The sequence below is a fragment of the Anser brachyrhynchus genome (genome assembly GCF_964034855.1).
Source record: "Anser brachyrhynchus genome assembly, chromosome: 2".
NCBI lineage: Eukaryota > Metazoa > Chordata > Aves > Anseriformes > Anatidae > Anser > Anser brachyrhynchus.
The window spans coordinates 131,253,906-131,325,994 of record NC_137695.1 but is presented as its reverse complement, the minus strand read 5'-3'; the positions used below and the strand labels follow the sequence as shown (position 1 = coordinate 131,325,994).

The following is a 72,089-nucleotide window of genomic DNA, read 5'->3' as shown; positions in this document are numbered from 1 at the left end:
CCCAACAGCAATTTACGAAGAGAGCAGGACAAAAAGCATCCAACCAAAACCCACCACTCATGCAGAAAAAGCCTCGTAGAAGGTGAAGGTAGTCATCTAATCCTAAATATTTACAGCTCCCGCTCGTATTAGATCTCCCAAGTGTGACTGCCCAGCTCACTGATGCCTTCCCTGCCCTGGGATGCTCGTTGCGCCGCGGCTGCCCCGTGGTGCGCTGCACCCTGCTCCCCAACCAGTCTGACGAGGCAGCACAATCACCTCCAGTCAGACTCTGCAGCCTGACCGGCCTCATTTATTCAGTAACTGTCACAGTTACTGCCCTTACGGTTCTGGCTACAAAGCCATTATTCTGTGAAGAATTCGAGAGTAAAAACTTTGATCCAAGTTTACTCAGTGAATTTCCACTCCCTCAGATGAAATAGCCTAGGAGGATTCGTTCCCTCCCTTTCCTTGAGGTGCAAAGGGGAAAAATATATTGCAACCTCTTGCGTTGAGGAAAATTGCTGGAGAAGGTAGCAATTTTCCCTCAACCTGATCCCAGCTACATTTATTTTATATTTTAAATATGACCTTGTGTGCTCATAGCACTTCCAGTGCTTAGAGTGCTCTGCCATGGTCCAGAGAAGAGCCAAGTTTTTATGTCCAACTCCATTTTGTGAGACTGACAGTCTTGCATATTGGCCTGATCTTTATATGGTGTAAGACACTGAGAGTCTGAAAAAGAAGGCAGTGTTCAAAACCAAGTGAAAGGAGTAAAGCGTACATTATATTTGCTACTGGCACAACTAGTGCAGAAAGAAATTGCAGAAACCTTGCAGCTCTTAGACTACAGCTGCACTAGACGTGTATCGTTTTAAAGCACCTGACATAGATCAAAACTTGTGGGCACTGAACCCAAAGCATTAAACCATTAAAAACCCATTAGAAGAGAAAGTTTGGAGATTTAACTGTCATTGCTAAATCAGTTCTTACTTTCAGTTTTGTTTCAGATATCATTTGTTATTCTCCTGTATAAAACCACATTAAAAACAAACAAACAAACAACAACTGCAAAACCTATACGGACTGGTCCACACTTAACATAGAATCCTATGATCATCTCGGTTGGAAAAGACCTTCAAGATCACCAAGTCCAATCATGAACCTGGTGTACCGAGTCCCTTCACTAAACCGTGTCCCTTTGTGTTATGTCCACACGTCTCTTAAATATCTGGGAACTCCGCCACTTCCCAGCAGAGCCACGTGGTTATGCCGCAGAGCCATGGCACTAGGCATATGAGCCCGTTTGGCATTTCAAGCAGGACTATCATGCCCTGTGGAAAGGGTTGGAAAGTAAAGATGTGCAAAGCTGGAAAGCAAATTGTATCCATATCCTCATGCTGAAACACAAACCACAGACGTACAATACTGAGCACTGACCACAAAAATACTTATAACTAGCCTGGGTATGGCCAGTCTTTATGAGCTTCCCAGCCACAATACTAAAATCTTCACGCAGATCAATAGCCACAAGCAACGTGCCCTATTTAGCTGCACAGAGGGCAGACGGCGTGCTAGCAGTGGCTCACAGGAAGGAAGAGATGGTGCTGAGGGGTCCCACAGCCCCCCTGCAGGAGGAGTGGGGCTGGAGGTGCAGCTGGGTCCCGGGGCAGTCCTGCAGCCGCAGCTCCAACCAGCACGGCTGGCTCACTCCTTCCTGCAGATCGTCTCACACTGCACGTTGGAAAGGTTTGAATTACTGCTGGTTTGGGTGGATTAAAACAGATAAAATGTGTCACCAAAGACATTTTCCTCTGTTGCCTTTTTTTTTTTTTTTTTCTTTTCAGGGTAAAGTTTCTGCCTCTCATTTTCCACCTTTCCCAAAGATCACAAACCCCAAGCGTTCTGGTAGAGCCATACTGTTAAAGAGGAGCTGCCAGTTTTAACATCATATGTCACCTTTGTGAGCCTTTTGAGACATTTAGAAAACCCACGGAGATTCAGATGTCCTCCAGGAAAATATTGGTCAGTTAAATTGTTCAGAGGTTAAAACAGTATTTTAGCACACTGTGATGCTGACATTTTTTTTAGTACTTGAAATACTTGTTTGAATAAACAAATAGTGAAAGTAGTGTGTTGTGCAGATGACTGAAAAATTAAGAAAAGAGAAATTATTAATATTCTAAAATACAGCACCAGGGCACATTAAGTAGTTTAAATGTCTGTCAATGTAAACAGATGAAGAACAAGACGCAAATATATATATTTATATTTATTTCTTTAGAAACAGGAGCAATAAATCTAGACCTGTGTGACAACACAAAGGGGAAAACAGAACAAGCTACTGCCTGCAAACCTTCCTCCTGCCTTCTCTTCTCTTCCTAGTGCTGAAGGGATTTACCCATGCAGACACATACACACAGGCGTGTATGGTGGCATGTTTACAGTGTCTGCATGTGTAAGAAGTTAAGATCTTATTAGCTGAGTCATGATACCTGTGCACGCCTCAAAGCCATTGCAATAACACGGAATGAGACTGAAGTATCATGGGGTATAACAGGATCCCCTCATTAACAGCTTAAAAGAGTCCTATGATATTTGTGAATAAATTGCATTAACCTCTGCTGGGGGGTTGGACTGAGCAAGTCTCATTGCAATGCATTTTGCCTACAGCGTGTGTAACAGTGAATATTAGAAGCAATGACTTCTACACGTGCATGTTCACCAAAAAAAACCAGAGTATGACCCACAGCTACCGAGGTCCGTATGTGCTGCACAGTGTTAGTGAACAGCTGCATGCCTGCTGATGCTGCTGACTGTTCTTTTCTTTGAAATTTAAGTCTATGCTCTAGTGGAGACTTAAGGCACCATCAGACTGGTTTTGTAGCATCTCGGTGGGTACAGCAGAAGTGCCTTACCCTCATGTCTCCAAAAGTTACTGCCACCTCTTACCGGAACAAGCAGAGCAGTATAAACGATGCATTCCTGTCTGAGCTGCTCCCATTCCCGGTTCCTTACATGAGCTTAAACTATGGACAAGAGCGAGCTGATGCTGCACATCAGGAGGTGGTTGTGGCTCAGCCATGAAGCTGTTGTGGCTTGATACCCCTTCTGCTCGCTCGGGCAATATCACCTCTCCACTGAGCTTAGCTACGTCCTCCACCACCAGCTGGGTGTTACTCAGGAGGACTCACCTCCAAGTCCCTTAGCATGGCCCGGGCAGACGGTGCCAGAGCCGTGGTTAGAGCAGGGAGGCTCCTGGTTGCTAGTCTGATCTTGCTTATGCCCCGACCGGGTCTGTTGTGCCAAAGTGCACTGCGATACAGAACAGGGAAGCTCAAAAGGTCACAGCGTCATTTTACTGTGACACAGGTAAGGGCCTGGAGCACCACGAGCACTTTTTAATTCCTTTGTTAAGAGACTGGTATTTGTTCTGCACAACATTCCACAAGGACCAACGTCAGTGTGCATTATAAACCTCAAGTGTTTCCCCTCCAGCAATTACAGCAATCCTCCTGTGGGCAAACAGGAGCCAGCAGGCCAAAGGTTCCTCGTTCTGGCTACCCAGAGCTGAAGTGTCACGGTGTAAGCAAAATGCAGCCTCATTTCTGAGTTCAGTTGCCCATGCTTTCTAAATGCCAATCCGCTTTTGTCAAACACCCAACTTTGACAAAAAACAGTTACCTTTTATAAACTTTAAGCCTTCTTCAAACGCAAATTATTAGCTCATCAGCAGAATGGATATTTGTCTTTGAGCTGGGGACAAGATCATTAGCAGACAACAGTGGTGAACACAAATGGCACACTGTTTTAAACTCGCTGCTGGATTCTGCTTAACTCAGAAGAATAAATTATAAAATCGGGGCTGAAGTTTAGAAGGAGTTTGTGGTGGAAATGATGACACTAGCCCTTTTTCAAAAAATATACATAGGAAGCGCCGGTAAATCAGTCGACTTTTATGTGCATGATTAACACATGCATAAATACTAGGAATATGGAGCCCTTCATCCTAATGTGGTGACAACCAGAGCCCTTTGTCACTGCTGATACATCTTTATATCTATGTGATTGGGAAGAGAGAACACCATCATTTCAGAGACCAGTATTTAAGATTATATTGCTGTTTATAGTACTGTAACTAAACCTTAGAGAGAAAAGTGTCCTAGCAGCTTTCAAACTCCTTTGCTCCAATAAAGAAAGCATTGTTAAATGTTGAGAGTGCTTTTTTTTTTTTTTTTTTAACAAGCAGTTGGCAGGTCATAAATAAAGTATGAGAACAACAAAGGAAGTAAAATTGTGCCAGCCCCCAACACACCTTAATGTTCATTTAATTGTCAGAAGGATTTTCCCAGTGAAGGGATCTTGCTGGTATAAAGCAAGAGGCAGAGCAATTGATATTGGCGACATTTGATTTTTCAGTGTATCTTATTCTTTTTGCTTTATTCTACTGTTTCACATTTTTTAAATAATATTAGCAGCTGCATACTGGTTAAATTCATATTAGGTTAGTAATGAACACATCCTCAGATATCCTACATTTTTTTCAGTTGGAGGGACTCAAATGCATTATGATTGTAGATGTATTGGATAACTAAGCCCTTCTAATAAATAAATACTAAAAAAAAAAAGATGTATAATATACTTGGAGTTTGAAGTTGGGGAAACATGCATTTTTTTGTGTGTGAGAGGGACTTGCTGCTGCAATAAGAACTATTAAGAAACAGTGCTTCCTCAGGAGGAAAAAAATAAAAAAATAAAATAAAATAACAAAACCAGCCCTGAGAAACATTTCATAACAGACAATTTAGCCATTTCTGCATCTGTTAAATGGCTGTTTTTTATCCATTTTAATTTTACATAAATTCCTCTGTTTAGTTTATTCAACCTTGAAGGGAAATACTCAATAAAAAAGATGCTTGTAACAGCCCATCTGTTGAATATCACAGAATAATCCAGACTGGAAAAGACCTTCAGGATCATGAGGTCCAACCATCAGCCTGAGCTACCGAGTCCCACCACTAAACCGTGTCCCTCAGTGCCACATCCACACGTCTCTTACATACCTCCAGGGATGGGGACTCCACCACTGCCCTGGGCAGCCTGTTCCAATGCTTCACCACCCTCTTCATGAAGAAATTCTTCCGAACATCCAATCTAAACCTCCCCTGGTTAAGACTGTTTTCCCACATCCTGTCACTTGTCTCCTGAGAAGAAACTGACCCCCTCCTCGCTGCAGCCTCCTTTCAGGTAGTTGTAGAGAGGAAGGAGTTCTGCCCTCAGCCTCCTCTTCTCCAGGCTGAACGACCCCAATTCCCCCAGTTGCTCCTCATAAGTCTTGTTTTCTAGTGCCTTCACCAGCTTTGTTCCCATTCTCTGCACATCCTTGGGCACCTCGATGTCCTTCTTATAGTGAGGGGCCCAAAAGTGAGCACAGTACTCGAGGCACGGCCTTCACCCAGTGAACCACGCACCAGTTCAAGCCATGAGCAGCCATTTTCTCTGGGAGAATGATGTAGGAAATAGCAGTAGTGTCAAACACTTCACTAAAAAACAGGTAAACAACATCCACAGACTTTCCTTCATCTAGTAAGCAGGTCATCCTGTTGTAGAAGGAGACCAAGTTAGTTAGGCATTTCATAACCCCATGCCGGCTCCTTCTGGTCACTCGATTGTCCCATACGTGCTGTGTCGTGACATTCAAAATGATCTGCTCCACAACCTCCTCTGGTACCAAGGTTATGACAGGCCTGTAACTCCCTGGAGCCTCCCTTACTGAAGCCTGAAATCACATTCACTAACCTCCAGCCAACTGAGGCCTTCCCAGTTTGCCAGGGCTGCTGGTGAACTATGCCTTGTAAAGCCCAATTTGGCAAAAATATCAGTCTATTGAAAGCAGGCAAAGAACCCTCCAAGATTAGTCCCTGAAACAATGCAAAATGTTTTTGGAAAGTTAGTTTGCACATTTATTTATTTTATAGATTTATGACCCTGGATCCTCTGGGCAGAGAATTGGAAATTCAGTTATATAGAACTAAAATCTGTCCTCAGGCTACAGGTACAAAATTTAGTTGATTTCAAGTGCAATTGAGAGTTAAACTAAAGACCGTAGCTTTAAGTCTGTTCTGTAGACTTGTATTCTGGACATCTTTCTTACTGTGAATCTGTTGGCATGCCTTCATTCACCATCAGCTCCTCCACGTCTGCTGCGAGATATCTGTGTGTTGTGTACCATATCTACTTGTGCAAGATCCAAAACAAAAAACGTGGCGGGCCTCGATACCTACTAATATCTATCTATTTTCCCTGTGAAGCCCTGTGATTTGTTTTTCTGATACTGGAACAGAAATTAAACTCAGAAAGAAATCTGAATCCCAGTAACCAAGAGTTTTAGTTTCCAGTCTAGATCTCCTGCACACAAAACCTGAATTTTTTGCAGTCTTGGCAAAATCAGTGGGATTAGCTTAATAGACCAAGTGCCTTCCTGCATTTGAAAGACTGAAAGCGTAATAACAATTTCAATTTGAAAAGGAACGAAGAGCAAAACATTGTATGTATTTTTACAGTTGTAATTTGTTTTTATGACTGCACTGTTACAGACTGCAGTTTCTAGAATGTATGAGACTGTACATGTACAAGCTTCTTCATTAAGCATTTTATGAGCAGGTATGACAGACTTGACAAGAAATTAATGGCTAAATATAATTTTATAGCTACATGTATTTTTATAGTTTCCTGAAAGTTAAGGTTTGTACGGACTTGCTTTAATTACATAATTATAAGACAATTCATAATGCCAACCAGCTATCAGTTGACATTATCTGTGTATGTCAGCATCAGTTTGTTTTGCTGAGCTTTTGCTTAACTCATGACTCCCTTTAATTATTATACTCTGTGAATCTATCAAAGGTGAGTACAGCTTCTCACACTTGATAGATATTCTGATATTTTCTGCACATTATGATGTTAAGAATATAATTATAAGAAGCAGCCACTTCTAAAGAAATCCTTATCTAGAGAATTGGATTCCAATCTGAGGATTTCCTTGGCAGATTTAAGATCACCCAGCTTTTTGTGGCTCTGTTTGCCGTGGCTGACTCATACACTTGATACTTGAAAGTTGCCATACCACTTCGTTTTGTGAAATGAAGGATAAAGGACAGATAGTCTTACCCTTTGGCACAAGCGGCTAACAAAAACCTGGAGTTCTCTAGATTGCTGAAGATGACCATCAACTGTCTTCTCCGTGCATCCCTGTGCACTTGACAAATCCCATTTCCCTCAACAGAGAACCAGAGGAAGCATCGCAGTACATGCCAACATTTAGCTAACAAAACACTTTTTCCAGGCCATTTTCACATTCACACACATTTTCACGTTGCTCTAGGTTTTGACTAGGTTTCTCTTTTAGCTTTCAGCCTGTCTGCTGTTCTGCCTCATGAACCTTCAGAAAGGAATAGACATGTCAAATGGAATTGTTACCTGTTCAAATAAAAGGTAGGCATTTGCTCCAGATCAAGACACCTAAATACGTGTCTACCTATCTAAATTGGGTCAATAAGCCTATGGAGTGATTCTGTTTACCCTAAAAAAGACTCAACAACGTGTCAGCTAGATGGCTTCTAGCCTACATCTCAGCCTGAGCTTCCAATGCAGTCGGGCTAGTGACTAGCTCTGTACTGACTGTACAGATACCTCAGATGTAGACACCTGCATTTGGTTTCTTGATGTCAAACCAAACTACAGCCTATGGTATTAATTCAGTACTTAGGGTCTCCAAAACACCCGTGTAGGACTGGCAAATATGATGTGGGATCTTTGAGTCACACATGCTTCTTGACCAGCAGCTGAAGGGCAAGTCAGATACCCTAAAACATATGAAATACCCGTTTGGACAGCCGAACTGAGCAGTAGCTCCACTTGAAAGGGTTTTCTTTTGTAGTCATTAAACAAAGTCTAAGTGCTTCCTGGGTTAAGTTCATCTTGTTCTACAGCAGATGTATGGAACAGATGAGATGAACGTAGACAACCAAGGCGAGGTGAGTCTCTGACGCTACCATAAATCCTGCACGTGCCTTTGTTTAGGTGGGAAAGCATGGCTGTGTTAAGGCTAGAGATTATTTATGAATGTTTCATATACGTCACCATAAATTAAAACTAGGAGCTACATTCCCCAGTTCTGATTAAACTTCACTATTTTAGCGAAGAGCATACTAGAGCATGCAATTAGGTTTCTCTTGTTTTAATTAAACATGTTGCCTGCATACTTTTGCTTTGTTCATTTCACTTAAGCTGTTAAGAAGCTTAGTCTCCTCCCAGAAGCAAGTTTTGATGCCTCTTCTGACTGCACAATTCAGAAAAAAAACACGGAATTTTTATTCCTTTTTTTTTTTTTTTTTTTTTTGCAGCAGGCAGAAATAAATAACATCCAGCTGAAACTTGGAAAGGGTGACAGCCATGCTAAGGTTTTAGGTACAGAAAATCAAACTGAAAACATCTGCAAACTCTGTCAAGTATTTAAATATAATCCTACAGATTATACCTACTATATACACCTACCTATGACTGTCACAAAGGCATTTTAAAGGCATTTTTTAAGAATAAGGTTTTTTTGTTTTGTTGTTAATGTGTGAATATTAAGATCATTAAGTACAGAGAGGTGAAACTGTTTGAAAATAGTCTATCACAAGGCAAAATTTCAGAAGGCACTCAGAATTCTCTGGGTATTGTAAGACTAAGGCATGCCCTACTGGCTCAGACTGAAGCTGTATTCCTTAGTGTCGTGCTCCCCAATGGTGACCAAAGGCAGTTGCATAGATAGGAGTGCTAGAGCAATACAGTGTACGCAATACAACCCTGAAATCAAATAGCATCTCGGGGACTGGAGAACTAGAGACAACACTGAACACAAGAGTGTGACTCAACAACACAGTTTGCTTTAAAATCAATACTGGCACTTGGTAAAAAATGTAGATTAAAGGTAAATGTAATCTTGCCAAGGTCTTCTATTGAAAAAAAAAAAAGAAGAAAAAAAAAGTGAAGGACAAAGTATTGGGTCTTGCTGCTACTTGACTTTGGTCAAGATTCCATGCAAATCAAATCACATGTGCTTACATCACTTCTTGACAAGGATAAAAAAATCTGAGGCAATACTTGAAAGGGAATGGTGGGCCTACAGGAAGATATTTCCTCTCTAAGAAAGAACTAATTGTTCACTGAAAACTCACTCTTAAAAGTGACTTAAAAAGAAGACTAACATTCTTTGACACATTCTAATTTAACTACAAACACCATTGTGTTTTTATTCTTCTCCCTCTGATTTTTCCAAAATGTTACTCAATATATAAATTTAAAAAGAGAATACTTTGTGCCAATCTAAAGAATACAGATTAAAATCCATGCAGCAGCAATCTGGATGATTGACTATTTTACACAAATGCAAATGGTAAGAAAGTTGTTATTAATGGAAGATGTTACAAGGCTGAAGGTGGCTGATATTTCCATTGAAGACGTTTCGCAAAGAAAACAAATACCAGAGGCCCAGCAAGGGCTACACAAAACCACTGACATCTTTTGGAAAAAGAAGTGATATAAGCTTTTTACCAGAATTTAATTCCTAACTTTGACTTTCATAGCCTTTTATGAGTTGAAAATAGGATGCTCAAGTTGAGGTTTACCAGCCAGCCTAATTAGAAAGCACGTGGAGAGCAACGGCTTTCACTGCTGTGCTGGGTCTGGCTGGGATGGAGTCACCTTTCCCTGCAGCAGCCCACACAGTGCCGTGCTCTGCACGTGTAGAGAGAACAGCCCTGGTATCACACCAGTGTTTTGTCTATTGCTGCATAGTGCTGGCACCGCATCAGGGCTCCCTCCAAGCCCCCAAGAGCCAGCAGGCTGGGGGTGGGCAAGAGCTGGGGAGGGGACATCACCAGGGCAGCTGCCCTAAACCAACCAAAGGGATATTCTGTAACACGATGCCACACTCAGCAATAAAAGGTGGAAAAGGGGAAGGAGGGGTGGGGCTCTTGTTATGAAGACGTCTGTCCTCCCAGACAAACGTTATGCGTATCGAGGCCCTGCTTCCCAGGATGTGGCCAAATACCACTTGTTGATGGGAAGTAGAGAAAATTTTTTTTCTCTCTGTGCTTCCACATAGCCTTTGCTTTTTTTTCCTCTCTTCTTTCTCCCTTTAATTAAATTATCCTTATCTCAACCCATGAGCTTTTTTTTCTTTTTTTTCCCCAGCATACTTTCTTCTCCCCCTCTTCTTCTGAGGAGGGGGATGAGAGTGCGGTGGTGGTGGAGCTCAGCTGCCCAACAAGGTAAAGCTGCCGCTTTTGACTGATTTCTTTAGCTACTTTTTTCCCCACACTAGAGTTGTTGTGCATTTGTTTTGTATTAAGGCCATTGCAAACTCTTAAGACTGTCAAGAAACACCCAAAGCTCCAGATGACTTGAAGTAATAAGTGTTTAATTAGGAGTTCAGCATTTACGTTTATACGGTAGATTTCTTTTGAATTGGCCTGTATTTTAGCATACTTAGAGTGATGAGTAGGAATGCATCAGACCGCACATATTTACATGAATTAAGACCTAGATTTGTGAAAGCGCTCAAGATAAACATTCTGAAATATTTAGGGCCTAAATGAATCGGGGCCTATAAACTGAACTCAAAATTCAGGAAACATTTGATTAAGCTTCTTCAAATGAAAGAAGTAGCGTTTTAAGAGGTTAAAATGAATGAACCAGAATTAAATATTTGTTCTGGATAGCTTGTTTTGAAATCCCCGACTCTGAATTGCAATTGCTAAGAGCAGCAGGTCTGTGTAAGAGCATACACAGCCAAACAAACGAACAATGGCATGTAACGAAGGGCTACCTGGTCAGAGGCCAGGGCATATCTAATTACATTAACTTGGAGTAAACTGTTGCAAAATCTTACAGGTCTATTAAAAAGCACTTGGACTTAAGTGTTAGAATGCCATTACTAAGTGAAACAGCTCAATATCAGGGTTGCTTTTTCAGAACATCTCTTTGTAGGCCCTGCACCTGGCCCTTGCTGCTTTAGGGTGATAGCTGCCTTTCCCTGGCTTACATGGGAATCACAAATTAAATTCTGTATGATTTAAAAAAAAAAAAAAAAAGTTAATGCTTTTCCATATTAACTTGGGTAGTCTGCACACCTAACGTAAGACACAGGTGCCTGACTGTGCAGGTTTTGCTGGAGAAAGCTTAGGTACAGGAGCTATGAAAAGCCACGCCACGCCTGACGGGAAACTGATCAGCAACAGGACCCTCACCAAGGGTGCAAGCTGAAGATGGGACTGAAATTAATCTCCTGCATTCATAGCAGGGTCCATTGCCAAGAAACAAAAGCACTGGCCGCCCTGTTTAAGCAGGGTTCAGTCTCAGCCCTGTGTCTCTGGGAGGGCGAAGGCTTGTGATCCTCTGTGTGAGGGGCGCTCCCACAATTACTTTCTGCTTGCGCTTTCAGTCAAACCTGACAGATGGTGCACGTCAGCTGGGGGGAAGACACCTCAAAAATACACCAGGTGAAGCATTTTATGTTATATCACAAGTGGCTATAAAAGTCTCCACCCATAACTGTTGTTTTTTTTTCTTTAAATTGCACCAGCTGATGCTGCGCAGGTAGGAATGAACTCGGACGCTGTCGGTTTTGAATCTTAGGCCTCAAAGTTGTCTCTTCCCCCCTTCATTCTCCCGCCCTCGCTAAACCTGGCGGCCTGGCCAAAGGCACCGACTCGCTTCCTGCAGCTGGAGGCGTTCCGACCCCGTGAGAGGGGTGCGATCGGTCCCTGCTTTGCGTTATCACAGCACAATCAACAGCAGCTCCAGAAGGTGGCTGAGTTGTTGCCACACATTTAGAACACGTTTATAACACTTGGTTGATGATGTTGCACACTTTGCATGATCAAGCTTTGATTCGCGATTTTGTGAATGCTGGAGTCATTACGACTGGTTTCCAATCTAACCCTAGCTACGAGCTTGTACAACTACATTTTAAGAAATTGTGTGCAAGAAAAATCAAGTACAGCTTAGTTTTTCGTATTTGTTTTCCACTCTGAATAGGCTTCATAAATTTTGTCAGGCTCTCATTAATGTTTAACTTTTACAAACTTGATGAAGATTTGATCAGACCAAAGTCAGATTGCATTCAATGTTACTATGAACACAGGGTGATAGAAAGATGGATAGGAGAATGTTTCTGAACAAGCTTTGCTGTATATAAACATACTCTTTTATGCCAGGTGACAATTTATCAGAATACCTACCATAGTTTATTTGTTCTAGGACACCACCTTGCAACTCCCAGAACAGTAAGGAAAGCGTCTGCACTGGAGTAATGATACTTTTCCCAGGGGAAAGGATATAAAAGCCAATGGCAACTTGGGTTTTCTTCAAGAGAAGGAAAAAAAAAAAGTGGATCCTGTGCAGGTTCAAATTCAGGGGCCTGAAAAGCTGCTGAGTTTCGGCACAGAGCTAAAGCTGAATGAGATTTACCATGCCATAGTTTCTGCCCACCTGCCCCAAACTGGTCTGCGACAAACAAAGTAGGCACTCGGGTCGTGTCTGACAGCTCACGTGTGTGCAAATCTCACCTGGGAGTTTCTTGCACAGCCAACAGAAGGAAAAGAAAAAAAGAAAAAAAACATGGTTTGTACCAAAATTAGGATAGCAGGGTATAAGGAAGGCGTATCAAGATTTGGTCCAATGTTCAGTCTCCACAATTTCAAAAAGTATTTAACACACAGTAACAGACAATGGCTAAATAAGTATTTCCAGCACGGCGATAGCTGTTGCCTAGTCAGCCTTCTTCAGCAAGACGCTAACACCGAACATTCATCAGCAGACAGTTTTGTGCCTCAGGATTTTCAGAGGAATATTCTGCCCTAAGAGAGCAGAAGTATCACAATACCCTATGCATAGGAATGAATCTGGAAAGCTCTAGGGCAGGGGTTGTCAGTTTTCCTCTTCTATGATGTTAGAAAGAAGTCACATTAATCACATCCACAATTTCAGGGAGCTAACCCTGCTATAACCACTGCCACTTGCTTCCCCCCCACACACACCTCTCCATCCCCCTCCAGTTTCTGTCTCCACTTCTGATAGAAACGTTACACACCAGAAAAAACTTTTAAAAAGGAATTTTTAAAGATACAGTAAACATAGTTATTTTGTTGTTTTCAGCTTCATCAAAAAAAAAAAAAAAGGAGCAACAGTAGGATATTGAAGCAAAACAAAGAAAATAGGTGAGAATGTATGAGACTGCAGGGAGGAGAAATACCCTGCTCGTTCACAGCCCGTGCAACATCTCTTTGCTTGTTGTCTACAGCCTCAAGTACTGCCAGCCAGGAGGAAACTCAGAGTTCTTTTTTAAAGCACATTCATTCAGAGTAAGCTGGGGGAAAAAAAAAAAAAAAAAAAAAAGAGGACTAAAAAAATGGGTTAGGATTGCTTTATGGTTTGCTGAGTCACAGCTATGTGAGAAAATGGGCATGGGTAAGTTTTCAGAAAATTGTTGTTATTCTGAAAATAATGTCTGAGTACAGTAAGTTATAAACAGGCTAGAGCTGGGAGTAAAAGCAGACATCCTTTTCACAGCATACGTGCTGATTCTCTCATTATTTCTTTTAAACCACGATGACCTAACAAGGTTGACTTGTACTTCACTTAGATTTAACAACAGTAGTAGCAAACTGATAAAGCTTAAGAGTAAAGTAGCTTATTAGCACCGGGAGCTTAGCAGGCAAACATCATAAAAAGGATTTAAATCAGAAATTTAATCCCCGACCCTTGCTCTTTAGCTGATAACAGCAGAAGATATGGGATGCCAATAAATCCATCGTATCAGTCACCAACTCCACTAATAGCGACGAGACGCAGTAGTACAGGCTTGACATAAAATCTGTAAAGGTGCAATCTGTCATCCATATCACCTACATAACGTGAGCTCTATTAAAAAGAGAAAGCTTGGTATCTAACGTAGACAGCTGAGCATACGCCACCTCTCACGACGTAGGGCTTACCGAATAACTCAAGTCTCAGCGCTGTCATACTCTTCCCCACATTATTTCAGGAAGGGTGAGAATTAAGGAACAGGGAGAGTTATCTCTCCTGGAGAGAAAGCGAGACACCTGACGTGCATGCGGGTTTGCTCCTCAGAGGGAACGCTACGGAGAAAGTGAGGCTCTATAGGAGGGGCACGTTACTGCCTCCTGGCAAAGAGCCCTTCATGCCGCAAGGCCGTTTGACGGTGCTTTCCATCTCAGTACCTCGCGCTTTCCTGGTACCTCCGCTTCCTCCACTTCACCCACCCGAAAGATCTGCTGCACTTCTGTAAGACAAGTACATTCTGTGTCATGTTTTATTCAGAATTGCAGTTGTGCCTAAAGGCACACATTTTGGCACGGAACCACCGGAGATTGCTTTCAGGCACAGCTGATATTACATTAATATTAAACGCATTAATAAGATGTTGCTGGGGCCATCCTGAACACTGAGAGGTCAAATGTCCAACAACAACCTTTTAGCACCTAAAAGTGTGGCTTTTTTTTTTTTTCCTCTCTAAGAAATTATTTACAGCATAAAAATTACCAAGTTTCGAACTGTACTTATCAAATAAGCCAAATGTGGTATGAGGAGACTGATGGTTGATTTGGGACAGGAAAGGCAGCTGAGAGGTGGAAAGCAGCCGCATTTCAAAGTGAGTTTCTCAGCTAGCCTCTGGACAGGAACAAAGGACAGCAACTTAAGGTTAAGCTTGCTTATCTGAAGAAACAACTGCAGGATGAAAGCCTGTTGCATGTGAAAAGGTACTGAGTATTTTTATCTTTTTTTTTTGTATCAATTGCATTAAATACAGACTTCATCCAGGATGTCTTTCATTTGAGCGGATTCTCAAAAGCAGAGTGGAAGCGGGTTTTCGTTTGGTTCTTTTTTTGTTCATTTGCTTTTAAAGTTTTAAATCTGGAATTTAAGCCGGGCGGTTTAAAAACAAAATCTGCGCCTCTCATTGCAACACCAGGTTGCAGACAGAGCTACAGCGCAGTAACAAAGCTCTCGTATACTGTTAGAAGAGATGTGGGGTAAGCTCAGACTAGAAATATCTAAGTGCCCTAGCACAAAAGTTCAAATTCCAGCAGGGCTGACTCAGTCCTTCCGCCTTCCAAAGTACATAAATCTAATTCCATGCAGTTTTACTGTGAAAGGAATTCTTAAAAGCAGGGGTTCTCCTCCCTGCTGTGTAGAAGCGAAGGATTCCCTCTCCTATGATATTTTCAGTTGCTTCCTGCCGTTCTCAGGCGAGCTGACTGGCAGGCTCTGGGTCAGGTCTGGCAATCACGTGCTCACTTGCTGTTATTAAACACGTTGCTCTGAGAGCTCTGTATCAAGTTATAGAAACACAAACGACCTGCAGAAATTCACAATTAGTGCAATATGGTTCTAAATGCTGTCTGCACACAACCCCCAAACTACATTAAGATATTTTCTCTAAAATGTTTTAAGAGTTGCTCAAGAAGCCCAGCATCAAATCCAAAACTAAAAGGTATCGTTTCCTTCCAAGTTATTTATTAAGAATTGCACCACGTTAGCCATCTTCAGCATTCAAAAGATTTGCGGATGATTTTCAGTGAGAGTTGTTTGGCCAATGTTCAAGACCACTATAAATATTTACTCTAACTTTTACTTTTGGTAGATATGGGGAAAGCAAATCATATTCATTAACATGAGTAAAAGCAAGGCAAAAATCACACGCACACAAAACCACACCAAAACAAAACCAAAAACACCCATCTAGCCCAGTAGGAGATACATATGTCAACGAATATTACAATTCTATTGTTTAATTCTTCCTCAAAATAATCATACTAATTAAAGCAACCAAGTTTTGCAGCTATCAGCTCACGTCAAGCATTACAGACATGGTTCTCCCTAATTCCACTTCGGGTTCATCCTACAGAACTCCTTTCCAGAGCATTTGTGTCTCCATCTCCAGTGAGAAAGGAAGTATGTGGATCTAAATGGGCAATCGCTTTAGAGATAGATAACAGAACTAGAAAAAAAGAGATGGCTAGGAGCAAGACGGGAGAATTCCAACCTGTGAACAGAAATAGAAGTCTTTAGTGCAAGATAAACACGTAGAAGTGTTTCTTAGAGAACAGTTGGTTGAGATTTTAGCCTGTGATGATAAAGAAATGAGTCATCATCCATCACAATGACGAGACTCTACAGTTAAACCATTTGATGTGGTAACATAAAACCACATTTAGTTTTAGATTCTTTTCAAAGTGTACATCAAAGAGAAGGAACCTCCAATAATTCTCATTAGACACCACAGATTTGCACTGGTGCTCCAGTACTTCGGTTCTTAAGCAGTGCTCCTCTCAGCACTTCGGAGAGCTTTAGGAACAGAGACGACAGAGACACCGACAGAACTGCAGAAAGACGTACGCAGGAGTGAAATAACTTCCCCAAGACTACCCAGCAGGCTACAGCGCAAATGGACAATAAATGGGCTTTTAAAAAGCTCTGTCAAATACCGTAATCGGATCATACCATTTAGGTAGCTAATATTATTAAGGCAGTGCAAACAATGATAACTACAGTTAAGACCTGTGTAGCACTGCAATGAGATCCTATTTTTATTTACTTAAGTGGTGCACAAGCACCAAAATCAGCGTATCAGCTCAGAATGACGAGTGGTTTCTTTATACTACTATTTAGGGTCCAAAACTAAAATGCTTCAGAGGAATGTACAAAAACAATTCCAGGGGGAAAGTCTGTTTCTAGTCTGAATACGTGCCTTTCCTACAAGCTAACAATTTTTTCCCCATGCACGCATACACTGTGTACCATATCCCTTTCCATGTCTTCCAGAAAGGGAAAAACAGCATTCCAGGAAGAATCCGGGGCAGAAAAATACCTTTCAACAGAAAAAAAAAAAAAAAGTTATTCCCAGCTGCTTTGTGAACTTTATATATTCATACCATGCCAGTTCCAAAATGTGAGTAGATGCTATGAAGTTGCAAATTATGTTAGAGGAATGAAGGCAAAAATGACCTTGAGGTTAAAACTCCAGTAGATTTGGAAGAAATACAGTTAAATATGGCAGTGGTAACTTTTGCAAACTTCCTCGTTAATGTTATATATACCATGCAGTTTATAAATAGCTTGGCATAACACGTCTAATTAAGCTTTAAAAGCAAGTGTCTCCCTAAATTACAGTTACTCAGAAATTAAAGATAAACCTTCCACCCCCTTTTCCAATTACCTACATTTCTGGGCAAGAAGATGACATCCGCTGTCTGCATAGACATATTAATGTTATAACCTATGACCTCAATAGTGTAATTTTTCAAGTGGATGCAGAGGATAACTTACAGAGAAGAGTTATGACAACACTCAAAGAGCACATGCAGGTCACTCATCAAATCAGCATTCCATAACAAAATAGTTCCTTAAAGTAAAAAAAAGAGTCTTTCAATTAAAGTAGCACTTCAGAAACGTTCTTCCTAAATTTCAGCAATTAGAAACAAGAAAAAACATCCCCAGGTAGGGTTTCTTTCATGACACATTTCTTCACTGATAATATTTTCCGATCTATTCGCAGAAGAAGGAACTTTATGTGTGTTCAAATGCTCCGGAACCTCAGGAGACAGTATCTTGGGAGGATGCAGCACACGCTGCCTGGTAACAAGCAAGCCTTCCAAGCTGGAGGCATTTCAAGGATAAGAGTTGTTAATCACATCTCGCTCCTCTTATGAGGTTTTATGGTTCTAACAAATCACAGAAATGACAAAATGCTTCTTGCATCTGAACATGAAAATTATACTTTTTCCGTTTCATTCTGCGCATATAAAGACTAAGTTCTCTGAAATGTTTTCTCCGTACAAATAGTACCTTGAAAAAAATGCAGCTCCAATATTAATGCTACAACTTTTCTTTGAAAAACATAAGGTTTAGAAGTTGACAGTTTTGACATTCAGTACCAATAAAAATCTTAAGAGTGAATATTTGAATGAACAGTATTATGCCTCTACTATACGAATTTGGAAAATAAAGACTTTAAGATGACATAATCACTCACATTCTCAAAAAAAAAACACCTCTTAGTTTGATTTGAAAATAAGTTGGGCTGTTTCTCAGCACAAGTCTTAGTAACTCTTAGCAGCCAGTCCTTTAGGTGTTTCCAAGGTAGAGGGCTAAAACAAGGTCGACTGCTTATAAATTTCACGTAAAAATCTATCCTTTTCAAAGGTCAGCATTTGACAAGTTAAGAGTTTTACAGCAACATTAATCCAACCATGCTGCAAAGATAAGCATCTTTTCCTGCCCTTGATGAATGCAGCTAGACTTCATGTCCATTAAGAAAGCTGCTAGAGACCATTTCACTCAGCACCGACTCTTTCCATGATCTTATTACAAACTTTGCAGTTCGTCTTCTACTGGCGCTCGCTATCCTTATTTTAATTCCTATAAAATGTGATTGAATTTGCTGAATTTTCACATACGTATTTTCCTGATACTCCTTTCTAGCTAGAACTACAAAGTTAATGTTATTGTGTTGAATCTGAAGCTCTTTTCACACAATCACAGGATGCCTGAAGTTGGAAGGGACCTCTGGAGATCATCTGGTCCAAGCCCCCTGCCAGGCAGGGTCACCTAGCACACAAAGGTCACCTAGTATATTTTCTTAACATGCAAAACAACAGTTTACATAAATTCAACAATAAAACTTCACATTATTACATAGCTTCACATTATTACATAGCACTTCATTCAAAACTTGAAAATATATTCAAAGCTAAAAGCAATTCCCTGAAAAACACCACTCAGACTTTTTAACAGCTTACAAGTTACTCTCCAGTAACCCAAACCAAACCCCAAACCAGAGAGACTCTTCCCCATAATTTCCTGATACATCATCTCTGCATATCAGATAGAAAGCTGTGCAGAGCTACCGAATAGGAAAAGCTCATCAGGGAGCCCCCACAAAACCCCAGCATCCAAGTCAAGAGGTACAAGCAGACATCTGTCGAGGACACAGAATTTAACACTTTATCTAGAGGGCAAACAAAACGCTGAAATTCTCAAGTCCTTGAAAGAACTGACAAAGGGCTGATCACTTTTTGAACAACTGAAGGAATCCACTTGTGCATAACCCAATGAAGGTAATGTTCACTTAGGAAGATGACAGAAGGATAAGTATCAGTTCAAACACATCCAGCATTAATCAGCCTAGAAGTTTTTGAGAAATGTAGGTGAAAATACTTTTTCCAATCACCTGAGCTTGGTGAGGCTGGAAAGAAGGAAAAAAACCACCACGGCAAAGGTTTTGGGCTCACACAGAATGACCATTTCTGAAGGGGGCCAATCTCTTCAGTATGCATCAGGCTATGTCTATGGCACCCATTAAGTGATCTTCTCAACACTGAGCTGAAATTTGTCTAAAATCCAGTTTTAGGTAGATATTTTTCAGGATTCTGGTACATGTCTATTAGTTACCTTAAAATGATTTGCCTTATTATGAATGAAGTTTAATCTATAACCTTAAACTCTATACGTCAGAAGCAGAGATTAAGTCATTTGCAGGAAATAATTGTACGTTAACACACATCTGAAGAAGTCTCTCTGCATCTACTTATGGAGGGTGAATAGGCACGGCACAGAAAAAACAGATGGAATGGATTTTTTTTTTTTTAAATTCATTTGCAGTATAAATTAAAAACTGGTGCACAAACTATCAGAATTCTTGGAATTGTTTACGTATGAATATGTGCAAAGTTATTTAAGTCTGTATTCTGAAGTGGCTAATCCAAAGCAATTCAGGTAAGCAAAACATTATGTCTAGCTTAATTTAAACATTTGTTTCCAATTCCAATAATGCTAAATACAAAGTACTTAAGCTTATTTTATTTTCTAGGTTTTTATTTATTTATTTATTTTTTGCCATATTATCCTTCCGATAATATATAAACACGAAGCATTTAAAAAAACAGTGAATTACATACATGATCTTCAACACCTCAAAGTCTTCGGCTCACCAATGCTCCTGCCCCTGTATTTCAAGCCTATGTCGTCTTTGTTACAGAAAGGCTTATTTTATTACAGGTTTGTTGAAAGTTATATGAAAATCAACTTATTTCTTTTTATCCATTGTGTCAATATTTAACCTTTACTGTACTATTTAGTGCAACTCAGTAATGTGCTATTAAATTACATATAACTCAAATCTCTCAAAGAACCGGTAACAGATTACACCTATAGTGAGGAAGGATACTAGGACTAGAGTATATGGTAATTACCTCCAGAAAAACTCCTCAATGGTACTATTGCTGCAGAGCCTAAACCACAATCTGGAGAAGACAAATAAAATCAAAATTGGGTTTCTTTCTTCATCAGAAGGCTGTCACCAAATTGTGCTTCTTAAATACTCCTTAAAATAACTAAATGATACTACTCAAATAACTCAAATCCAAGAGCCTTTTTCTTATCACATTGCGTTCAACATCTCTCTCCTTTTTCACTTTCTTTTGACATGGCAAGTTTTTCAAAGGGGACGAGGAGGTAGGTGTCAATTTTCTTCTTGTCATTTCTCACATTAGTTTCCACAGCCATTTAAATATAAAAACGTAAAAAGGACCACGCAATAATGTACAGTCTTGTGAAGAGAACTCTGCATCTGCATGGAGTCAGCACACTACACAAATATTATAGAATAGATGGGAAACTTGTGTTACCAAGCTGCAAAAACAGGAAAAGTGAGGGAAAAAAACTTCAAGAAAGCAAACCAGAGAGATTGTCCATATTAAGGAATTAAATTAAAAGACTTATCAACTTAAAGCTAGGCAAAGAAAGCATCTTCTGCTAACCAGAATTACTGTGGTGAACCACACAACTAAAAGCCATTCAGATTCCACTGTTCTGGTCCCAAAGTTTTCTTCACCTCATAATGCTCATTCTTTTCAGAAGGAATGGGGACAGACAATAAGGAACTCAAAACTGTGCATTGGCAGAAGTATATGCATCTGCAAAGTACCAACGCACTTATTAGGACCAATAATTCTAACCCCTATTTCTTAGGGTGCATCATAGTACTGGCAACCAAGCATCATCTTCAGCTTTCAAAACTGTTTTCACTTCAGATTTTTTTTTTTTTTACTAGAAGATCTGCTTGTTAGTTTAAATATACAAATGTTACATGCAATTGAAAAAAAAACATTTTGCCTGCAAGCTGCGTCTGACATTACAACTGGAAAATGCTTGTAGTAACTAATTCCACATAGGCGTAAGGCACGTTTTTAAGTTGTCTTCCTTCAATTATACGTACTTTGACAGGGACTTCTAATCAAGGTGATTACTTAGTGATTTCATTCGGTCTTGCATCATAGCTTCCTGCCAGAAAGTGCTCTGCGCATTTCTTTCTAGAAGACAATCACCAGAACACAACCGAGAAGACCCACCTTCTCCACAGCATTTCTTTACAACAGAACAGCCACGGAAAGGGGGGAATCCTAACACCAGAATTCTGCATTTGTCTGACTTCAACATGCGGGATTCTTTCCAGAAACCTGCTCTTGTATAGCATTGCCCCAAACAAGCAACTCTCGTGTTTGGTTTGAAAAGTATTTCATCAGAAGACAAAAAGCAAAACTAGACACATTTCTAGATGGTTTAATTTGATACAGGAGGCACTATCAGGGCAGCACCCTTTTTCTTCGTTTTTTAAAATTGGCATATTTACTACAGCATAGCTCCAGCATTTCTTAAGAGGAAGATGATTTCGAGTGCAAACAAATTTCTTCCTACTTTTTACACCAGTAAAGAAATTTGAGCTATCCCCTTTACAGTAATTATTAGGAAATTCATCTATTAATTTAGAGCTTCCCAATCAAAGTAATATATTTAAAACAGCATCTGAAGAAACAGATCAGAAAATAAAGACAGCAGATAGCAACCAAATTTTTTTCTCCAGCATGAGAAGAGTGGATCTCCATTAAACTATTTCACACCATTCATTTCCTAAAGAGCTAGCATCACATTTCAGTAGTCATCCCTCTCCCTCCAACCCTACCAAGAGCAATTACATGCAGCTTCTGAAGGCAAGCAGTTAAATATTACCAAGGAAACAATGATTGTCACAATGCAACAGTATATTAAGGCCAGTGAATAAAATATCTATAAATTACACTGATTTCTAATAAATCCTGCTTTTGCAAAGGTAACCAGAATAAAAGCACAACAATTCTGTAGTGTACCAAGTGTATATTTCAATTTACTGTATGCAGTCTAACAACAAATTTGGTCATAATTTACCAGATATACATAAATGATTTAAGTAGTAAAAGAAGATTCAGTTCCAAGAGAAAAAGTTCATACCTCAAGGGAAAAAAATAAAAAAACAAATGAAAACAAACAAAATAAACAAAAACAAAAGGAAGATACATTAAGAGTGTAGAGCCAGGTCCAGTTTCTAAGCATTAAGTGAGCAGTATTCTAATAAAGCAGATTTAGGTGAATTTCATATATATATATATATTTATATATATAGACAGATCTACCAATTGTAAACTATGGTTTTAAAGGGGATAAATGGGATGGAAAAATCTTTATGCTATACTTACATATTCACAAAGCAGAACATTACTTAAACGTTTAAAATACTTTTTCATTCATATCATCTTTGCCCAACTAATTTCTACTTTGGACCCCACCAGAATTACACATTACTCATTTCAGTCTAGAACAATGAGAATAAGATGTGTTCTTCAGTGTAAAAGAAAAAAAAGCACCCCACCCGCCCACCCCACCCCCAAAAAACTAATCATTTGTCAGGTTTACAATAATGTGGAAACTAACAATGAAGCAAATTGATGATAAAAAAGTATTTTAATTCCCATATAACTGTAGTTCAAACTTATCTCAGCTTCAATCAGCAAAAACAATGTCTTAACATTACGTTACTGTTCTACTGATGTAAAGGACAACAGTAAAGCTTGTCTCTTTAAATACATACCAACTTTGATCAGATGGAGCACCATTAAGATTCTGTCCGTCAAAGCATAGTTCAAAGTTATCCACACAACTAGCATAATTTAGTTACCTGATATAAAATAGGAAAAAAATATACTCATTTTAAAATTAAACAAAGCTGAAGAATATGGTGACCCTCGATTGGTTTTTATACAGTACTGTCACACTGGCCTAGCTATGTGTTATGATAAATGCTCTGCATATTTACTCATTGTGACATAATAGCACATCAGATGTATTGTTCCAATGATTGCCTGAATTCATTTGCCTTACTCTAGACAACACCGAAGAGTTTAAGATAAAGATGTAATGCCCTCCCCTCCCTGTGAAAGAGGCCTGAAATCATTGGTACAATATTACAAGCTTAAGAAAAAAAAATCCACGTGGCTACAAAAATTCAAGTTTAAATGCCTCATAGAAAATTTGAAACAAAGAGTATAGGGAGCATATCATCCTGAAAAAGACAACTCAAAGAGCATTATTTTGCTTTGGACTTTGTTTTGTTTTCTTTAAAAAAAATCCAGCAAATTAAGTCAACAAGTTAAATGTAATTGATTTATATTAAATGCTAGCAATATCCCATTAAATACAAAAGAATAAAAAATAGTTTGTGTTCATTTTAATGACAGACGATGGGCACAATAGCCTAGTGTCCAATTCATATCACATAAACTAGCCAAAAAGCGGACAAGAAATTATATACCAAAAAGTTGTTTAATATGACACTTTCTCCATTTCTTGTATTTTCATTTTGTGGGACTGAGGTATACAGCAGGGGAGTCAAAAAGTTTGGGGAGTGAGGGGAACCTTAGAGGGAAAAGGAAGCTTTATTACATCAGATACTTTTTAGCATGATTATCTCTTTTGACTAAGTGGCAGAAGAGTTACCCATTCTCTGATCAGTCTATTAAATTAATAATCGGTCATTTCTTCTGCAAGATTATTTTGGAACTGGTAAGTCAATAGCAACTTTCTCGAAAATTCAAAATTGTGAAGAAACAGACTCTAAATTAATGCCATCATTAACATCTCCAGTGCTTATCACCTGTACCACCTGCTGGCTTAGAGCCAAAAGATTTAAAACCAAATTTCAATAAGGTGTTGGCATTATCTGTGATGCATATTTAAGTAATTGGCTTTCACCTATCGGAGTACGGGAGAGGTAAGGTTTGTATGGCAAAGACATGCTTGTGGGAACAAAGCCACTATCCCGAATTAGCTTCACTGGTTCATTAATAAAGTATGAGTGGATTTGGGGAAGCTGTCTTTGTATTTCCATACCAAGTTGCAATTTTCTTCATTCATGTTAACAGATACATGAATGTGTAACGTAAGTACAGTTACTACTATGTCTGAATAGGACCCAAGTAGCTATATCCTATAAATAATAAAAAATACATTTTTCTTTTGATAACTGACTGTAGATGTGAGGACTCTGTATAATTCAACCAAATGGTTGTATGCTGTACAGTCCTGTGCAAATATCATAAAAAAATTAATAATCCTTTTTTGCTATAAGGCTTTGACCCTACATTTTTCACAGCAACATAACTACCATCCAGCCTGTACCATATTTCGCAAGCCTTCAGTCCAGAAATTCAAATAGTCAATCCGTATAGCGTCCATTTCCGGCACCCTGAAGCCATATGCTCTTGTCAGTCATCTAAAGGCATACAAACTTCCCCAGATTCATCCCATCGAGACTGGTCATTCTGTTCTTCTACATCATCACCAAGCTCCTCATCACCTTCTCCCACTTCATTTTCCTCGTATTCTTCATCCCTAGGGAAATCTGTGTCCTGCACCTGGTCTGCTCCCTCTTGCCCTCCAGGTTGAGATTTATCTGCACAGTCTACACAAACTCCATAGCGTCGAGATCCATGTCTTATTCCAACGCTGGCAGCTAGCATAAAGATCTTCTTACACACCATACATTTATACTTTTTATCCTTTTTATGCACCTAAGGAAGAGAAAGATTACAAAGTGAAAATACGTACATCAGATTGTGCTTGTACATATTAACAGTAGTATTCTAGTACTAATTACTAACAAAAAACATTTTTTTTTTACCTCAACACTGTTCAGAGGAAGAGCAGTGCTAGAGCTCCATTCTCACTACATCAGCTATTCCCACACCTAAGCCACCTCCTCACTGTGCAGCGGGTAGCTGAATAGCTGCCTGTCCAGTAAGCAGGTGAGCATTCATTTTACAACTGCTCACGGTTCAGACCAAGACACCAAATGGCGCTACGAACAAGTACAAGCGCTTACGTTGTGCTCAGTATCATGACAGACATGCTGCTCATTTAGGAAATTGCCATTACAATTTTAAGCCCAGAAAAATTATAAACAAGCAGGAGTTTAAATTCTGTTTGAGTTGAAAGATCAAGATCCCTCTTTTACACCCCCAAGCCCCAAGCCAGCCAAGCAAAACCAAAGGCGACAACACCTTTTCACTCCCATTTGAATTTTCTGTCCTTGATATTGAGTGAGCCTGTGTGCAAAGTTAGAAGACCACTGTTGACTACCTTGACTAAACATAAATTTTAACATTTAGCCAATAATGCAATTCTAACAGGGTAGTTGCTGTTATACATTTTAAGAACAGGGAGAAATGAATTCAAGAGTACGTTACTCTTGCAAGTAATTCAACTGGGCAACAATAAACAATAGTTGTTGTCCTGGAAAAAAATGAAGTTGAAGGCTTTTTTCTTGTCTGGTGTCCACACAGCAGGTTACAATTATGTGCTTAAATACCCCATTTGAGGTCATGTTGAAAAAGTTGCTCTTTTAGATACAAGAGAAAGTACCACCCACATGCGGAAAAAAAGCAAGGTCAAGATACAAATAGTTACTTCAGTCCCTCTTAATCTGTACAATTGATACAACTTGTTTTTTTCTTTTTTTTTTTTCCCCTTTTCCCCAGCATCTAAGCTTGTTATGATACTGTTTCACACAAAGCAAAAAATGCCTGAGGTGTTCCTTGAATGGCAAAAAAAAAAGTTCCAAATCCATCAGCGGGGCTTAACTGAGTTCATTTTATAGTGATTTTCGTTTTGTCTGACTTCACCTCCTTTCCAGTAAAACTTCCTTTTCCAGTAAAACTTCCTTAGTTTAAAAAAACTGGTCAGATATGACAGGACAGAAACCTAAAGTCCAACTCTACTTATCCTTGTACAACAACTACAACCTACTGTTACTATCTTCTGGAGGAAGAAGCAGATTAGCTCCTGGGACACATGGTATCACCAACAATAAGGCAATAACAACCTTACTTCCTCTGCCCAGCCAAAAAAAGCCACATACCATCACCACATCCATCACTGCAGTCACCTACACATGCTACAGAACAGTGTCCTTCAGACTCAATAACATCATAGGTACTCCTGTCCCTTCAAGCATCTAAGCCTTCGCCCAGTGGCCCACACCAGCAGGACAAGAGGGAGCAGATTCAGACTGGAAAGGTGTATTTAAGGTGAGAGAAGTGAAGCAGAATGTAAGAAAGATGGCAGTTCTAAAATTTACTTGGGAACTATTAACATATGCCTTGCCTACCTGTACAACAGTTTAAGGAAAACTGAAGATTACTACAGTGGTCTTAAGCATCATCTAGAATTATATTCTTATGACTCCCATTATCACTTACTTTTGAAAATATTACTGGCTAACAGAAAGTCTATTTTATGACAGCACAGGACAGAAAGGAAAGTTAAGACAACTTGCACCAACAGCTCTTTACTGCATCCACATGAAAACCTGAAAGCTCACAACCACATTTTCTACTCATTTAGGAACCACAAGGCAAAAGCAAAGAGGCTACGCAGACTTTGTGGAAAACCTTCATAAGCTGACCCACTGATTCTCAAAGGACTGAGGAAAGACATCAAAATGGAGAAAAAGCTCAAATTACTCTATTCCACGCAGTAGCCTATTTTGAGTATGTGCAAAATGAGTTGTTTGTTGTTTTTTGTTTTATTTTTGAGATCACAGCTTGGAGAAATGCTACCACCTTCTCACTACCAATATGATCTTACTTCTGTTACTCCCCTAAAACACACCTTAGATGTTATACAGTAAATATAATAATGAAATCTCACCTGTTTCCTTACAGACTAGAAAGTACCTGCTAAATACCCAAGACAGATAATAGGCTCTCTGAACCTTCAGACAGGTAGTACTCAAATTGATTCCCAATTATGCAACAGGTAAGCTCAACTGTTGAGTATATGGTACTTGTAAAATGTCAATTCAGAAGGGTATTTATTTACTGTCTGTATGTCACATACTTTTCATTCTAACCTAAATCTTAAAGCACATCATACACAATAGCATTGTCTAGTTGTGAAGCAAGTATTTCAGAACTACCCCAAGATGTGCAATTCTTGATTAACAGCGTGTCCTCACAGAAAACAGTGGTGCAACATCATAGAATATGCAGATGTGCTATTCCACTGCTGTAACATTACAGCAAAATTTCCTTTCATTATCTACAGGATACTTGCATATCCTGCAACCCTCACGATCCTTTCAAAGTAATCATGAAATTATCTATCAGAATTCCAGAGACTGTCTTAATTGGTACTGCATTCTACTGTATGCACTTACTGCATGGAGTAAGAATATGAGGCAGTTATGACAGAGACATTTATCTTCATCCATTTCAGATTAATATAAAACAGTTTTACATTTGTCACAATGTAATGACGACCCCGCTTGTACATGTGCATCACACACACACACAGATGTTACCTACCAAGGAATGTCTCTTTACGTGCTCTCTCCGAGTAAACAGCTTCCCACAGATGTCACAACTGAATGATCTCACGCCTGTGTGAATGAGCAAGTGTCTCTTTAGTGTTCTTCTGTATTTGGCTACATAATTACAGTGTGGACACTTCAACTTGTTCATGATTAAAGCAGAGGAATCGCCTACAAGAAAATAAGCCATCAGGAGAAAAGATGATGAAACACAAGATTATTTCAATATGTTCTGCCTGGTGCACAAAAATAAGCAGGTGCCAAAACAATAAAGCACCCACGTGACTTTTCATCAGCCAAATCAGAACAATGCCTGCCTGCAGAAAACCACAACTACCGGTGGGTCCAGCACGTATGATCTTGCTAGAAAAATACATAATTGTAAACAAGGAATTTTAAGAACAGGAGTACAGATCAATTCTTTGAAAAAGTAGTATTATTTCATGAGTCAGAGTGAGTTAACTACAGATTAACAGTGTTACACTTCCCAGAAGTCATTTATACCAGAAAACACTTTATTCAAGATTAGAAACGCTGTAACTGTGACATTTAGAAAGTTCTGATCTTCTCTCCCAATAATTTATTTAGAACCAAGTGCAAGAAGTGCCTGGCCTAAGATCTGAATCTATATCAAAGGAAAAAAGAAAGTATAACCAAGCAAAAATGAATATTGAAAAAAAAAAAAAAAAGAGGATAGTAAAAGGTAGCATAATTCTGGAACAGCTAAAAGGGTATAAGATATTGGTTTAGATTACTCTGTTAGAACTTACTTAGCCTCTCCCTAAAATCTAACTTGGTCTAACGGCAGAAGAAATAGTGAGAGCATAAAAAACTTCTGGAATTAGCAATATCCCAGTTCTTTCTTCTGAAAAAGAGAGCTATTAACATTGCTTGGACCAGGGACAACACAGCTTGCCCAAAAGTTATCTGCAAAACCAAGGTTTACTACAGCTGCCTCTTGCTATATGAAATAGAAAGGCACAGGATGCTGTGACAGTTATGAAGATGGCCACACAGGAATACAAAGGTTTTGAGAAAGGTGAGATAAGAATTTATGAACGTGATTGTAACCATCTACAAAGGAAGCATCCAAAAAGGTCTATTGCCACGTGACTATGTACGAGAGTTTCTAACTTGCAAGCTGGCAGGAAGAAAGCAAAACCAGTCTGTTACGTGCACACCTCTATCTAAGATAATGCCTCCCACTTAAAAAGCTTCAAAAATTAATTTCCATCATAATGTGGAAGTTACATTTTGCTAGCATTCAAAAATTTGTCTTGGTGTATCTGAGCACCCATGCAAGCTGCATGTCACCATGATGTCATGTAAGGGGTTACACGGAAAAAAAAGAAGTTCAAAAAGGGGTTTGAATTGTAGTTTTATATACTTCTGTTGAAGTATGACAGACAGACACACAGACATCAGGGCTGTAAGATGTATGGGAACTTAACAGCCTAATAACAGGCAGACCTCAAAAGACCTCAAAGTTTGAATCCCTTACCCACTAGTGAGTTTCACCTTCTGATGACCCAATTTCTTCCATTGTAAAACCAAAAATATCTGAAGTAAACCATAAACCACATACCAGTAATATCTCAAAGTCATACAGAGGCAGGAATTACTGTTACCCAGTCTTATGCATCCTCAAGGTCCTCTTTTTTTTTTTTTTTTTAAGAAAGACTGCGTATTTTGATGATCTAGCAATAACAGTTTAAGATGTGGTGTTTTTTTGGTACATTCCAAATGTTTTCAGACAGAAAATAATTACAGGTAATCGCTCACTTGAATAAATAAGACACGCAAGCTGCAAAAGGGTAGGCTACATACCACAAAGTTGACTGATGAGGGCTTTAGTTATGTCTGTATTGTATTCAAAGCCAATACTCTAAGTTTTTTTATAATATTAGGAAGTATGCTGAGATCTGCTTTTAAAATTATATACAAAGATACAAAGTTAAATAAGTGTTCAATTTTAAAGCCTATTTAATCTGTAGCTAGCTTACAAAAAAGCTATCAGACAACTAAAGACTTCAGGTACCTTCATATTCAGGCACAATACAAGAGTCAATATAGGTCATGTTCTGTTTTAACTTTCCCGTATGTTTGAATTCCTCTCTCTCTCTCACTCCAAAGAAGTAGTCTTATTTACATTATGCAAAAGGGCAAATGAAGTGGGAGAAGATTATGTAAACACACAATCTAATAAATCTCTGTGGAAGTTAATCAAGTATTACCTGCAGCGACACACAAGAACTCCTATCAGCGACAAAAAACAACCTGCTCTGTATCAGATATACTTGCCATTTTCCCAAGCTTCTTTTGGCCAAGATTCTGGCAGCAGTCCATACTTGAAGTCACTTGAAGTACCCGGCAGCAATCCGTACTTGAAGTCACTTGAAGTACCCGGCAGCAATCCGTACTTGAAGTCACTTGAAGTACCCGGCAGCAGTCCATACTTGAAGTCACTTGAAGTACCTATTACAGACACAGTATTACTTCAGCTTCCCTCCTTCTAATCAGTCAGTTTGTATCTTAAAATATGCATCTTTCTTCAACTGCGACAAAAAAGTTTAAAACCTTAAAATCGTAATGGTTATAATCCTCTTTCACATAATCTTCAGCACTGAAATGAAGGAAGCTGTGTTCCTGTTTTAAATGAAATTAGATCTCTGCCTTGCTCTCCATGGCATCATTTTTTCAACCCCAACCTGAAAAAAATTCAAAGCCTTTTTCAGACCACAGGAACTTTTATGGTAAGGATACTTATTCCCTTGCTATCATCATGCCAGTGCTAAAAAGTTTTCCAGTGGTTTCTCTTTAGAACTACTAAGTGCAGTGACTCCATCTGGCCCACCACAGGCAGTCTACTAGTTGGTACAAATGTACATGTTTTCTACCACAGGTGTGATTTGCTTTATTGCTTTAAACTATCTCAGTGGTATACAAAGTGTTTTACATACCTTTAGTTATACAAAGTATCCTACAGCTATGTCTAAATCCTTTTTTGAATAATCACCCCCATTGCTCTATAACCACATCAATTCAAGAGACCATAATTACTAGAAATATACCAGCTTGAAACACCAGTTTGTGTGTTTACATTTGGTCTTTAGATGAGCTCTTCCTGCAGTTTGTACGGCCTTTGTAGTTTTTTTACCCCTTTTAAAAGAACAAAATTAGTCAGAAGCAAACAATGCCTTGAAAAGAAGAAGATATTTCCTTGTTTTAATTCCACACTTTTGTAACAAGTAATATTTGCATGCGTGAATACAGAATCACTATTATATATCACACAGAAAAGGACTATAAATAGTACACCAAAAACTGCACTAGGCATTTGACAGAATTGTATTTGTAGGTCAGAGACTCCCCTGGCAAGAGAGCAAATCAATCTTCCCCCCCAATCCCCAAGACAGGAGTTTGCTGGAAAACATGAACTCATAAATCCATTACTTTCCTCACAGGCACATAATTGTTAAATAAACAAACTGCAATGGAAACTGGCAGATTTCCTTTTATTTGTCTGGATGGTGCTGAGATCCTCACCACGCTGGATTCCCAACATCACTCCTGTCAGAAACCACGAGAAGGACTTCACAGCAAATGTATCTATTTTTACTTTCCACCCTGAGACTGTAGGTTTTCATGGTCCAAAGACTTTTTCACTTGTCCCCATACTGCTCATTCCAAGGATTTTTCTGGGAAGGGAACTTCTCTCAGTGTAAGCTACAGTTTCATACAGCCAGTAGTATAAGCAGCACACTGAAACACTCATAACTTACCATTTTATTGGAGAAAAGTACAAATTATCTATCCTTACAGCATTAGGCATAGATATTAGCTTTATTTAACACTCAAGCAGTATTACAGTTGGCAGCAGCAGTTGCAGCTGCAACATGAGAAGATGACAGTTCAAAAGGACATAAATTAACAAATAGGAAACCTAGAATTCTGCCATGTCCTTTACACAACGGCAAATGATAAGCAAAGCTGTACTGTGACTGCCAAACCACAGAGTGAGCAAAAAGCTATTCCACCTATCTGAGCTTTTAAAAATCACAGCTTGAACGGACGAGGTAAGAGAAATGTCAGTATTTTAACTTACCCACCTAGCTATTTTGGCATGGAGAGAGAAGGGGAGTGGGGGGGAGAAAGGGCCAGGGAAGACTAAGCTTCCCTCCACCTTAGAAAAAAACAAAGTAATGAGGACAACATTTTAACAAAAACCTTTTAAACTACAAACTCCGATAGCCGTCATTACGTCCAAAAGAGGCAAGAAGTCCTTACGCTAACTTGAAGCTATATACTCCCGCAACGCCACCTCAACAGCTCAAGCAATAGAACAGATACCCTATAGGCATGCCAACTCCACATTCCTTTGAGGTGAGCACTAAACCTTCCTTCTGTAATATGCGAGAAAGGATTAGTGAGGAAGCAGCGCTGTACAGCTCCGAGCAAAAGCTAAGATGATGACTTCAAGGCTAAAAGCCTCCAAACTAAAGCAGACTTCAAGAGCTAATAGAAAAGCAAAATGCTTTTTATAATTTGTTTAAAATGTTAGACCTTTTCTTCGTGGTTTTATCCCTCCCTCCCCCAGACTGTCCTGTCTCTAGCTGTACAGTGGAAGAGCAACAATTAAAGTATTTTAATCAGTCCTCGTCCCCTCCCTTTTTAGGAGGACCTACAAGATCAGCAGACCAAGGCCTTGACTGCTCGCAGGTGTAACACATATACTGTGTACAGGCAATATAACACAACCTCCTTCAAAGTAAGCATACAAAGACTGGCCATAAGTAAAAGGTCTACCAAGCCAAGCACATGTATAACACTGCCACTTTGATGGCTCTTATGGATCTAGGAGAACACACGGGGAATTTCACGAGGAACATCTACACTCGCAGCTGGTATCGAACTTTGAGGGAAGTTAGGAGCTCAAATCCCTCGGGAGACCTAGATCTTAGCATGAGGCCCGGCACAGAGCCAGAGACTTCAGAGCTGTAGTCTAGCACAGATAAAAAGCTACTAAGTCTGTCTACGACAATTTGAAGAGAAGACCTGCTATAACATGAAAGAACACTGGTATAGATACCACAAGAGATAAGAGGTTGCTACAGACATCTCAGTCTCTGCAGAACACAGGATTAAGCAGATCATAATTAAACCTAATGCTTATTCCTTCTCAAAATAATTTGTTGACCCAGAAAACCTACTTTCTAGATTGAGCACACGTCTAACAGGCCTAAAACACTAAAAAGGCATTTTTAGCATCTCATGGCTCGTCCACGCAGGGAAGACATGAATTACACGTAACGAAGTGCAGCGCCTAGGCTCCAGTAGCTGCCCCAAGGCGGACGCGCAGCCGACAGCCCCACCAGCTCCCGACTGCTGCTGAGCCACATGCGGGATGCCACAAACCCCAGGGGCTCGCAGCGCCCGCTCCCAGTCCTCCCACCCAGGCTGCGGCTCCTCTCAAACCTGCAGCTGTAGTCACCACCCAAGCTGTTCCCGTCAAGTTAACACAACCCCAGATGATTTTGACAGGAGGCTGAAAGCAACTCCATGCCCAGCTGTGGGGGCAGACCAGGTGGGAGGGGTGGGGGGCACAGCAGAATGCACACAGTAGTGAGAAAGGCCAAAAAACAGGGTAATTAGAAGCAATAATCTGTATCTTCAGACCAGTTCATCTGACCACAGCTTTCCCCTAATCTAAGGATAGTTTTTTACAGCTTTGTTCGTTCCTAAAATAGGCGTAGGTTAATCATTCAAATGTCAGCTAGCCTCCAACATCCACCCATGCTTCCACCCTGCGTGGAGAAGAGGCTTCTATTAGCAACCTGACCTTAAAAAAAAAACAAAAACAAACCACAAACCAAAATAATACCAATAATAAAACAGAACACAAACTGATTAACTATCAGCATTAAAACTCTCATCATGTCAGTCTGAGAAGAGATTAAGGCTGTTCCAAATACCATGAAGTGGTCGTGTGGGCTTTTACACAGCAGAAGAACTTCATGGAAGGCTTTTACATTTTGACTTCTCAGGCAAAAGGATAACTGCAAGTCAGACGCTGAATTTCAGTTTTCAGGGCAACAGGTAGGGGAATATCACCATGAAGAACATGTGAGCAGGAACATCCTTAGTTGGACATAGTTTTGTTTTTTCCGAAACCAGAAATAAGCTGAACTTCTGGGAAGGAAAGGAGACTCCTCAAGAAAGGAGTGGGAAAAGATTGAGAAGCTCAACGATTTGAGCTGTTGAACATGTTGCTATAGAAAGGGGTATGGCGGCAGGGTGCATGAGAGGAAAGGATACAAAACTGCACAGCAGACAGTTACCTGTCATGAATTCAGCTTCTGTTTTCTTCAAACATATTACCACCAAAAACAGTGCCAAAGGAAGAAGAAAAGGAATAGGACTGCTTTTTCCCCCAACTTTTCTGACACTGACTGCTTATTCAGATCAATTCAAAAAAAAAAAGCCAGAAAGTAGATCAGATAAGCGATTAGGCCAGAGCTTTCAAGGATCGTAAAGAGAGCACTGGTAATCTACTGATACAATCTGGTTTGCTCTCAGAGAGCTGGATTTGTTGCTTATGTTAAGTAATGTGACAGGAAAAAAAAGACAGTGCTGCCAAGAGTTACATACTGGCAAGGTAGAGGAAAGAAAATATATTGTACTGCTTGTTCCCAGAGCATTACTCACATCTTTAACCTTGCTTCTGAAAAGGGGTCAAGGCAGATTACTTCTCAGCTGCCTCTTGCAACACACGTCTCAGACAAACTTAAGATATTTTGCCAGTGCAATCTTACAAATACTCCATGTACCACTCCCAATTGCTCTTAATTTTTGCTAGCTCCCATTCATGAAAACTGGTTTACTGCCTTGACTATGGAGGCAGAACTGTCATCAACTAAGCCTGCCAGATAACCAGCAATCGTTGCCAAATAAATAACCCGCTTTTACAGCTTGCTTATCATTATTCCCTCCAAATATTCCCCCACCCCCCCAAGAAAGGGGTGCCATTCAGTCTGTCACTGCTTACAAAGCCAGTTTGCTGGTATCCCCATAAAGGCAACAACAGCGAAACATGAGAGGGTGAGAACTATCCTCATCCACATCATTTATGGGGGGGAGCTACTGGTCTCAGGGAACAGACTCAAGGAAGAGCTGAGATCAGAAGGAACCTCTGAAGGTCACCTAGTTCAACCTAGCTCACAGCAGGGCTAGCTTCAAAGCTGGATTATATGTTGCTTTGAACCTTACCAAGTGTTAAATATCCACGAGGATGGAGATTCAATAAACCCTCCAAGCAATCTGCTCCAACCCAACTGCTTTCGTGGTCAACAGCTTGTACATGTGTAATTTCTCTTGCTGCAACTTGTGACAGGACTCCCGCCCTTTCGCTGTGCACCTCTGCAAAGCAGCTGGATTCCTTTTCTCTAGAATCCCTTTAAGGTGGTCAAAGACTGCAGGTAGATCCCCCTCGGGCTTCTTCACGCTGAACTAATTCAGTTTCTGGGCCTCTCCTTGAACGCGTTCTGCAGCCCCCTAACCACCTCAAGTGCCCCTTCACTGGACTCCCTCCAGTTTGCTGACTGACCTGGGCTGCCCTAAACTGGACACAATATTTCAAGTGTTGCCTTGCCAGTCCCCAGCACAGGGGACTTGCTAGTTCTGCCAGCTCTGCTGCTTATTCTGCTAGTTCTTGCTAGTTCTGCCAGTACGAGGCCAGCCTTCGCTGCTGCTAGGCTGCGCTAACTGATCACAGCGTCGCTTGTAGTCAAGACAAATACACCAAGGACCAACTTGTATTCGTTTGTATTTATTCTTACGTAAGGACATAAGCACAGGTACCATTGCTACGCAGACTGTTTTGACCAGAACAACTTTTAATGCTAAATAGTTGAAAGGAAATATTAAGGAAGTAGTGTTTCAATTTATGCTAGCTTCTCTAATTGCAGGCAACCTGAGAAGCAGCAGAACCACAACAGACCCAAACTCTTGTGCTGAGTATCTCAGTATCATTCATTCCAGACAGATTTTGCCGAAGTCTGACTCTGTCCAAGAATATTGAGAGATTTTGTCTTTACACAGAGCTTTGAAGAAACACAAGGTACAAGATCGAGGCACAGATCTGTAAAAACACCGATCTGCTTAAAAAAAACAATCAAACAGGAAAACCCTCCCAAACAAGCATAATATAAACTTGCTACGCCATAGTATTCTACTCATAGTATAAAGTTTCTATAATATGAACACATTTCTGGTTGGATATATTTACTGATACCTGCCAGAAACTGGCACAAGTAAGAAATGCTGCCTACTTCTCCTCCACCCCCACAAAACTACTCCAAGTCCTCTACAGTTGCAGAACCCACCCAGCACACAGAGCATGAGCAGCTGGGCAGCCAGAACTCAGCAGTAAAGAGAAACTGAAAACAGAGCTGAAAGGAGTGATTTTAGTCCAACTACACGCCACTTGAAACTTGCAACCTATTATACTACAGCTACCAACACTGAGGGTGACCTACACCTTCCCTCAAACAGCAAACAACAACAAAAAACAACCCAAGGAACTGAACAGCAATTGGTCAACTCATACTTCTACAAACTCTTATGTGACAAGGTCACACTAGCACAAAAAGCTCTCAGGGGGCGTTATGGTATTTTAACTGAATTGAACAGGCCCATCAAGGCAGAAAACCTGCAGGGTAAATAAGGAACTTAGTGCTTTTCTGTACCATGTCAGCGAAGACAGCCATTACTAAGAGTCCTTTGCCTATCCTTTAGCTTCATAAATGTCATCTGGGAGCGGGTATACATGTGAAGACAAGAATGCAGGAAATAAAGTCTTGTTTTTATCCACTGTTTCCTTTTTTTTTTAGGGTAATGGTTATCTGGAGGAAAAGGAAGCGCTTTTTCAGGGAAGTTGTACTCTTATCTTCTTGATAGTTCAGAAAAAAGCACCACACTGAAGTCATCTACGATCAAAGAGGATCTGAAACATCTGGATCAAAAACACTTTCACTGCTCAGCATATGATTAAATGAATTTGGTGTGACTTACTGAGCTACATCTTTGAGGTGCAGGAGGGAATGCAGTTGAAGGAACAGCACAGCTCACTTCTACAGCTGTGTCCCCCAAATGAATCATGAAGATACGCAGCCCCTGTTTTTCTTTATTTATGTCGCTGTTCCCAGCTTCATCACTATTTCATAAATAGTAGAGGTAGTGGAAAGATCAGGTCAACTCTTCAGATCGATAACTTCTTAGAACTGAATGTATTGCCTATGCTTCAATTGCACTGAGACAAAAAGTAGTTCTACAGCAGATGGTAAAAGCAAAAAGCAGAACTTGAACAGTCTGTGTAATCAGATGACAAAGTGCAAATCTTGATCTGGAATCCAAGTGCCCGTGGACACCACATAACCTTCTTCCCCAGCCCATCTGCCCTTTTTTTTTTTTTTAATTGAAAAACCCAACATATGAATACACAAAACATTCCTTAAAGTTATGAGGTCAGCGGCTGTCCATTCCATGAGAATCTACTCGTCTTCAGGATCATCCCGAGGAGAGGCAAGTTTACAGGGTAGGGAAGCAGTTGACTTCCAGGTGTTGTATTCTCTTTAGGTGCCTTTCAAAACCCCCCGGGCCTTCATTTCCAGCTTAGACAAGAAATGAAGCACATAGAGGTTAAATGTCCATTAAGCGACTTAAATCTTTCAATCAGGGTGTCAGCCGGACGTCTGAGGAAGATCTGACTGAGAGTCATAGAATCAGAAAAGAGGGGGAGAAAAATAAGCTTAGTTTTCTATTAGTATATTTGTTTTCTTTCTAAATGGGACAGTCAAATGGGACTTACCTCTACAAAAAGTAATCCATCAGGCTCCATTTCTTTAAATACAAAGTTACCTATTCTTATTGCAAAGTCCTGATCCAGTCATGACTTGAGGGAGCAGCATATGACAAGAACTGTGACTAGCACTACGTTTTTGTAAGCAGCTTGAGACACTGCTTGTAACATATTGGAAAAATAGTTGCTTTAATAGCAAACTGAATTAAAATCCTTAAGAACTCCTATGAAACTATCCAGAAAACTCCTGTTCCACAGAAGGTTGTTTTCATCCTGTCCTTGTTACCTTTTGCCTTGAGCCCCCTCTGATCCAATGCGTAACAGCATTATATGGCCTGAAAATCATGCTAACAAGTGATCCAGTGTTAATGTCATAAAGCTACTGGAATACTCCGTTAAAGTGTCCGTAAGAATCAACACGGTCAGCTCTGGAAAGCATAAGCAATACTTAGTTGTGTTCTGAAGCCTAAGAACAGGACACACACTCCAAAAACCAAGCCCAAATGAAAACCAGATTCAAGAAGTGGTAATAAACTTACAAACAGACACTAAAAATACCAGTTGGAATCACTCAGCTTTTAAGAACTGCAAACTGACCGAGAGGTACTGACTGATTGCACGGTTATTTCCACCATGGTAAATGGTTAATTGTAGGATGCACCACGGCTGTAAACAGTGCAGACATTTTTAACAGATTATCAACTAGACCAGAAAATAGTGAGATGGATGGTACCTTCAGCGGGGAGAAGCTCAGCTATTTTAATTAATGTGGCTAAAACTGGAGAATGCTTGAAGGCTTCAGTAAAAGCAGATAAATGAAGGAAAATGTCACACTGAATTTAAAACCCATCTGAGCTTTATGGAGTTATCTGAAGGCCAAAGTGCTACTTCTTGCAGGAAAGGTGTTAAATACAAACTCACTGGCAATGCAGGGTGAGAGGAAGGAGAAGCCGACATACCCTTACGGATGGATGCCTGCAGGAAAACGCACGTTCAGCAAGCAGCAGTTTAGCACGTTTGCTTTACTGGGACAAGAGGTGACAGCTCAGAAAACTTTTATTGTTGTTTATCGAATACTTACCTAGTAGTACCCAACTGGAAAGTCCATTTACTACAGAACTCAAGGTAGTGGCTTTTGTTTTTTATCCTGTTTTGGTTTTTGTTTTTAAGTTTTTGTAATGAGCGGAATGTTCTTATACTGGCTTCCCTTCCACCACGCCTGTGGTATTTCTCTCCCCTCACAGAAAAGCCAAACAACCTAAAACCACAACCAAGGACAGGGCAACTCACTTTGCATGTAATCAGACATCTAATAACCACAGCTGGTGTTAGTTTTCCCCAGCAGCACACTACAAAGCGTAACAGAAGCAGCTCATTTTCTCTTTTAGCAGCCAAAGGGACAGCGAGAGTGTATTTCTTAGCTTGCATCACAAGAATTTACCATTCATTCTTTTTCTTCCAACTGCATTGTTTTAAATCTGTTCCAGAAAACATTTTTTTTGTGGATTTTTAACTCCCAGTGCCTTTTTTTTTTTTAGTAGATTTTCATCTCCACGGGAAATTTAATCCACAACTGAGAAGTTAGCATATAACCTGCAGGTTATTCTACAACCCATTCTTGACATTCTTCCAATTCTCCGTTCTTTATCCCTCTTCCTCCTCCCTCCTGCACCTTTACTTGGGGCTGGAGGGAGCCATTAAAGAAGAGAGTGTTTTACAGAACAAATGCACTTATCACCCACATAGAGCAAAGAAAAAGCTAGCAAGCAGCGAAGGAGAAAGAACACTGGTTGCTGAAGCACTGAGAACAGCTGAAAGTAAGCTGTACCAAGCTCTACCTCCAGCATCTCCTCGTTCCAAACCACACGCATACACAAAAGAACTTCATAAAAGTAAAGGTCTTAATATAAAAGTATTAGACATGGCTTCCAAAATAGTTCTAGAACTAATAGAAAAGATGTAATTATGTACTTGGGATCACTTACATTGCAGTCAAAGTACCAAGGAGATCATTAATTGATGCTGTTTTATAGTTTAATAAAAAAATAAACTTATCCCCTACAATCACAGAGTTTTCAGTGATTTTGGGCAGACACCTCAGCACAAATTCACCGTGACCCATGCCTCCAACACAGTTCTTTCCATCAAGATGTTGCATGGAATATATTTTGTAATTTAATGCTTCAGCACAACGAATGACTGGAAACCTTGGTGTTTCTGCCCAAAAAAAAAAAAAACTGAGCAAGTTCAGAACTTGTTTGATCATTATTGCACTGCCCCCATCATCCCTTATTCCTACGTGGAAGGTCCAGAACAGCTATTCAAATTCTGTAGAATGTGTACAGGCATTTATTTTTGTTGCAGGAGACACCGTTTGTTAGATGCATACTTATTCTCTGTGATATTTCCAACAGTAAAAAGAAGAGTTGACTGTCTACCCCAAATAAATCAGAAGTAAAAAACACATGCTAAATTGTGTCAGGAACTTGGTATTTGTGCGATTTACAGCGCCTCAGGTCCCCCACTCCTGCTCCAGCCTTTCTGCTGCCCTTTCTCATGCCATTCCAGCTAAACATGTTTCAGCAAGCAGTGCGGCCCAGCACAGGCAGATGTGCTATGTGGGTGCTGAGGACCCAACACCCCCACTACGCACAGCTCGAGCTGTTTTACTTCAGGCTGTATCTAACCTGGTGCTGCAGACCCAACAGCTGTTTGTGGTTGACACACAACAGGCACGTTTCTCAAACACAGCTTTCATTTTCATTTCACGCAGAAGAAACCCTGCGCAGCCCAAGAATGCTCCACAATGTGAATCAAAGTACACTAAGATCGGGAAATTCTCCTCACAAGTGTGTTCCCAAGCTGAACTGAACAGCTACTGAGGACCTACCCCGAGTTCAGAGATGAAGGCTGCAGAAAAGCAACCCCCCTTTACACTCACAGAGCCAGTGTTAGCTCCCCAGCACAGCTGCTTCTCCAGATCTGCTCCCGCAGTGCCACTTGCTGACAACAGACGTCCCCTGAACTGCCCGCTCCTGCTCCCACAGATAGAGCTATCCATAGCTCCCGTCTGCACCGCTCCACTGTCACATGCCGTCGCGGTGCTCACGTCTATACGATACACGAATCCCTTCTGGTACAACACAGCACAGGCACCACGTGCCCTCTGCTGGACTGCTACCCACCCACCGCCTCTTCACACCTCGGCAGCTGCCAGCAACAGAGAAAGGCTCCACAGCACCACGAGCTGAGGAGCTTCAGCGCCCCAGAAGAACTGATCTGGATTTCTTTCAGCCTTGTTTTTCAACAAGACTGGGGGTACAGGAAGAAGCTAAGGTCATCCCTCCTTCCGCCAAAATGAATGTAGGTTTCTGGGCCTTCCTGAGAACTCAGGTTGCTTTCAACTCTGTCTTGTCGCTGGCTTACAAAAATAGTCTACGCCCACAGGTCTGAGTGACTTTGTTTTTCCTTATTCTCCTCTTAATTCTACCTTGTGAGCCTGGGAGGCAGAGGACACCTACAGTCTCTTGAGATGCTTGCAGGGGCCATTCATTTTAAAAGGCTTTAGAAACAGACGCGTCTAAAGAACTTTGTTCCAGCTGTCTTACATCTACCTTTAATTTAACTGTATTTGGGAGTCAGCTCTGAAATTCAAGGTTCAGAGTCACACTTTCAAAGTTGCCAATCGGCCTGGAAGTGATACAGGTAAACAGCAGTATTTTGTGTTTCAGCTACTCACATGATGTAATAATAATTAAAAGCTACACTACCCTGAATTCTAAATACACTGTGAACTATCTGCTTAGAACTTTGTGACTGTATTTATCTTTAAATACATTTAATTTTATTCTAGCACTTACATTAACCAATATTCTTTGAAAAAAAGAAAACGCTGTGAATCAAGCCACATTTCAAGATTTGCCTGCAAAACAGTTCAACAATAAGATATGCTCTCTCCTGTAAGTCACCGTGGCATCTCTTTCCCATCTGCTTCTCGTATCTACACCTGCTGCAAGAGTCAATATTATACTAGCCAGGATTACTCCTTGTGCATTTTCCCAGGTATCCTTACAACAAGCAGTAGTGGAAAGGTCATTTCTGTTTCTTGTTGAGACTCAGGGAGACGACCCCAAAAATCTTTTGCCAGTGAAAGAAAATTATAAAGACAATCTCCATGCAACCAGCTAGCATTATTACCCATCAGTTATTGCTCCTTGATTTTGTGCCTAATTGTAGCCACAGATCAAATAGAGATGTGAAGAGTTTAGCTTCTACTAGTTGGTAAGGAGCCGCAACCCAAGAGTCAGTTGTAAAAAGTATGTTACATACCACATGGCATGGGCTAAGGCAAATCTTTTTTCTAGCTGAAGACACTTTGCTGCGGTCCAAGAGAGAATCAGATTGCTGAATTATCCTGTGTGCTAATTTTCAGTAAAAGACCCTAATGTAGCCTTATAAAAATTACATTGTTGTGTGCTTTGTTCAAAAATTCAGTTTTCAAATAACGACTGATGCTACGCGATATTTACCTGCTTCTTCTTTAATAAAAGACAAATCTTCTTCTGGGTACGGGACTGACGGTTGCAACACTGAGCAATCTTCCGAGTTCTCTTCGGTATTAGGTGGTATATTATAAATAAATCTCTTTGCCGTTTGGTTTTTCCTTCTTGCTTTTCCGGGTTCTTGAACTGATTGTCCCTGTGAGCCCATGTCGTTCCACACGAAAACTTTTCCCTCGCCTTGAGATTCATTTTCAGCCATTTCAGGTGAGCTGTCCTGGACCCAACTGCAGTCATTCATTTGGTAGCTTTCCATTTGGGCCTCATCAATAGAGTAACCATCGTTCTCAGTTTTTATGCTGCTTGCCAAGTTGGTAAGGTTTCGTGTTGCCCAGAAACTGGCAACTTTCTGATCCCTTGGAGACATACCATCCCTGCTAACGGATCTTCTGTTATAATCCACCACAACGGTCTCCGGAGCTTCTGATTTTATACTTATGTTTAAGGCATCTTTAATGAAATTGCGGCAAGACTGGACAACCTCCGTCATCTGAAGGTAGCTGGCCACTGACATCACTTCAATGGCATTTTGGCTCGTAAGCACGAGGTTCCCGGAATACAAGAAGTCCAAGATGACAGAAAAACCTTGAACAGCAACAACATCTAAATAGGTAACAGTGGTTTGGTTACGGCTTTCTTTGTTTGTAAAGCAATACAGAGTCTTAAAGAAGCGGCTGCCTGCAACCAGGATGTTCTTGTGAGCTCTGAAGACCCTCCCACTCACCACAATATTGACATCACAAAGAATGCCTTTCTTCCTCTGTTCATTTAGTTCTTGCAGGAGCTGATAGCAGTAAGAGTTCTCATTTGGCCTGCTGTTAAAATCACAGTATCCTTCATTATTCAGTTCTGACGGTAACTCTGACTCCTGGAGTTAGAAAAAAAAAGCCATAATTAGCTCTTAACGAATGTTCTCCTTAATCATACAATGCTATTATAAGGATATGGAACTAAACTTAGAGTTTTTTTTTTTAAATAATCTTGGCCATAAAGACAGGCTGGAATATATAATTAAAAAAATACTTCTGTAAACTAAGAGTCATGTTCTCATTCCGCCCCCCACTCTCCCATATGGAACAAAGACAGAACTAGCAAAATTGCCCTAAGGACAAAGGAAGTAAAATTTGGGCCAAAAGTAAGGTAAGATTTAGTTGAGCACTAAGTACTTGTCTTTGTTAAGCCATATACATTAAAGATGTGGAGTCCCTTTCCTAAGATTTAACTACATGCTTCTCCCATATCCAGTTCTTTGTTTTTCCTTAGAACTCTCCACTTTAACAGGTCAAAAGACAACCCTGATAATGGATTCAACATTTGCTCAGGCTGCGAGATGAATATATGATGTCTTATCTCCCAATCTCTACCTGTTCTATATGTTCTAAGAAAACATATTGTCAGAGTAGTTACAACAACAGCTACATTTCTTCTACAGTTCTACAAATTAGGGTGCTTTTTAAAATTATTTTCTGACTGTGCAGGTTTAGTATTAAATAGCTGTATTAGAAGACAAGTGGACAGAATACTGCAAACAACAGTTAAGCGACATTATCTAAGGCTTTCTTGAATCAAACTTCACTGAAACTTCCTAGCAGCGACATCTTTAAATGCTAAATATTTAATCATACAGACAATATGTACTTATGTGTCTCTCTACAACCTTTCCAAGAAGAGATCTCAAAAGTGACTTCAAAAATCTCCTAACAGTAGCATCAAACAATCCAACACCAAGAAATGAGTTATTAAAGATTAGTTCAGGCAGAGGCTGATGAGTAACAAGAGGTCTTTACAGCACTGGGGCAATTTGTAACTGATGTTTAGACAGTGATGATTCAGATGTGGTACAAAGCAGCAGCTAGAAGCAAGCAGAAGGTAACACAGACTGGCATGTTTGAGACCATACTTATACTGATTGATCGGTGCTGCCATCAAGAGCACTGATGATGACAGGGTCGTTTTTGTGCTGGATCTCTAAGACTCTTCTTTTCTAGCAAATAAGAACAGTTCAAAACTGGCTGGCTCCAAAGTGATTTTGAATGAGAGAAGAGTATATTTTGCCAATTACGCTTTTTGTTTGTTGGTTTGTTTCCTCTGTTTAAAAAACAAAACAAAACAGAGACTCACACGTATTAGAAAAGGTAGAGGTATTAAAAGCTCCACTGCCTCAGCATTACAGGTCAGATACAGGTAATGGGCTTTCGAGAACCCATAATGTGTACTGGGGCTAAAATATATCGTAAAGCAAAGTACTCCCCTTATTTCGGGACTACAGCAGCTATATCAGAAAGCCACTCTCCACTACACAGGAATTAGCGCATTAAATGAGTACTCGCCTCAAGATACAGTCCCAGTGTTGATCACTGGGATGCCAACCGAACAACTGAGGTTGTAACTACCCCCTCCAAAAAGGGATTTTACATCTATAAGCAGCAAATAATGCCCAACAAAACCAAAACAAAGTTTTCAGCATCTCGTGCAGACAAAGTTCAGTTTGCTGTCACATTCGAGTTGCTTCTAAATCTCTTCTCAGAAAGCACCCAGTAGCAATTAGGTTTTTACATGAAAACAAGCAACAGATCTTTGTCCAGCCTCAGCTTTTTTTTTTTTAATATATACATTTTTACACTTTTTTTTAATGCATTTTAGTACATGCTCTCTGACAAAAGCAAGTACTCTCCCAGATCAGACTGCTGAAACGGGAATGACATCCCAGATGCGCAACAACTAAGTGTGACATTAAGTTCTGAGGATTTCAGAGCACTGTGTAGTTTCAAAGTGCCAATCACCCCGACTTTGCATCAGATTAAAACAAGAATGATGGTACCGAAGTGTTGTCACTCTAGTCCAAATCAAACATCAGTGACTTGCGTCGTACACAGCACATGTCGGGTACAGGCTACAATAGCTGACGGAATTTCATTATCTGGGAACATGTTAAACGCCACATAAAGCTTAAAAATAATCTGCAGGAGGCAGGTTACAGTGTCTTTTTTACAATGCCTGATTACAGAGAAGTGATAGAGTACGTTTTAACTGACGATGTGTATGCAACCAAATCCAGCTGGACAGTGAGATTTACAGTGCATCATTTCTTTAAGAAAGTGACAAGCCAGCATGGTAAAAAGGACCTGCAGATTTATGTGCTATGGAAAGAAGGCTGAAGTCTTCATTATGAAAACGGAAGGCAGAGTGGAAGTAAGAGACATAGTGTAACTAACATCTGAAATACAGATGGGGGGTGTCGGGGCAAAGAGATATGCTTACCACAGGCACCCAGAGCTTTACAGAATGGGGTGCAGAAAGATTTTTTTTAAGCTGATTGTAATACTGAACACAACTGGCTAACTGCTGCTACGGGAGCAGCCAACCTTAATGCTGCACCTCAAACAAAATGAAAGCCCTAACATCCCAACAGCTAACAAGTTTGTGGAAACCAAGCGTTAGCATTTACCATGAGAAAAATGGAAGAAACATAATAACCCCCTTGGAGAGTTTCAGACATCTCCCCTCAGTACAGAAGAGGTACAACACAATCTACTAGATTAGAGTTAAGAAGATAATTACAGAAAAATCAAGGAAAAGTTAACTTCAAGCTTCTATTACCCCCGTTATGTTCATAGCAATCATCATAAGGGTAATGTTTTTCTGGTGAGAAACACAAACTAGTATTTCCTTAGATGTCAAATTATATTTTCAGAATACAGACAAAAATATTCCCCGGGCTTAAGTTATCTCAACCACTTTACCTTTAAAAACTCGTTAGAAATCTAGAAAACGAAGAATCGTGTTCTCACGTGTGGAATTCACAGAGTGAGTTTGAAAAGCTTCACTCTGCGTGCAACACGAAGAAGTGGTCTAAACAGAACACAAACTGCTCAGAGAAACTAATACTGAGCTCAGTTCCAGTTAACCAGTCTCTGAATATACACAAAGACAAATGACTCTTTCATATGTATAACTCACTAATTAAACCTGCCTACAAGCTAACAGTAGCTGAAAGAGACTACCAAAAACTGCTACTAGAAACCGGCTTTTCTTTCCCTCCTGTGCATCAGCATGCTCTGCCTCCTGGGAGCAAGAGCGGGGGGAGGTTAGCAAAAACAACCCAAGCGCAGATTCCACCCCAGCTGTACCTATACCAAAAGTAGTTTTGCCACATTTTTGTAATCCCTTCCCCATTACCACACCTTGCTCTACAGACTCTTTTCTACACCCCCAAATCAATTCGCAACCTGAAAAATGGACCTTGTAACAAAAATGAGCTGTCAGGAATTTCTCCAGCACATGCAGCTACAGAGGAAAATCATCTCGTAAAGCGGTCTTATCAGCTGCACCGCTGCCTGACGTGCTGCAGCATCACCCGAAACCCAGCGGTTGGGAGCTGCTACGCCCCTGCCCAACACCCAGTCGAGCGGCTCCATGCCGGGTGGGAGCACTGTGCAAAGCCAGGGCAGGCGGGAGCCCCTGCCCCGCGGTCCTGACTCCCTCCTGGCTGCTCTGCTCTGCTGCGAGTAACTCAAGAAGTTAACTTAGACCACTACAATGCCACTTTTGCATCTGAAGCACGACTTCTATTCATCACCGCTCGCACAAAGCAAACAATTACAGTTCACATGGAAAAAATAACACATCAAAGGCCTTCCTCCTTTTGGAGAGCTTCTGCTTTAAACCAACGTGCCTGTTAGGCTGGAGAAAGCTTTTCTGGCAGTATTTCCAAAGCTCGGCTTCAAATTATGTCCAGAGAAAAAAAAAGGTTTAAGAAACAGCTTTAAAGAGAAGAACCAACAACTGCCGATAAATCTGCAACTCATGGATCTAAGTTCATCACAGAATTAAAATATTTTGCAGTCATTTCCCAGTAAGCGTCATTGTTTCATTTTTAGTTAAAAAAAAAAACAGTCCACTTTCTAAAAAATCTGAAGGTAGTTTCTTGCTGAATTTTATCTCTCTCTAAACTTTAACACGGAGAGAGATTATTTTAAAAACTAGATGAGAAAGAAAGGAGTTACGATTTTGGTCTTAGGAAGAAGCACCAACCCCTGACAGCTCCATACCCTTGAATTACAGCAGCTGCAACCACTTGTGATGTATTTTGGCATTCCAAATTAAACGTATCCCAAAAATAAACTGAAATCATCACTCACTTCTTCATGTGTAATATCCAACAGACCTATAGAAATTTCCACTGCTTTACTGTCTCAACACCTACAATTTCCTCCCCGCTCTCCAACAGTGGCACTCCGCCATATGTTTATTAGCAGCTGCTAAACATGCCCTGCAGTTGGAGCTTGTCAAGTCAAGAATACATATGTGGTGTTGTCTCTAAGACAAAGACTAAAAGATCTCTCCCAAATTTCATTAAATTTAAAAGGCTTTGCTGCCTCATTATGCGCGTTGGAAATATGGTCAGGGTACACATTACCCACTTTTGTTCCGAGTATCTGGCATCGTGGCGTTAAGATAAAAAGATGACTGTTGTTTTGGTATTAGATTAAACATATGGATCAAGATAAGCGGAAGTGCTATTAAAAATGTGAAAGGATATGAAAACTAAAAAAAAAGTGCAAAGAAAACAGTTATTCTTAATCACATTTGCAATAAGGCAAGTGTAACCCAGAAGTGCACCACAAAAAAACCCTACAGGAACTCTTGAAAAACTCTAATTCCTCCCTCGTAGCAAGTTTTTAACTGAAGTGTATTTGCACAGGGACACATCCAGCCCTGTTTTCTACTCAAAATCACCACTCTTTCTAGAGCTACTGAAAGCTTACTTTGTCCAAACCTTATCATCAGTAAGTACAAAAGAACCACTGACACATCTTACCCATCCTACCATTTTCATTCATTATTACAGTTACTACAATTGTTTTTTCTCGAGTTAGCAGTGGTATAAAGTCAGAGGCTCATTTTTATGAAGATTCCCATGACAGTGAAAGGTTAATCTTCAAATATAAACAATACATTAACTTTTAGGCTACTGTGATGTGCGAGATAAGATTCCACCCGCTCCTCCCTCCTCCCCAATATTAGTGTTGTGATACAACAGGGATAGAAGGTCAGAAGGAAAGAGCATTAAGCCTAGTAGGGAAAAAAAAACAACACCTGGAATATGTTTTATTTACACATAGCTAAGGGCTGTAAGAGAAACCTCCAACTGTGCCACCAAGTAGCATTATCCAGTGAGATGGAGGCTGCGCAGCGACAGGACATACCTTTGCAGGGTAATCATTCACAACAGGATGGCACAGAACATACCGCGCTAACGCTGACCAAAAAGAATGTTTTTGAAATGTTAGGAGATAAAAGAAATCACAAATGAGAGCTTCAAAATAGAAGCTGAAGGTATTTAAGGCAAGTCAGGCCAAAATACTGCAGAGAATAGCAAAACTCAGATTGCAGGAAACTGATAAAGCGACCTCCTGCCATGGGACGTGCGTAACAACAGGGGCCCTAGAATTTCAGTCCGTGAATGCACTTACTGTAGAGGCAGCATTACTCATCTTAAATGTGAACGCTGCACTTCTGGACCCAAAATACTGTTTTGGATAACTGGTATTACTTCATAACTTTTTTTTTTTTTTAAAAAAGTCCTGCAGGAGTTTTAAATTAAACCTGTATCCCTTTTCTGACTGGCTCTAAGAGAACCTATGCTCACCTAACATTTATCTGTCATTCTGATATCGCACCCAAACCACTAGAATAGCAGCTCTTGTCCAAGGTACCCTGAGCTCCTTAAAGTGCTCGAGCGACAAGCTCAATTTAAGTGCTACGCTGTGAGTTGGAGTCCAGATGCATCACTGCAGCCACGGCAGGCATTTTAATGAAAACTCAGCTCTAAACAGCGAGAGCAGAGCAGGCGGGGATTAATTCCGCCTAACAGCTCGGGTTCGATCTGACAGGTCAAGCAGTAACCTAACCTGGAGCGCAGCAGCTTGTGCCTGCTGGCAACTTTACTGCCAGTTAGCCAATCTGAGCGAACTTCTGCAGTGCAGACATCCTTCGGGAGAAAGGCTGCAGGAGGCTAGCGATTCGGCAAGGCTATTCTTCAGAGCATATGCGGATGGAAAGCTCTCAGTCAGCCCTGCCTTACGTGTAAGAGATGCGAAGAAATACCGTGATTTTGAATTCGGCAGGGAGCACGAAGAGTTTCACTAGTCCGAAAGCGCTGGAGGAGAGCTGGCGTATTACCGTGGCTTTCGGGAAACCACATGTTTATCTCAAACAAACACCAAGTTGCGACTGCAGATTTCTGGCAAAGTAACTCAATCTAAAGCACCGCGTTCGGCAGAAAGATTTAAACGGGGAGGCGCAGCCCGGAGCCACCCGAGCAAGGCACCAAGAGCAGGGCGCTGGAAGGGCCCCGAAGGAGCGGGATTTCGTGCTGCCCAGCTCCGGCCGCTGCCCTCCTCCCCCGGGACCGCAGGAGGAAGCGGTGCCCGGCGCCTTCAATCAGTGCAGCGCCGCGGGCTGCCCTCCGCTGCTGCGCCGGCTTACCTCGGCGGCTCGAAGGACGGACAGACGGACGGGCGGGCGGGCTCGGCAAGGGGCACTCGCTGCCCCCATGCGCCCAGGCCGGCCGCAGCCGCGACAAACACAGGAAGCCGCGTAAAGGAGCCCGTACACGTGGGCAAGCGTGGATTAAAAAAAAAAAAAAAAAAAGGAGAGAAACAAAACTGGGCGAAAGGGGAGGCCGTCCCCCCCGCGTCCCCTACCTGCTCGGCGCTGCCCGGCTCGTTGAGGCGATGCTCGGCGGAGAGGTGGTGCCGCAGCAGCAGGGCCCGCTTGTAGTTGCGGGTGCCCTTGCAGAGCTCGTCGTGCCCCCCGGGGACGGGGCCGCCGGCCAGGATCAGCTCGGGGGGGGCGGCGGCGGCCGCGGCGGCGGTGCACCAGGCGCAGGACATGAGGCCGGTCTCCTGGCAGTAGTAGAGCCATGGGAACTCCTTGAGCCAGGAGCCCTGGAAGGAGATGTGCAGCTTCTGCAGCAGGGACTTGGGCCGGGCCAGCGGGAAGTGCTTGATGCTCTCCCCCTCCCCCGCGCCCACGCTGCTGCCCTCCGCCTCGTCCCCTCCGTCGCCCCCGGACCGCCTGCTGCTGCTGCAGCTGCCGCCCTCGGCGCCGCTGCCGTCGCCCAGGCTGCCCCCTTCGCCGTCCTCCTCGTCGTCGCTGCTGTCGCTCAGCGAGCCGCCGTCCTGCACCAGCTCCTTGCCCTCCAGCAGCCCCTCCGGCTCCAGGCCCTCGGCGCCCTCCAGCTCCAGCTCCTCGTCCGCCCCCCGCCCGTTGAAGTGCTTCCGCGGCCAGGCCGAGGCCTCGCAGCCATTGTTAGCGGCGGGGGGGCCGCCGAGGAGCCCCCCGCCGCCCCGAAAGGCCAGCGTCCGGCGGTTCCGCTCGGCGAACATGGGGCCGGCGGCGGCGGCGGGGGGCGGCGAGGAGGCGGCGGCGGCGGCGGACTGCGGCGGCAGCAGCAGCAGCTCCTTCTCGTCGCCGGCCGCCTCCAGCTCCTCGGCCTCCAGCCCCTCCAGCTCCACTTCCTCGTCCGCCCCGCGCCCGTTCAGCGCCTCGGGGGCTTGCGGCTCCCAGGCCTCGCCCGCTCCGGCCCCTCCTCCTCCTCCTCCTCCTCCGCCCGTCGCTGCCGCCGCCGCCGCAGCCGCCGCCGCCGCGGTGAGCAGGCCGCCGCCCCGGAACGCCAGCGTCCGCCGGTTCATCTCCGCGAACATGGCGCGCGCCCCCCGCCCGTCGTCGCAGCCGCCGCCGTGAGGGAGCGGGGAGGAGGGAGCGGAGGGAGGGAGGGAGGGAGCGAGGGGGGCGGCGGCCGAGGGAAACAAAGTCCGGCCCCCCCCCGGCTCCGGCCTAGCTGGGCGCCGCCGCGGGCTGCCCACAATGGATCCGGCTCGGCGGCGCTTCCGTCCCGACAGGCCCCGGATCAGGCCGAATGGCAAAGCGAACAACGGACCGCTCCCACAATGCACCGGGGGGCCCGCCGCAGGGGAGGGGGAGCGCGAGCGGGGGGCGGCGGCGGCGGCGGCGGGAGGGGGGGGGGAGTGGGGCGGGGGGGGGGGCGGGCGCGCGACAGCTGGGGCGCGTCACGCGACCCCGCCCCGCCCCTCCTGAGCCCCCCCCCCTCCTCCTCCCCCTCCGAGCCCCCCTCCCCAAGCCCCCCTCCTCCCACTGCGCACGCGCAGGGGGCTCCCCTCTCCCCCCCCCGCCCCCCGTCCCTTTTTTCTTCTCCCCCCCCGTCCCGTCCCGTGTTAACGGCAGCGGCTCGGCCGCTCCGTGCTCCGCCGGCGGCCCAGCCCAGCCCAGCCCAGCCCGGTGCGAGCGGGGAGCGCCCGGCCGCCGGTGCCGCCGCCGCCGCCTGACGGAGCGGCCGTTGCGCCCGTTGGACCGTTGGGCGCGTGCGGGACCGTTAGGCGCCGGGCACGTGCGGCGCCTCGCAGCCGCCGCGCGCGCGGGGAGCCCGCCCCGCCCACAGCCCCGCCCCGCCCGGCCCGGCGGCGCCGAAGGGGTTAAAGTTGATAATAAAATAATAAAGTAAAATAAAACCGAAATCGGTGAAAGGAAGCACCGGGGAGGGCGGGGTGGGTGGTGAGGGGCTCACACAGACGGTAGCCGAGCTCCCCACAGAGAGGGGGGAGTGAACGTGTGAAGAAAGGCGTTTTGGGGCAAAACCGAGCGGTTTTGTGAGGGGAGTTGGGGCAAAACCAAGTGGTTCCGGGGCAGACACAAGTGGAGGAGCGAGAGGAGCCAGCACCAGGACAGCAGCAGAGGCGCCAAGGCCATCACCGGGCGCCTGACCTTGTGGGAGGCGTCCCACCCATGGCAGGGCGTTGTAATTAGATGATCTGTAGGGTCCTTCCCACCCGAACCATCCCATGGTCTTAGGGCACCATCCGTGGGCAGACCCATGGCCGCCCGAGCCCCCTGCCCCCTATCCCACTCACGGTGTTTCGGGGCCTGCAGTGCCCTTTTGGCCTTCCCCTCCTGGCACCCTCCAGCCCTGGGCCCCTCCAGGTGAAGAGGTACGGTGCCGCAGGTTTGGTGTCTGCAAGTGTTCGGTGACAAAAAAGATAATCCTCCGCCTCAAAGCGCTCGGAGAGCTCACTCTTTTCAGTATCGTGAAAGACACGGGGAGAGAAATAACCTAAACCTCTGAGGAGGGTTTGCTTTAAATGCTGTAGGTAGTGCCATATAGTATGTCACTTTCCTTCCAAATTATTATTTGAGAAAAGGAGACCTTTGGTGGAAAATTAGTTTCCACTGCTTAAGAAAATCGTCCTACAATTCCAGGGGTGAGGGGAGAGTCACCCATGGATAAACACAGAAGCCGTCAAAGGCAGTGTCGGATTTCCAGGAGGGATGCTCTAAATTTAGGCGAGGGGTGAGAGGAGGGACGGGAGATAAAGCAAGATGAAATTTGCTGTGCCTCAGCGGGGCACAGGGTGGAGATAGCGATTCAAACCTGGGTCCACCGAAGCAAAAGCTTCCCGTGGTGCAGCGTCCATAAAGCGCAGGCGGGACTGGCGGCTCGTCCACTTTGGGGCTGTGCGATGTGTCAGTGCTGCTGCGTCCCTGCAGCTCATGGTCCTTGTCTGTACGCGCCCGTCCACTGACGTCTGCCTCAGCGCATGCCTACATTTGAATTTCTTAGTCGTTTGAAAATTGTATTGCTGTGGATTATTTCTTACCGAATGTTTAAACCAGTGCAGGTTGCCGTGAGCTTACACGAAGAATCCCTGCGGGACTCATGCGTGAGGTAAAGGCGTTGCAGTCAGGGAACGTACCCTGCATCCAGGAGGGGAGTGCTTGAAATGGACATCTCGGAGCGAACTGGGATGCTCAGGCAGCACAGGAGGAGCTGGAGGATAACAAGCTGTAGGTCCCGACGTTGGAGTGCAAGGATAATCTGCATTTAAGTGCAGTGGGTAATCTAGAATGCTAATAAAATTGATAGAGAATCATAAAATAATTTAGATTGGAAGAAACCTCTGGAGTTCAAAGCGGGGCCGACCCCAGCGATACATGAGGCTGCTCAGGGACAACATCTCAGAGTCTCCGGGACTCTTTGCACAGAAACCATTTAGTAGCACAGCTCCTCCCAAATCACCTCACCACTGTCTTGCTTTGCCAGCTCCCTCCAAGGGGTTCCTCCTCCATTCAGAGTGCTCAACGTGGGGAACTCAAACCATTGTGGCTACTTTAATTGGTCATTACTGGCCTTGTGACAACAGAACTTAGATTGTATTGGCGAATTTGATACTTTTACTCTATGGACACAGGTCTCACCAGGTAATCTTAACTTTTGCATAGCTCTCTTGTCACTGAGTAAGTCACAAAAAAAAAATAATTGCTTATCTTTGCTGCAGAAGTTTTTATTTTTAGACTGCTTTGTTGCAAATGCAGTTTTGTATTATATTCATGATGGGACTAAATATTTCAAAAAGCATCCTGAGATGCTCTGGCAAGAATGCATTTATTTTGTAGTAACATTAATTCACTGTTTCTTCATCAACAGTTTTTCAGTTCCCCTGTCAAACCCACGTGCTACTAAGGTTCCTAGGTAGAAATGATCACTGATGTGCAGCTCCTGGTGATTTTTAGCACACCTTTTTTCCCTATAGTCTCTTGAGAGTCAGTGGTGTTTACTACCAAAGTTCATCAGTTTGGACAACAACCGGAATCTCTTTCCTGTTCCATTTTTTGATGAGACAGTATAGGAGAGAACTCTTTAGTGGTTAACTGCCCTAGTCCTGCAGACAGCAAAACTGGTTTGTTCAGTCGCAAATCTAATCCTACGGATAAAACTTGCAGCTTTCTTATTTCTCTGATAGCCCCATGGTTCTTTCCGCTTCTTTCTCCTATACTACAGACAGGCAAGCAAGTCTCCCACGGTTCATTAGTTAAAAAAAAAAATCATAAACTGATTCAGCTTCCTGTAAATGAAGAGCTCTCACGTCTCACATGGGAGAGCGGAATTAACAATCGATGCATCGTGTTGCATATGCTGCTGCTGCAGTGTGCTGTCTTGCACCAAATGTAGAATAACCCAAATCTAAACTATGCCATTGCCAGTCACTGGCATTGCTTTGTTTAAAAATAATTAAGTGGGCATAATGCTATGGAAGGGAGTGAATAGTGCATACAATCCTGTTTAGCATTCCAACTGCATATATATATCTGGGGAGAAAGGTTTATAGAGCTACTTAGTGGATGAATGTCATGGCTGATAAATTCCATATGTAATAATACTTAAAGTCCATTCCATCAAAATATTTAAAAGCATGTTTGTATGTTCTGCTGAATTAGGGTTTCAGTGAACAAATGGCAAGCTCCTACACAAAGAATAGGATCTTTTGCTCTTAGAGGATAAAATTCATTGTATGAGACCCTGAGAATTAAATTCTCATACTTGTGTAACCCACGATGTAGAGTATCCTGCTGACTGGGGACAGTATGCAAGCCACAGGGGGAGTGAGCTTTATACACACATCCAGCGTTTCCTTTGGTCGCAGCTGAGGAGAATATTTAACTTCTGAGTCAACTCTTACAGAAATCAGTGAGAAGCAGATCGTGCCATGGGAGACATCGTGCGGTTCCAGGGTATACCAATCGTGGCATTTTCAGCAAAATGCTACTCATACTAACAGCATGTTATTTCTGGGGAGATTTGTGTCCCAAAGTTCCTGCCAAGACCTAACAACCGCTTTCACGATGAGGCTGGCTCCTCCAAGATATCTTCAAAGGCCGATGGGATGTTATCCGATTCCTAGAGCACATTTCTGCAACAGATATCCATACAACAAAGAAGATTCAAGATTTTTTTTTTTTTAGAGAGTTGAAACTTCACTAACATGTCTTTTGTATTATTGGAAATCTATGTTCCCAGGCACATGAAAGTTTCAATTCAAATACTTCTGCATGTTAAGGGATTTTTGAAGCTAGAAATTCACTAAGAGGAGAGGCGCTTTTGTCTCACAAATAAAAGCATTACTCTAGAGAATGGGATTATTTGCTGTGGGGATCACACAACACAGTGAGCATGGCTGAATTGGAGCCTTATTACTGTGGCAGAAGTGAATGCACATTTGTCCTGATACGCCAAAAGTGGAAAAATAGATTATAGCTGAAAATAGATAGCATAAGCAGTCACTCTGTAGTATGAGCAGCACTACGCCACAGAACAAGTACCAGGAAGAGAAAATAATGCTTGAAGACGGGGAAGAAAGGACTCACAAGCCTCGATGCCGTCACTGGTCTGAGGTTCTGTCTGTGCTGCACGTCCAGGTGCAGCTGAAGTAGATGCACCCAAGTGGATTTGGGTGGCACGGGTTCAGCTGTCTTGGGAAGGAGCCCGTGCTGGATTTTCATTGCGGTTCAACCTGACACGGGTGCCTCTGCTTGTGCTGCAATCCTTGCTTCCAGAGTACCATCAGAGAAGACTTTTGGAAGTGTAAGCCCCATTCCCAATAACAGAACTTGTAAACTCCCAGAAGACCATTTGGGTTACAGTCAGTAGCAGTTTCTGTAGTAAACTGAACTCAAATTGAATTTGTGCAGTTATTCCTCTTGGAATACCTTGTAAGTGATACCGGGAAAAGTAATTTACAACCTTAATCAGGACATGCAGTGAGGTACTTAATTTTGCACAATCACACCTTGTGCCCGCAGACAGGTCAGGAAGGTATCGTGAATTAAAACTCACCATCCACCACTTGATAACTGTTGCCTTGCACTTTTAGCACGGAGCAAGCAGGAGATAATGTGAGTCAGCCTAGTCCGCAACACAAGAACTTCAAGTATATTTGCATTACTTTGTGTTACGTTTGCTGCAGAACAAAACATACAAATGGACAAGTATTATGCATATCAGATGCTATAACTTGTGAATACTCGTAAGCCCCTGGACAGACACTCTGCTCCAGATCTAGCTGTGCCATTTTCCATCTCAGATGCCGTGGTTACTGCTGGCATAGCTCTGCTGGTAAAAGGCTTTGTTAAGAGGTCTTTAATTTGCTCCAGGCCAAGCGAGCAGGTTAGTTTATACCCTCTCATCGGCTAATCCATCTGACTTGTTGGAAGCTGGTGAGGGAGCACTCACATCATTGCTTTTGCCAACAGAGCTGTGGGGGTGGAAGCTCTCGGCTGAGGGCTGTTCAGGAACAACTGGAAGAACGATAATGTCACCGACTGGCACACCTGTCTGCGAACTCAATGCCAGTGCATGACTTAGTCCTGCATACGCTGCTGGATATTTTAACTCTTCCAAACATGTTCATGCCTTTTCTGTTACACATTCTTGGCTTAGTTCCCTTTTATACTAAGTGCTTTTGTATTGGCCTGGCACTATAAAAGAATTTGAAAGTGTTCAGTGATGTAATTTATACACCCCCTCCCCTCCTTTTTTTTTTTTTTAAAGTGTTCAAAGATGGAATTTATAACCCTTTTAAAGCCTTCTTATTCTTCAAAACAGTGTGAAAAGGGTCTGACGGGTGAATATCAACAACTGTAGTCCTGCAGAATTAAATCCATAATGTTTTATCCAGAACCTCAGCCCCGAATGCAGGATATCTGTCAGCCAAGCGACAGTCCATTTGGGGCTTGGTGTCTCACAGGTTTTATACCGCTGGAGAGAAGCTCACGTTGCAGCGCAGAGTCCAGCGTTTTTTCCTGGTTCCCACGTTTTCTCATGCTTGCTGTGTGCGTGACTCCTCTTACTCTTAAACCCAGAGGGGCCCAGTGGCACACAGGCCTCCACAAAGAGTTTTGTCTGGCTGGCTGCGAGCAGCTGTCCTCATCGCTGTCTCTCCAGGTTCGTCCGTCCTGTCGCAGAGCCTTCCCCTCTGGCTGCACCCTCACCTTGACAGAGCCAGAGGACACGTGGCAGCTCCACTCCTTCCGCAGATTCCCCTGCTGTCTTTGGCGAACGGTCGCTGTATGGCAGATACGTTGCAGAGTCTATTTTCCACTTTCTGTTTTCTTCTCCTTTTCAGTATTTTCCTAATCTCCACAGCTTTCATGAACACATTTTCCTTGTATTTTCAGGCTGGGGCTTTTAGACAGCCTTACCAACAGTTTAGCCTTAGCAAATGCAATGAACTTCCTCTTAGTTTCAGCCGCCTTTTAAAGTGATGTATCCTGTTTTTACCTAACATTTGATCATTCTTTCTTATTAAGGTCTGATCCTTTTTGTCTGTCTTCAGGTCAGGCCTCTGCTCTGGATGTAGGTCAGCTCCTATAGCCATAGGATCTCACGTTCTGCCTCACTGAAAAAAATAGTTCGTTCTTGGTATTTCATGTCTTGTGTTTCTTTGATGGTTCTCCTTCGCAGTCCTGCATTTTGCAGTCTGCAGCTCAGACAGATGTGCTTTATCAGCGAGTGAATGAGCTGTGAAAGATGCACTCTAATCAAGAGCACGAAGCTCCTGTTCTGGGTGTTTAGACAACGGCACTTTCCCCGTGGCTTTGATCAGTGCCCGTTCAATCAAGGCGCAGCCTCCTCCTAACTTTCTGACTGCTGACTTCAGGTAATCCAATTTAGCCATCTCTTTGTTACAATGTCTGCTTTCCATCGCTTGTTTGCCTAGATAACCTTATTCATTTTCACTGATTTCTAAATCTGCCAGCAGGTCAGTGGTACTCTGTCTTATGTTACCAAAGTTCCTAGAAAACATCTCTCTGCCTCCATTAATTTGTCCTTGTATTAATTAGTGAGCAGTTATTACAGTTATCATGGGCTGCAGAACCTCAACTGGATGGATTTAGTCCATTTAGTCCATTTAGTAATGGACAGGAATGAAATTTGGAAATTTTGCTTATTAAGATGTCCTTGTAGGATGATCCTTATGAATCCACGTCTACGGAGAAGACAAGAAAACAACACTAAGCAAACACATTTGTTATGGCACACTTTGTTAGTTCTGCAATTCTATACAACAGCTGTAATTATATTTGCTGGGGGGAATTCAAGTAGTTCTTAAAAATGTTTTTACAGGATATTTTTTATCACTCAGAAAATCAAATTTATAACAAGGTTCCTCAAATTGAGTGAAATATGTCAGCGAGGATGCTAATGCCAGGTCAGTACGGAACAAGGACAACACTCCCAAACGTGATTAATGATCTACTACTCATTATAGGATGTTGCAGTTTCTACCATTGCAAGTTCATGGCCACTGCCAATGCCAGACATGGACACACGATTTTCTTCTCAGAATCTTTTGCAGGCGATGCACAGGCTTGACCGCAGTGCAGCTGCAATGCAACTCGGGCAGTGACCGAGGGAAGTCTCCACTTAAAAACAGGTCCTAAGGAAGGAGTAAGGAAGGAGGGGAAGGAGGGACAGCCCTTGCTGATGCCTCCCGGCAGAGCTTTCTGGAAGAGCTTTCCCCAAGGTCACCAGCTGCACTGTCCCTAGAGCTGGCCCCGAGCCCAGGCAGCCAAACCCCCAGGAGGATGGGAGTGGGCTCAGGGCCCTGAGGCTCAGTTTTGTCCTTACTTAAGTCCCCTTTGCACTTCACCAGTCATCCTCTGACCCAGTGCTGCCTTTTCTCTTTTCCCAAAGCACTCTAGTGCAAGAGAAGCAGCCCACAGCAAAGCCTGGGCACTCTCCTCGTGCCATCCCTCTCCCTCATGTACATTTCCAACCCCATCAAAGCCATCAGCCATACCACCGCGCTGAAGTGTGTACCAACAGAGTGCTGCACGGGCTCTCACAAAGCAGCGTTGATGACCTTACGCCCCCTGAATTCCCCTGTTTAATTCATAATTATAGTAATAATATCCATGGCTTTCTTGGGGTGTCCCCTTTAGTGCCTGGCAAGGTGTTGCCCAAATGTTTGTGCCTGTTCCCTTCACTATGGCATGGGTCTGGAGCATGTCCCAGGAGCTCCGGGTGCTGATATCCTTTTCTCTATCATATCCTGCTGTCAGCAGACAGCTCCTGTGAGCTATTGCTGGTGCCTGCCTGAAGTATTCTTGTTTAACGTCTTATTTCCCTCCTCCCTGTGTTATGGACAGGCTATTAATTAGTAATCAATTAATCTGTGCACCTGAGGTTGCAACTTTATGTTGCCACCAGGAACGCAGTTGTTTCCAGAGGATGTTTCAGAATGCCATGCCTGCTTTTACTTGGAAGAAAATCTGTTTTTACAATACTGCTAAAACGTGAAATCTAATGCTTGGAAAATTCTGGCTCAGTCAGGAAGACTTCAGGCTTACCTCCGTGTAACTAGTCAGGCGTTTCTGGAAGTTGTAAGTAAACTAGAAAGCATTTCGTTGTTTTTGTGTGTGAGGGAGTGGGTGAATTTACAGTACGACCCGCATTAAATCAGAGTGCCTACTTGGCTTTCCGTAAGTTTATTTTGTAAGTGTTCTTAGGGATTAGGCATATGGCATAACTGAACTAATTGTGTCAAAGCAGAGTAAATAAAAGAGCCCTGCAGGCACACAACACACACAAAGATTTTAAGAATTACAACTGGCACCTCAGAAATACTTTGATTTGATTTTGGAAGGCAACACTTTCAAAAGTAGGTGCTAATGCTAGATCACTTAGCACTGGTCACCCGATGGCATTCACATGCGCATTTAGGCAATTGCCTTGGGTTTTTAAGGACACAACATGATGGCATCAACTCTTGGGTCAAAAATCTCAGCAAGCTGGAGGTGGTGCTCACAGAAAACTTCTCAGAGAATTTACACATCCACTCTAGCTTAATTTGTGTGAATGCATAACCCCACAGTTAGCTCAGTCCACAGTTTGTGAGAATTTTCATTTATTTTTTTTCCCTGATACCCAAATAGGAACCCATAAAGCAATCAGTGTTTAATTATCTCTATTTGAGTGGGAGACTCTTGTGCTGGCAGATCTGTATTGCCACTTCTCATATTCCTACCACCCCTTGGTTAGACAACAGTCCTACAATGTATCCGCATGAGACTCCGGCACCAGGAAAATCCATGTAGCATGGGAAGGCCACAGCAATTCTCCACAACAACAGTGCTTCTTTTAAGTATGCTTGACAACTATCTTTGGTTTTGCATTGATTCACAGAACACCAACAGAAACTCAAGATCTTAGTTTGTGTTGTTAGGGCGTGGTGTCATCAGGGAACCGTGATCTAGATAGAGGTATCCAAACTTTTTTGATCGAACACCCCTATCAACAAAAAATGTTGAGCACGCGCTCCCCATTATATGTATATTTAATTATGAATTATATACATGTATTACTGTACTAATATGCTATGTACATTATAAAACATAAGTAGAAATAGAAATTATAAAAGGATGCAATAAGGATGGAATAAACACAACGTTTAAAACTTATTTTATTTATTAATGGCACAAAAGGTGTTTTCTTCACAAACCCCAGTGGGTTGTCTTGCACACCCCGTGGGGGGTCTGCACCCTGCTTTGGAGACTGCTGATCCAAAGGATGGGCTAAAGCTCGAGACCGAAAAGCAAGGCAAAAATCAAGAAAAAAAATGTTTACTCATTGGCCTCAATGTACTCCACTCAGGAGGTTAAAGGCTTTCAAAGTCTGGTCCCAGAGTGTGGAATGAACTCCCTCAGGAGCTGAAGACTATCACAAAGATCATTGTACAAATGCAAACAGGATTTCTTTAACCAGCCTCTATGATATAAAGGCATTGCAACATATACATTAAAGAAAAGCACCCAAATTATCAAAGCAAATCATTCTGCAAACCTCTCCCCTGGGGCAGAGGAAGGGAGAACAAACAATGTGTTGCTTAATGCACTACTGAAAAGCAGTTGGGTATTGCTGCAATGGAGAACGTGAATAGGCTAGCGTGTAAGGGAAAACTGGAGTTGTTACTCTTTCTGCTCAAAATTAAAAATCTACACCAATATGAATGAAATGTTTGTTTCAGGTCAACGGGCATTATATATTCATTTTTTAAAATTTTTTACTACTTATTTAGGATTATTCTATTGTTTTCTTTCTTCCGCAGTGGATGCGGGCTGCAGAATTGTGAGTGATTTACTATAAATCATTGACTCTAGCTGTGCCTGGCTGTAAAATAGGCTAATTTACCAAGCTCACATTAAGAGCCTTTTTTGGGTCATATTTCAGTACAGCTGGATTGTGTTGTTGGCACAACTCTAAATATAGATCAATCTGCAAATTGCTTGCTCCTGAAATTGGTTCAAAGAAGTATTCCGAGCCAGATGTACAGCTAATACACGGGACGGTGAATCCCAGCCCTCCTGGAGTAAGGTAAGGTAGACTATTGTTTTACTTCAAGGGTGACGTTTATTTCATCTTAGGTGCCTGGCTGACTCCTACTTGCTGCATGAGTTGGGATGAACCTGGAGTCAAGACTTTCCCTGCCCTTTCTTTGCAAGTCATTCACCCAACACCTAGTTTGCAGATGCGGGTAGGAATGGGAAGAGCCTAACTTCATGCTGCATGCACCACTTTCCCAATTATGACAAGAAAGCAGTCTAGGGCTGGCCAGAAAATTGTGTTTTACGTCAGAAGATGTGCTTTCAAAAAAAAAAAAATCTGAATTTGGATGTGATTTTTTAATTTATTTTTTTTTCCACAATTTCTCCATTAGGCTGAAATTCCTGTGCTACAGCTCTCACTGTAGCATGATGCTTTCCCTCTGACTTCTCTGGCTGGTATGTTACAGAAGATGTAGTGTGACCAGCTTGCCATGCCTGTGGCAAAGAACAGGGCGTCTTTACTTGAACTGACAAGCTTTTTAAAACATGGAGCAGTGGGAAATGAAAGTTTAATGTTGAGATGACTGGAAACAAAGGTTTTTAGCATTGTTTCAACTTGATTCTCTACCATGAAATTTCTTGATTAAAAGCTTTGGAATTTGTGTTCTGTGCTTTTTCAGGACCTGCCTTTAAACAGTAAAATGCATCTTCTGGTATCTTTGAGTGTGGGAGAGTAACCATTGGTGAAGAATACTAACAACTTGGTTGACTAGTGTAACAAGAAATAAAACTGCAGCAGAATTTGCATCTATAGCTGAAGTCTGATTCTTGGTGATGAATAAGTAGTGGTTAGTGCTGGTTTCATGCAGAAAATGTTGAAATGCCAGCTTTCTTTGGGATGATAAAACAGGATGAAAATGGAAACTGACACTTCTTAATTTCCCGGGGGAAGAGGGTTCTGAATTTAGCCTGATGTAAAACAAGATCTTCCTTGACAAGTTTTGCATAAACCTATCACCTAACTTTTCTCAGGTATTAAATGATCTTTCTGAAGCTGATCTGAGTTTGAGGTAGGGCATTTTAGTTAACATTTCTACAATATTTTGAGGAATAACTCAGTAAGTATGCTAGCAACTTGCCCCTTGTCCAGTATTTCATAAATAATGCATGTTTTGTATCAAAGCCAATATTTTAAATCTACAACAGACATAGAAGTCACAAACAAATGTGGGAAAACAAAAATGCAAGATTAATTCTGTTAGTGTGAACTATTTGAATCTTGAATGAATTAATCCTCATTTCTGAGCAACTGTTAACTTCGAAAGTAAAAAGCTATCAAATTATGATGTGATGGAAAGTATACTGAAACGCTTGCCATTAAAAGAAGTATGACATTCTACTATTTCTAGAAGCACGTCTGAAGAAATTAGTAAATCTTATTTCAATATTGCTCAAATGTCTGTTTCGGATTTATTTTTTTTTTATTATTTTCTGAAATTCTTGGCAAAAACATCACCAATAGCCTTCTTTGGTTATATTTCTCAATTAACAAATGCTCTTAATGATTTTTCCTACTGTTCTGAGTGAAATAATTAATTCTTGACTGTGCAGTGCTTTGAAAACAGAACTATCAAATGTGAACTAGAGTGAATCATGACTGTTCCTGAAAGTCTAATAGGAATTATATTTGGCATAACTAATCTGTAAGTGGCACTCCAGTGTAATATGTTTTTACACAGTGGAAATTTTGCTTCAGACTTCTGGAAAAGAATCATCGATGAATGTTTCTGCAAATCTAGTGTAATTTTGGTTTTATCCTCATCACAAATAAATAAATAAATAAATAATCATATTGTCAAGTTATAAAGGAAATTAAAATCACGCAAGGTTCCCCTACTCTTGCTCCCTCACCTACCAGCAAAGGTGGCTTCACACTTATTACCAGATGGCTTTTTGGCCAGTGTGCGCAAACTGAAAAACACAGATGGAGACTCAGTCCTTTGAACAGAGCCTAAACGCAGCTGCTGGCTGTGCTGGAAGCGGAGTCACAAGGATGTTCTAGTATTACATGGCCTGGAGTGCATGTTAAACCAGATGATGCTAATGGGAAGAGGAGAACTACAGGCCCCTTAGGTGCTTCCTGCTTCCCTTCCCCTCCAAATATATATGTCCCTGGAATCATCTACTACTACTACTACTACTACTACTACTACTACTACTACTACTACACCACTAATACCACCACCATCACTAGTAGTAGTAGTAGTAGTACACTACCACCACCACCACTACTGCTAGTAGTACTACTAGTGGTGGTGGTGGTGTTAGTGTTACCATTAGTATTATTACTATGGACCTACCAACATGTTCAGGAAAAATGGAGGTGTCCTGTTCCAATTAAGCATTCAGCGGCATGAAGCACAGACAGATGCTCCCGTTATTGCAAACAAGCTGGGATATAAGCTGGCAATGCCCCAGCTACGCTTTGATCCCCATGTGTATGTTCTTACTCTGAGGTGGATATGAAGCACTTTCATCACTTAGCATGTGGACTCACGTGGTAGGTTTGACATTCTTGCTCAATATTCCAGTCCGTATTATAGGTTAAACTATGTTTACATGGTTTGAATTTCATTTTTTCAGGTCTGTGTCTTTAAGAAGAGACTCTCTAGTACTCCTCCATAAACCCACAGCTGCCTTGCCCACGCTGAGCTGGTGAGCCATGGTGCTGTGCCTGTTCTGCAAGCATCCAGGCAGCAGCAGCAACCTGCTTCTGAGTTGTGAGGGTGCTCCTCATGCCATGCCATGATGAGGGGGTCACACATTTCACCTGCAGTTTCTGGAGATGCCACTGACTCTTTCAAGGCTGCAGGACAGTGGAGTTGCACTTCTTTGAGGTTATGACCCTGCATCGAAGCCGTGAGTTAACACGGACAGAAATCCCACAACCTGCATCAGCTGTCTTCAGTCTGTCACATCACCAACAGGCCTACATGACTGCATCATCAAAGCTTGCTTTCAGAGGTCATTTATCATGGATGATGTCTCCTCTTCAGCATCCTATATGTGTGACTTAACACTTATGAGTCAATGGGGTAGCTAAAGGCAGGAACAGAGCAGCCTCCTCTTCCAGATCATGCGGGGCATCAGGGAGAACAGAGAGATGGGGTGAGTCTGCAAAGCACTTGTAGACTGGGATCAGCAGAGGTAGACAAGCTCTCTCAGAACACGTAACGTACACTGGTTTAGTGCTAGTGAGCATGGCTGTTTTCCCCATAAATCCCAGCAGGTGCTGTGACTTGGGGCAGACACTAGCTGCTACGTGTTTCAGCGAGGGTAGGTGCCTGTCAGCCTGCCTCCTCCACAAAGAGGAGGTTCCCTTGGTCATATCCTACCAGAGAAGTCTGGAAAGGGATATTTCTGTGTGGGAAGAAGGCAGGAGCTCAGCTGGAAAGAAAATCTCTTCCCCAACTCTTTCTTTTTTTCACTGTAGGCTCTTGCAAAATGTTGGCAAAATATTTTTTATCTGTGGTATTCAGCTTATGGTCTGCACCGGGGTCATGTGGCCTGCAGCATCACAGACAGAATGCCAAATTTCTTTAGAAAGTTATAGCTTTGGCCACTGGATCAAACCACATTTGGTTCAGCTTCTTTTAGGTCACACCACAGGCTGGAAGAACTTCCCTGCGAAACGCTCTATCAATTCCATCGCCGTAGCATTTCCTGTGAATAACACGGTGATCTGAGGCAGGGAGTGTTTTCTCTGAGCTGGCTGCGGACCTTGTGTCTCTTACCTCTGTAATTCTTTGTCTTCACTCTTCTTGTTTCACGTTCTGGCATCTGGGACACTCCTTAGCATTGACTGGTTTCTGTTTTTCGTCTTGCTCACACCTTTGGCTGCTGAATGGAGCTGGAGAAAGTCCAGACTTCTCTCCAGTACCTAATTCTTCAAATCAAACCCATCTTTGCAGGTTTGGTTTTGGCTTTTATTCTTGGCTAATGACTACAGTGATACCAGCCTTGCCCAATGGTGAAACTTACCTTTGCAAGATTGTTTCTTTTTATTTTTCGTTATCTCTTTTCCAAGGTCTTTCTTTTGTTTTCACCCTCCTGTTGTGCAGATGCATTTTGCTGCATTTTTAACTGTTACTTCACTGTATGATCTCTCATCCAGTTTATGGCCTATGGCATAGAATTTGTCCTTTGTATTTCACTGCGTTGTCCTGGTCCCACGCCCAACATCAGCGTGTGAATAAAGTAGTCAAGAAACAGCTACAGTTGCCTAAGAAATTCTTCTAACAAAGTCTTCAAGAGGCGGAGTCAGGATAGCACTCTCTGTAACAGTCTACCCCTTGCAAGGGATCTCGGCACAGACTTAGGTCAGGAAGAGGATTGTGCCTCCCAGAGCAGTGGAGGGACTCCCCAGTTACCTCCTAGTTTTTGTGGCAAGCTCAGATCAAACGCAAAGGTGAACTTGGCCATGTGTCTGGTGGCAGTTTTTCTTTGCCATGAACGGCATATATTTTTACACCTTTCATTTTTTTCACGCTTGCACTTTACAAAATTTACATTTTATTATACATGTATATCTGAATCTTTTCTGCCCTGAATTTAGTTCCTAACACAGTTGGATTATGAGTTCCTCCATTCTCCAAAAATCTGTCAAAGACCGAACATTGCTTAAACTCTCTCTTTCTCTCTCTCCCTCCCACTCTCTCCACCTCACCAACCCCCTGCTCCCCATTCTTCTTTCCTCCCTCCCTTCCTTTCTTTTCAGGTTAGACACTTCAGAGTTTTCAATTTTTAATTTTTTTTTTCATGCCATTTCCACTTGGAGATCACCCTTAGAAAAACTTTTTTTTTTTTTTTTTTTAAAAACACTTCGCTAAAGATGTGATTGCATCTCCTTTACAGTTCTTCCTCAAATAAATTACCTTCCTCATTTATTTATATCCTTCTCAACCTTTCAGCTGTCACCATTTGTTATGGGTTGTTTATGTCCACCTTTACCTTAGCTAGATAATATTCCCTTCTCTTTTAGATCCCGTCTTACATTTCTAACCAGTCCTGCATGGCCTGCACTGGCAAAGCTTTCTCTGTGTGGTTATGTTCCCTCTCTTTTCCTCCCTTCACACACATTCCTTCGGTATAACTCACTCCAGATTTTCCTTGGGCTATTTTATAGGCTGCTGGCACTTGAGTATTCCTTTCTTTTCTATCATTAATGTGAGCATTTCTACATCTTCTTAGTTATTCTTCAAACAACATCTGGCTTCCCTAAAATCTGCATACTATAATGCCCTTAGATGATTAGCTGTTTTAGCACCACTATACACAATGCATTTAAACTGCGAATATCCTACACTTGAAGTAAAATGTTTGAACGACTTGCAAAGGCTTTGTTTTTTAAGCTTGTAAGAATCAAGCTGTGGTCTACTGTCTACCACTACCATTACTGGTATACTATTTCTGGCAAATACCTTGACTATGACATCAATTATATGCTCATCAGCTGTGTAATACAGTTTGGGAGAGGAGAAATAATAACTTAGAGACAGTATGTAGCTGTCTTCCACACAGTCACAGAGCTGCTGAGGCTGGATGGCACCTCTGGAGATCGTCTGGTCCAAGTCCCTGCTCAAAGCAGGGCCAGTGAGCAAGCCTGCTCAGTATGCATACTTTTTCTACTACATCATTATACAAAATGTCATGAGCGCTCTGCTTATGACAGCCTGGGACCTGGGTAATTTTGCTGGACACCGGTAGCTGGTACTCCAGCGTGTCCTGACTGGCACTGTTGCACCAGGGGAGGTTTAGACTGGACATTAGAAGGAATTTCTTCATGAAGAGGGTGCTCAAGCATTGCAACAGGTGGCCCAGGGAAGTGGTGGAGTCCCCATCTTGGGGATATTTATGAGACGTGTGGATGTGGCACCGAGGGACATGGTTTAGTGGTGGGACTTGTGAAGTCAGGTCAATGGTTGGTCTTGATGACCCTGAAGGTCTTTTCCAACCTAGATGGTTCTACGATTCTCTGAGACATCCACGTACACTCCTGGGTAAAGCAGAAGGCCTACAGAAGGCCCATGCCCTACCCGAGTAGTAAACGGGGTCAGACTGGACTCTTTAGGGCACCCTGAGGACAGTAAATGTTTTCTTTAGGAAACTGAATCAAGCCCCTATTACTAAGCCCATGATTTTCAGCCCTTCCCACTAGCTGAACTGACTACAAACTTTTTTTTTTTCCCCCTAAAATGACTTCCCCCCGCTCTAAAAGGTGAATATCACCTGCCTATATTCACTTTAGATTTTCTTTGTGAAGTCCAGACTGTAACTGCAGATACTACATCAACCTGACTGAAGTTTTTGCAGAAAACAATTTTAGTCTTGCAAATATAGCAGCTGTGTGGAGCTGGGTGCTCCTGGTCCCAGCTTCTTTCCAGGCTGCAGGCAAGTCTTTATCCTGCTCCTGGCAAAACTCAGGCCTGCCTCCTGAAGCCTCTCCCTCAGCTTTCACTCTCGCTGTAGCCACGCATGCTGTGCATCAATCTGCAGTTTCCTAATTTAAACCACTGTTTGTTTATCTTCTTTGTCCTTCAGAATTTGCTGCTGGTCTTTTTCCAGGCTGCAGAACACACATGGCTATTTCGTGGGGGGAAAAGGGAGAGGGTTAAAAAACAATTCCAAATTTAAGTTAAGATCTTTTTTTTTGTCTTGATTCCCTCCTAAGCATTCCCTAGATCTTCTGAGGCTACTTAAAAAGTATCAAGTCTGCTATAAATACCCTGGAAGTGTTTCCTTCTTGTATATTTCTATGTATATGTTATAGAAACGTACATATTTTTCACCCTCAAGGCACTTCTCCCACTAGGGAATGGATGGGATATGATGGCCTACTTCCAGCTGGACCTAGGAATGGCACGAAAGCCCTCACCGGCCAGAAAAGCAAAAATCAAAACAATAAAACGTGGTAAGTCTCCGGTCCCCTCCTTCTCTTACTGCAGGTGTCGGCCACGGAGTACAGCCCTGTCTCAGATCATACAGGAAGTTACAGTGGCATTTTGCTGTGAAAAATCTTTGCTGTGAAAACACAGCACTGATGGGCTCACAAGAACTGCTTCGATAGGAAACAAGTTAACATAAGCCTGAAGCTGACACCTGGCTCTCAACAAAAATCCAGTGATCCAGAAGTTTTTTGCTTATTTGTGTCAGAAGGACTCATGTAGCCAAAATGGAAAGAAAAAAAAAAAAAAAAAAAAAAAGCTTGCGTGACCAGCATCCCCTTCTGTAAATAGAAAAGGTAACTGCTTGTATAATTAGAACGGAATACAGGATATGTGTTGGCATACGCAGTGCAATATGTCTGAGGGAAATAATACACATTTAGTCTAAATCTCTGTTAATGAGAGGGGATTGGGTCACAGGCTTTGCAAGGTCTGAAGTGAATGCTAACAGATTGGTAGGGCACAAGCGTTTTGTTACCACCCATAGCCACATGTTTTTGTGCCCCAAAGCAGGTGTTGACCAGTGTTTCTGTAAGCAAAGTTTCCTGATCTCTCCCTGGAAGAGGCACTGTGTGAGGCCCTCCAGCCTGATTTTTCCTTCAAGGCCCTGTAACTCCACAGGGAGGGAGGAGAGGGGCAGGGAGCCAGGCCCACCCTGCTGAACAGGCCCAATGGTGACACAGTTTTGTACAGCAATCGCACAGGACTCGTTCCCTTTGTCAGCAGCAGCCTTTCTGCCGCCTCGAGCTGTGTCTGAGAGTTTCAGGTTGTGGGCTGGTGTTTCAAACCCCCGCCTGTGTTGCCTTCTCCTGGCACGAAATACATGCTGGGGATGAAAGGCCGCTCCCCTGTGCCGCCACAGGTGTTTGGCTAGAAAGACGTGAGCTGAGCTGGCTGAAGCGCTGAGGTGACCTTCCTCTGCCGTTCCCTCGAGCAAGCTGTCCTGCCTCTTCGCCAGGATACGGCGAGGTGTCGGTCATTGAGACCAGGGCTGCATGAATGCTTCTCAAGACAGGAAAAAATGACTTCGACATTTGGGCTCGACAGCTGAGTGAAAGCACCCCTGTGCCTCTCTTCCCTCAGCTTGCCCAGCAGCCCGGAGCAGGCCCTGCGCCTGTCCCACATAGCGCAGCGCTTTGCCCTCGCTCCCATCGAAGGCAGATGCTAAGAGAGAAGCCAAGCACCAGCATCCAGCTCCATGGAGAGAAGGCACGGGGCTGTGTGTTATTGCTTTGCTCCCGAGATGACAGCAGAGCCTGGAACATCTCAGTTTCTCCCTGTGTATACACCACACGGGTGCCAGCTGGAGACAAAATGCTCTTTATAAGGCAAGGATTTGCAGCTTGCTGTCCTCTGCCCTTAGCCTTTGCTGTGGCTACGTACCTAGTGGGCAGTGCAGGGCATTAATGGAGCCATTTTTGTCCTGGGTGGAGCTGGACTGGTCCCAGCAGTAACAGGCTGCAGTCTTTTCTCAAGTGTATTTGGTGCCTGTCACCCCAAGTGTTTGCCATCCCTGGTGCAGGGACATGTTTGCTCTCCATGCATCCATGCTCTGGAGCATCCTCATCCACCACATCCTGAAGGCTGCTTTCTGAGTTTCTCTGAGTTTCTCTGAGACCAGAGCTACTGACTGCTTGGTTTATTCCCAGAAAATAATATGTGCCTCAAACCTTAATAAATAGAAAAAAAAATGCATACTTTACACAAAGGTAGCAACATTTTCACTGAACCTCAGGCTGGGCTGGGAACCTGTGGAAGAGGCGTAAAAATGTTATAGAAATCTATTTAGAAAATTTTCTTTATTTTGTGAGGTGACATGTAGTACACACACACGCACACTGATCCATAAGCACTGGAAATCATGTGTATAAGATTTCCTCATATCATTGTTTTTCAGCTTTTTGAAATTGTTATTCAGCAATAGTTGAGTAAAATAGATACTGTATAAATGAGTGGCTGGATTTAATCAATGTGTGATCTTCACCCTTGCTACAGGTGGTGAAAGCTTCTTGTTGTGAAGTATCTGTCCATGGGAATTAAAAAATGAGCACACCAAGACTGGTGACCTAAGCTCTCCAGGTGAGAAAATCAAGTTGTTGACTTGGGAAAGAGATTGGGTTTGGAAATGTTGGATCTGTGGGAGTCCCTGAAGGAAAACAAGGAGCAGAAGTGACTTTTGTCACAGGAGATTATAATGGTGTTGAAAGTAGCTGGAGAAAGTTCAGCTCCTGTGAGAGTGGGTCTGGGGTGTTTCATTACTGGGAAGGTTTGATTCTGCATTTACTCAGCCTGGCTTTGTTATTAACTTCAGGAGAGTTAATCCTCACCTACTCCTACATATGTGGCAGCAGAAGCAAGCATTTTTGCAACTCCTGTGACTAACAGGGTACTTCTGAGCAAATTAATAGATGTGAATTAACACTGAGGGGCTAAGACTTCTTTGGGTGATAGCAATCCTTCCCATTTGTCATCCATCTCTCATTACACCAGCAAGTAATTATCGCTCCCGTTTTGCAGGTAAGAAAGGGGAGACAAAGAAATTCAGCGGCCTGCCAAAGGTGAAGTACACAACTGTTGAAAAGACTTGAAATCAGACCTTATTTCTTGTAACTTTTGAGCCATTTGCATGTACAAAGATTATTCTGTATATCAGGACATCGCTCCGCTCCCATCAATGCTGGGTAACTACCCATTACAAACCTAACCTGGGTCTGATGTGAACTCACAGTTTTATTTCTGTTGAATTACGCAGAACTGTAATGTTAATGCCATCTGGAAGAGGATGGGTTGCACGTGACCAGAAAATAAATATATAAATAAAGTCTTTGGGGACAAAATTGCCCCTTCAAACTTCTCTTGAACACATTTGAACTGGCAGAAAGATTTTGCACCACTTCAACACCCTTTGTCAAACGGCTGCGATGCATTTGGGCTGACAGCAGGAGCCCTCCCACTGGAATTGCCACCCCGCGGTGTCACTGCTGTGTGTGACACACCTGCAATCAGGAGGATTCAGGAGCAATCAAATGTGAAGCCTCTTTGATGCTGTTTTCCTTCTGTTTCTCTGTCAGCATGCAACATACAACTCGCCATCGTTGCTAGGGAAGCAAAATTGTGTGCCCACCTTAATGTGTGTGTGTGTGTTCCTTGCATTAACATCTTTCAGTCCATGGGCAGCTTTGATAACAGTTAGTACGAGGGTCTGTGTCTCAAAATAAAATTATGTACCTGCATGCCCTGTATAAATAATTTACCAGGAAGAGCAGAGAGTTGAGTCTGACTGCACAAGATCTGTCCTAACAACTTCTGATCCTGACAGCTGGGCTGTATATCTGAACCTGGCAGAGGGCAAGCATATGGCTGACAAAATACTGTTCAGGAAAAGCATACCATGGACTATATTAAGTTTTTATCTACACAAACCAGCCAGTCACAAAACAACAATCCTTATGATAAGGGACTTCATTAATTACACTGCAAATGGAGCCTGTTGGGGAAGAAGTAGGATAACGAATGCAATGAGTAGTGGGTGTTGGCTCCACATTTATTTTTTATCAAAAAAACATTAAAAATCATTTTATAAAACCACCAGATTTTGAGACAAGAAAGTGCTTAAGGTGCCCACTCGTACTAAATTGTAACTCAAACTAGTTAGCCTATTTACTCAGGAAAATAAGTTATCAAGAACCTCTTCACTG

General features: G+C 42.4%; 1 protein-coding gene and 2 long non-coding RNA genes across 3 annotated transcripts; 2 read left to right on the top strand and 1 right to left on the bottom strand.

Moving 5' to 3' along the window:
* Positions 1-12,210: 12,210 nt before the first annotated feature.
* Positions 12,211-51,157, bottom strand: ZBTB10 (zinc finger and BTB domain containing 10). Its single transcript, XM_080579446.1, has 5 exons — positions 49,915-51,157; positions 42,176-43,073; positions 30,092-30,265; positions 27,786-27,961; positions 12,211-24,992 (listed from the first exon to the last, which is right to left on the bottom strand). Exons 1-5 carry the CDS (start codon positions 50,914-50,916, stop codon positions 24,687-24,689), a joined length of 2,556 nt encoding a protein of 851 aa, XP_080435572.1. The 5' UTR covers positions 50,917-51,157; the 3' UTR covers positions 12,211-24,686.
* A 271-nt stretch (positions 51,158-51,428) lies between these two features.
* On the top strand, positions 51,429-67,788 carry LOC308189421. The gene is made up of 3 exons (XR_013946357.1): positions 51,429-57,720; positions 61,487-61,596; positions 64,031-67,788. It is a non-coding gene; the product is annotated as an uncharacterized lncRNA (long non-coding RNA).
* A 262-nt stretch (positions 67,789-68,050) lies between these two features.
* On the top strand, positions 68,051-71,349 carry LOC308189422. Its single transcript, XR_013946358.1, has 3 exons — positions 68,051-68,357; positions 70,387-70,470; positions 70,909-71,349. It is a non-coding gene; the product is annotated as an uncharacterized lncRNA (long non-coding RNA).
* Positions 71,350-72,089: the final 740 nt, after the last annotated feature.

What these genes read in the sequence shown, in the direction of transcription:
- ZBTB10 (XM_080579446.1), bottom strand. Translation starts at nt 50,916, where the DNA reads ATGTTCGCGGAGATGAACCGGCGGACGCTGGCGTTCCGGGGCGGCGGC. An exon ending in TTTTATTAAAGAAGAAGCAG is followed by an intron (nt 30,266 to 42,175) that starts GTAAATATCGCG and finishes TGTCTGTAATAG; the next exon opens with GTACTTCAAGTGACTTCAAG. An exon ending in AAAAGAAGCTTGGGAAAATG is followed by an intron (nt 27,962 to 30,091) that starts GCAAGTATATCT and finishes ATTTTCTTGTAG; the next exon opens with GCGATTCCTCTGCTTTAATC.